The following is a 72,089-nucleotide window of genomic DNA, read 5'->3' as shown; positions in this document are numbered from 1 at the left end:
CTGGCAAAAGCTCTGGGTGTCTGAGGAGCTGATTCTGAGGCTTTTCTCCCCAAACCCCCGTGGTTCTGTTCAGGCAGAGTTTCTGGTGGCCGCTCAGTCCTGCTGCCAGGGAGCCTGGGGAGCATGGGGCATGGGTGTTTCTGCATGGCTGTAGACTCCAGGAGCTGGCACAGCTCTTCAGAGGAGATCAGGAGGATCTCCTTCAGAGGATCCTTCAGAGGATCTGTCAGGAGGGATGCTTCATGAGCTCTCCTAAAGCCTCTGTGACACCATAGGTCATGAGACAAAATGCCTTGAGAGCCTGCAGTCAGGCTTCTGTAAGTTGTCTCCTGATTCAAAAACCAATCCCCACCCAGAGCAGAGATATTTGGTTTATTAAGTTTTTCCCAGAAAAGGTGCCAAGAGACATTTCCCCAAACCCTGGAGCCCTTTAGAGAAGACTTTTGGGTTTGCTATGCAGACCAAAGATTAACCTTCAGGGCAGTAAAGGCTGCCATGGTCATTGTCCTGCTGATTTACACCTGAAAGCACTGATTCAACAGCTTCTTATCTCCAGGCTCCCAGGTCTTTGTTTTGTGATCAGGTCAGGAAGTGTGTCCTCCCATTCCCTCCTCCCCACCCCCATTACACCAGCCCTTCAGGTTTTTAAGCCTGGAATAACTTTTATGCCTCAGTGTCCAGCACTTGTGCCAACACTGTTTCCTGTCTTTATCCATGGGCACGATCACTTCCCTACTCCTGTTGGCCATGCTATTCCGTATACAAGCCAGGATGTTTGTGGCCTTCATGCCCACCCGGGCACACAGCTGGCTGATACTCAGCTATCTGTCCACCAGCTCTGACTGAGGCTGATGCTGTGGATGGGATTAAGAAGTGAGTTCCATGGGGACAGGGACAGGGTTGGCTTCAGTTGACTGGGATCATGGAATCATGTAAAGGGTTGGGTTGGAACTATATGATCTTTGACCCTTCCAACCCAACCCATTCCATGATTCCATGATTCTGTGACACAGTCCCAGACAGTTCCAGGCCTGGGCGTCTCCACAGCCACCACCAGGGCTTTGTGATGCAGCGTCTGGTGCCTAGACAACATTGTCATGGGGGTCTCTGCAGTGACCCTGGGGGTATAGAAGGGTTGTGGACACCTGGAGTTCCCATTACTAGGTGAGAACCTCCCTCAGGAGTCAGCAGCTGCCCTGGGTGACCATGGAATGTCTGTGGCAGAAAATGCTCAAGATGTCCATGGAGAAGGAGGTGGAAGCCTGCTCCCAGCCCTGCACAAGACCCCAAGGTCAGTGAAAGAAGGAAGGGCCAGCACAGAAGTTCCCCTGCAGGCTGTGGGGAGAGGGCAGCTGTCCCATGCAGCCCATGGAAGACCACAGAGGGGCAGATGATGACCTGCAGCCCATGGAGTGACATTTCTTTCTTCTGCTCTCCACTCCAGGCATCCCCAGCTACACTTTGGGCTATTCTATCTTGCCCAAGCTGTTTCCCACTCTGAAGAAAAGCTCTGCCATGCCCAAACTTACACTTCAGGCACTACCGGTATACTCTTCTACTGCCCACAGTGTCCACACCACTGAACCTTGGCTTATCCGTCCCTGTACACCACCATGGTATTGGGGCCTCCAAACCCCATTTTGGGAGATCTCTGGGCACTCTCCACGGTAACTGAGCTGTTTGAAGATTAGAAAAACATAAAATTACAGAAAAAATTTGGTTTAAATGGACCTGTAAAGGCCCTTGCAAACTGTTCCTTCTCCAGCATTCCTGTAGGGCCCCTTTCAGTACTGGAAGGTCTCCCCAGAGACTTCTTTTCTACAGGCTGAACACCCCCAGCTCCCTCATTCTGTGTTCTTAGGAGAGGTCTTCCAGCCCCCTGATCATTTTTGTGTCTCTCCTCTGGACCTACTCCATCAGGTCCATGTCCTTCCTGTATTGAGGGCTCCAGAGCTGGATGCAGTGCTCCAGGTGAGGCTTTACCAAAGAAAAGTGGCAGAATCCCCTCTCTAAATCTGCTGGATGCTCTTCTTTTGATGCAGCCCAGGATATGATTGCCCTTCTGGCCTTCTGCACGTGTGCACTGTTGGCTCATGACCAGCTTTCCATCCACCAGCACCCCCAAGTCCTTTTCTGCAGGGCTGCTTTCTAAAACCTCATCCTCCAGCCTGTACTGATGGTGAGGATTGTTCTGATCCAGGTGCTGCACCCTGCACTTGGTCTTGTTGAACCTCAGGAGGTTCACCTGGGCCCACCTCTCCAGTTTTTTCCAGGTCAATATTATGAAAACTGCTGATGCACAGCACAGATCTTGCTGCATGATTTTTGTCTGGCTTTCCCAGTTTTGTATCTCATTCTGAGTGCTGAGGGTACAGTAATTTTCAAACACTTTCTGCCCCACAGCAAAAACCAAAACAGTCTTTTTTGGGCCCAACGTGGGGTACAAAAGGCTGAGATAATGACAGATCTAATCAGATCCTGTAAAAGGAAATTATAATTCTATATTTTATATATTTAAGATCTGCTTTCTACCATGTTTGTGCTTTTTGCTTTTTTGTTGGTTGGTTGTTTTTTTTGTTTGTTGGGGTGGTTGGTTATTTTGTGTTTTTCTGTTTGGTTCTTGTTTTGTTTTTGTTTTTTTTTTTTAATGACAGATTACCAATTATAGTTGCAATTCTTTCTTGAGTAAAGTAAGAAAAGAGGCTTAGCAAAAATCAGACAAACAAACAAGGATAAGAGGAATGTCCTGAGGCATTTGTATATCCCCAGCCCAGAGCAAGACTGAGTAGAGGGATGGGATCAGAAGCATCCATCCCAGACTCTGAGGCACACCCCTGGAGCTGCTCCTGCAATTTCAGTTTGAGGATATCATCAAACAGCCTTGTACAGGCCATGTGCAGGGTGTGTTATAAGGCATCTCTCCCTCCGTTCTGCTTGCAGAGAGGTGCCACTGTAAATCTCCAGTACAGTTTCATTTTCAGATCCCTGTGTTTACACCAACGAGTCTTCCTATATCTGTCCGGTGATGGGGATCACCCTGACCCTTTTTATATTTTTCATATACTTATGAAAACTTTTCTTGGTATCCTTAACCATGTAGGTGATATTAATTTCTAGATGGTCTTTGGACTTCCTAATTCCCTCCCTTCATAGCGTTACAGCAGTTTTGTAGTTTTCCTGAGTGTCCTGCCCCTTCCTCCAGCCCTCATACATTCTATTTTTTCCTTGAGAGACAGCCAACGTTCCTTGTTAAGCCAGGCTGGTCTTCTGTGCCAGTGACTCACCTTACATGTCTTGGGGATGGCCTGTTCCTGCACCTTCAAGACTTCCTTCTTAAAGAGCATCCATCTTTCCTGGAGTCCTTTATCCTTCAAAATGGATTCCCAATGGATTCTGGCCATCAGGCTGCTGAAGAGGATAAAGTTTGCCCTTCAGAAGTCCAGTGTAGTAGGTTTACCTCCCGCCCTCCTGGCAAGAACATTAAACTCTGTCAATTCATGGTCGTTCTGTCCGAGATGGCCTCCAACCTTCACGTCTCCTACTGACTTTGGGAAAATGTCTCTACAAGTTGGAAAGTTATAGAAAGGGGTGTGTTTATTCAGCACTGGATGCACAAAGGGATAATTCCTCCAAAATCTGTGCGCACCAATCTTGCAAAGAGGCTTTTGTTATATACACTGATGTTTCACATATTCACTATATTTCTCAATACACCTATACATACGCATCACCTAAGCCTGCTCTGTATTACAAAGACTCCCAAGAGGTCATTCTCATAATCTCCTCCCTCCTGCATTTCCATAGTGTCTCCTGGTGGTGGTCGTGAGGGTCGTGTGGATAAAGTAAAAATGAATTAAAGGTCTTTCTCTATGTAAACTTTTCACCTCTTCTTCTCTGGGCACATCGATTTCTTCAGTCTTCAGCCAAGCCAACAACACGTTCTGTTTCTTACCTCAAGGTTTCTATAGTTATCACTTTAGCACGTGTCTTTCCCTTATAAGGTGATGACTACCTAAACAATTTCTTAGCATCTATTAAACAAGCATTCTGTGTTAGCTTCTCTCAGGTCAATGTGACCCCTAGAGAGCTCCTAGCAGGCATTTTATATCAACCCTTATATCACATATAACTCCCAATCAAGCAGCCAAGCGCTGCAAGAAACATCCCTGCCTTTGAATCTTTCCTGGGCTGTAAAGCCGTACCATTCCTTTCATGTCCAATCTGGGACTTCCATCCCTGGTCCTTGCATAAGACTTCTCCTCTCCTCTCTGCAGATGGAGGTTACAGCTCCACTGTACCACTTCCCACCTGCTCTCCTTAGAGAACTGACTGCACATGGGCACAGCATGAGTTTTCCTTTGTGCCAGCACAGAAAAGTCAAACGGAGAAAGTTAAGTATCTGAGGAGAAATAGTTTAGAGAGATAGATGGGAAAAGAGAGATGTGATCACCATGACAGAGGTGTATAAAGATAATCAGGCTGCTGAAAGACAGGTAAGCTTTGAAGAACCTGTTGCTCGAAGCAGCAGCCCAGGAGAGAGCCATCTGAATGAACAAAGAGTAGGAGAAGGGGACAATTGGAGAAGAGTGGGAATGGCCTTTGTCTGGACAGTCTGTGGCTGGAAAGGTGACTTTAGATATGGTAACTGTATCACCACCACCAGGCAGAACTTTATGTTGAGGCTATGCATTTGGTTTGCTCTTTGCTCCTTCTTGGGGTAGTTGGAAGGTGTTGTGCATTATTTGTACAGTTTTTATTACTCATCCTCATGCCTATAACACATAATCTAGATCCAAACCCCCTGCATGCTTTGGTACCTTTAACACATAAGAGTCTGTGTCCCATCATAAGTGCAGAACATACACGTGAACTGGATACAGAACAAGAACAACTTACCCATAAAGAATTTCCATACTCTCTTCTGGAGCTGACACAATTAAAAAGACAATTTGGCAGATTACACTTGGAAACTGATATAGACTATGTAGCAAGGTGTAGCAGGACGAATCTTTCTTCAGGGATTGATGCCTCAAGGTCTGAGTAGGTGTAGCAGTATAGACTTGAGAGTTGTGCTCTAAGTCTATCACTCACGTAGTGGAACTAGCAAGATCCAACCGTGGCTCGATGAGCTACCAGCCTCTCTTGTAACCAGCCCAAGTGAGCTACTCAGTGGGTGTGAGCCTCACCTTTTATTGGCCCCCTGGTCTTGCGCATGCTCAATAGGGGGCCTGCCCTAACTGGGCACAGGTGGATTTGATACTGGCTCATACCCACTTCTTGGTAATCAGAGGCAGCTGATTGCTTTGTTCCACTACATTTCCCCCCTCTTTTTTTTTTTTTTTTTTTTTAGGGGGGGGTAACACAATCAACAAGAAAAGTCATGTAATGTAAGGAAGGTCATGAAATGTCCAGGCAAATTTGTCAAAATAACTCAATTGGAACTACTGGATGCTGCATCGTTGTTTCTTGGAGGTCTGTTTGTGGCAGGGCGTGTCCACTTACTGGGTACCCAGAGAGGTCCGGAGTCTGTGGATACACAGCTATAACCTCTTCCAGTGAACAGTAGTGGTTTGGGCCCTACCCATTGACCTGTCGATGGATCCTTGTAATTAATTTGAACGTCTGGCATGCGGTTGATCTTCTGGGATGAGTAGTGCAGCAGCACAGGGGGTTGTTGCGAATCACGGCTTGGGCTAAGAAAATTTAATGTAAAAAGCACCTTGCTCAGCCGCATCTGCGGGTCCATGTCTTTGCTGTCTTTCTGTTTTTGCAAATATGTCTTCAGGGTGCGATGAGCTCTTTCTACTATCGCCTGGCCTGTAGACGAGTGGGGGATTCCTGTGATGTGTTTCACACCAAGTAGCAAAAAATTGTTTGACTTTTCCGCCTGTATAAGCGGGTGCATTGTCAGTCTTTACTACTTGGGGGACCCCCATGACAGCAAAGCAGTTGGTTAGATGACGGACCACATGTAATGCCTTTTCCCCCGTTTGAGCTGTCGCCCAGAGCATGCCAGAAAAGGTATCCACTGTTACATGGACATATTTCAGACGTCCAAATTCTGGGACGTGGGTGACATCCATTTGCCAAGTTTCACCCGCTTGCAGTCCGCGTGGGTTTACTCCCATTCCCAGGGCAGGGCCAAATTTTCGCATTGAGGGCACGCTCTAACAATTCCTTTCGCGTCTTCCCACGGTATGGAAAACATGCGCTTCAATGCCCTGGCATTCTGATGGAATAGGGAGTGGCTGTTTTGAGCCTTCGCAAACTGGCTTACCGGGCTCTGTATTCCTAGGCTGACCAGGGAGTCAGCCTTTGCATTTCCTTCACCCAGTCCCAAAGAGGTTTTATGGCTTCTGATATGTAGGATGCAGCATGGTTCTGTTCGGGTTTTTAGCACACGTTGTAGCATAAAGAAGAGTTCCAGGAACCGCTTATTTTGTACCGGCTTGATAATAGCATCCTCGATGCGGTTCGTGACTCCGACTGCATATTGAGAGTCTGAGACAATGTTAAGGGGAGCCTGTCGCCATTGCGTTAGGGCCCAGATAATGGCCAGCAATTCCAGAGTCTGTAGATTAGCTTCCGCAGTGCCTGGAATCAGGTGTTGTTTCCACCGACCCTTATCCTGCCACACGCAGGCGGCCCTTTTCGATCTCTTTCTGGCATCGGTAAAAACTGTGATGCCAGGCACTGGGCGCTCTGAAACGATCGGACGCTCAATCCAATGAAGCTGGCTGATGGTCTGTAAACGCTTGTGTGTTGGGCCTCTATGGCGGACTTCCCCAGAATACCCGAATAGGGCAAGTTGTAGAGGCACGGAGCGTTGCAGTAGCCAGTCAAAGTCGATTGCTTTTATGGGGATGCTGATCCATCCCGGCTCTTGACCGTCTACCTCCAGGCAATGCTGCCATCCCTTCCGTATCAAGAATGCTATTATCTCGGTCTGTTGCCAAATACCCTTCTGTGGTGTGTGCGATGTAAATAGCCATTCCAAGATGGCTATGGAGTCCGACCTCAGGGAGCTCTGATCGCGTTGTCGTTTATTGGTGTCGCGGAAATATTCCCCATTTTCCTTATTCCAGTTGAAGTCTTGTAGTAGCAGCGCGAATGGGTATGACGGGTGATTACATACCCAGATTCCGATGGGTTGTGTGGCATCTCGTCGATCCGCATAGCCGGTTGCCAGTTTACGGATGACCTGTTTCAATGCATTAGTATGGTTATTCGTCCAGTTCACTAACGCACCTGGGTGCGTGCCCCGTAACAACGACAAAGAGGGGTGGATATCTGCATTGGTAAGACCTACAATGGGTCGAACCCATTGGAGTTCGCCCACTAATTTTTGGGCATCGTTCAATGTTTTAATCGAACTTATTACCTCCAGTTTCTGTGGTCTCACCATGGCGTGGGTAACTTTCCACCCTAAGTAGCTCCAGGGCAATTTTGTTTGCACTTTTTCCGGAGCAACTATTAGTCCTTTCGTCTTCAGTCGGCTGGTCAATATTTGACTGAAGTCGTCAGGGAACGGGGCTTCTTGACAGAACAATATGTCGTCCATGTAGTGATATATTAATGTATCCGGCATCTCGTCGTGGATCGGCGATAGTGCCCATGCCACATACATCTGGCATATTGTTGGGGAGTTTTTCATCCCCTGTGGCAGCACTACCCATTCATACCTCTTCGCAGGTTCACTTTTGTTGATTGAAGGGATGGTGAACGCGAAGCGTGCTGTATCTTCTGGATGAAGGGGAATGTTGAAGAAACAGTCTTTAAGGTCAATGACCAGAAGGTGCCAGTCTCTTGGGAGCATCGTAAGTAAGGGCAGCCCAGGTTGGAGGGCGCCCATTGGCCACATCTGGTTTTTCACCTTACGTAAATCCTGTATTAGTCGCCATTTACCAGATTTTTTAGGAACCATGAATATAGGTGTGTTCCACGGACTGACTGATGGCTGGATGTGTCCTGCATGCAGCTGTTCTTTCACTAGAGTGATGGCAATTTGTAGCCGCTCTTTTTGTAAAGGCCACTGCTCCACCCAGACAGGGGTGTCTGTTCTCCATTTTAGTCTGAGTGTTGGCGGCACTTTTGCAGTGGCCCTTACTGAAAATTTTGAGGGGATCGGGTGGGTTCAGGGATGGAGAGGACGGCTCCCAGCTGACTCATTACTTCCCTGCCGATCAGCCCTCCGAGTTGTCCTGGCAACGATAATACATAGGGACGTACGGTTACCTTCTGTCCTTCAGGAAACTGTAATTGCACAGGTTCTAGGGCCTCAAGGGGAGTGGAACCACCACCTACTCCCTGGACGGCATCATGGGCCGTGACAAGTTTCCAGTGACGAGGCCACACGTTGAGGTTGATGATCGTGACGTCAGCCCCTGTGTCCATCATCACGGAAAGTGTCTTCGCCTCTTTTCCAGCGGTCATCTTTTTGATGATAATGGGCCTGGTCTTCATCTGTTGCACTAAATTTACTAGAGTGCCTCCAGATGATCCAAAGCCTCGATCGCCTCGTGCCGTGGGGACGTTCTTTCCTATATTCATTTTCGGGAGGGGGACTAGTTGTGCTATTCTGGTTCCCGCTTTGATTATCAGGGGAGGCGTCAACGTGAGACACGTGATTATTTCCCCTGTAGAATCTGCGTCTATTACCCCTGGAAGCACAATAAGTCCTGCGATTCCTGTGGATGAACGTCCCATTAACAAAGCCCCTACCGTGCCATTTTCCTGATGTATGGGTCCGTGTATCCCCGTCGGTAACCGATAAACCTGATTAGTCATCAACATACTATCTATTGCGCAGGACACATCGATGCCCAAGCTTCCTCTTGTGGCTGGGGCGGGGAGCCGTTGTATAACGCTGGCCTGGCTACTTGTGTCACGGCGCGGGGGCCTTGCGCGCTGTGTCGTCCGTTTTTTGCGGACCAGCATGCCCGGTTGTTATGACTATTTTTTTGGCAGCGGTCGCACCATACTGTAGCCGAGCAATCCCTCGCCGAGTGGCCCGTTGCTCCACAACAGTAGCAGACGGAGGTGGGTTTTCTCGGTTGATTTCTTCTTTTGAATCGGTTTCCCCTTCCACCTAGCCTCTGTGCTACTGCCGCAAGGAGCTTCTGGGTGGGCTCCAGAGCGGCAGCGAAGGCATTGGCCATTCCCTGATGTTGCTGCGTCTGGGTGGCCCTGGCAGCTACCTCCAGCATGTCCGAGACGCCAGCTGTCTTCGGTAATGTGGAAAACAGCAATTTCATTCTCGGATTCGCGTTTTCAAACGCCAGCAATTTAAACATTGAATCCCTTTGCTCCGCTCCCAGCTCGGATTGAGCTGTGACAGACTGCCAGAGTCTATTGACAAAATGTTGGAACGGTTCGTTCATCCCTTGTTTAACAGCAGTGAACGAAGGGAGTGGGGTTGGCTCGGGAACCACGTTAAACGCTTGGCGGGCCAAATGCGCAGTGATATGATGGAGCACAGACGGGAACTGGAGTTGTACTTGTACATCCGCAAATTGTCCCGCGCCCGTGAGCATCTCAACGGTTATCCCTGTCAACGGGTCACCGGGTGCTCGTGGGCGGTTCGCCTCTGCTTGGGCCAGGCATTCCCATTCTTTAACCCATATGATCTGCTGGGAGGGGGTAAGTAGGTACCTGGCCAAGTTGCGGCAATCATGGGGACAGTTGGTGTCTGCGGTGAACAACCAGTCCAGGATGGCCTGGCCACTCTCCGATCTTAATCCTCCCTCTCTCAAGGTCTTCTTGGCTTGTTGTAGGGTTTTCCAGCTATATTGCTCAAATACAGGTGGCCCATTATTATCATAAAGGACGGGGCAGGCAACGGTGCTGGTCTCCCATTCGCCTTCGAGGATGGCATCACGGATGATACCGGACCATCTTCCGGGTCGGGATTTGCCAGCGTCTTTGGTGCCAGGGTTGGTCCGCCTTGACAACAGTGGAGCTGGAATGCCTTCGCCATCGTCCTCAGGGAGGGTGGGTGGGTCTCGGTAGGTGTGGAAGGATGACCGTTGCTCTAAGTTCGTTATTCTCTTTTCCAGGGACTTCACCGCTTGAGTTCTTTGTTCCAGCAGGGCTTTTATTGTAGATTCTGGGCCGACAGGTGTGGCTGATGGAGCGGCTGCTGTCGTCTCATGCTCATTTTCTGAGCTGGGATGTGGCAGTGAGGGCGGTTTTACACAGCAGCTGGAGTCACCCGTCAGTATCTTCATATTGTTTTCGGCCTTCGGAGCAGGAACTTCTTTTTCTACCTCCAGCCCGATATCTGAGAGGAATTCAGCTACGGAATGATGTACTTTTCCTCTCATGCCCTTGATGCCAAAGCTGTTGTTCCTTAAGATTGGGAACGCCTTTTGGGCTTTTTCATTCTCGGTCGGTAACGGAGGCGCTGTTGGGACTACACCGGTTTCTGCCTCAGGAGGTGGCGTTCTATTATTAAGGCTGCCGTTTGGCAGGATTGCCGCTATTGCGGTGATGGCAGCTTTCGCCTCATATTTTATCTTTTTTAAGGCATTAGTCACCACTTCCCAGGTGGCTGAGGCAGTACAGCCTCGGACTGTCAGCACCGAACAATTGCTGATGGAACAATTTCAACATAAGCCTTGGGCTATGTGCAAGGACAGTGCTGCTTAAAGCATATTTTGTAACCGCAAGGAACAGTACGTTAGGACACTCGAAGGTTAAGGAGTAAGCAAGACGATTAGATTAAGGGACTCGGCACAATTGCAACATCCACAAAGAAACTCGAATGTGTGAAAGATAAGCTTTGTTAGTTAATTGTTGCCAAAGGCTTTGTAGCCAATCAAGTTAAAACGTGTGTAACGAGATGTAGAAATCACCAATCAGCAATACGTATACGTGGCATTAGCTCTTAGATTAGTGTATAAATATCGCCTTCTGATTCAATAAAGTTGGACATTTGTTTGCATCAAACAGGTCTCTGTCTCGCACTGCAACAGGTGGCATCTACTCCAGTTATATTTTTTCGAACTTCTTGATCGTGGAGGTCATTCAATAGGTTGCCAACCTCCCTCCAAAGGTCTCGCGTAGCTATAGCGGAGGAGTAGGAGAGTCCCTGCTCGATAGGGGTGCTTGGTGAAAGTCCCATCTTCCTTTCCTTTTTCTTGGTCAATTATTAGTGTCAAAAGAAGGGTAACGGGTCTTCTTACCCGACTGTTAATTGCTGTTCGCTCTAGGGGGTTGGATCCCTCTTTCCTGATTCGTCGGAAGCACGGGTTAGACCGAAGTCTATGCCCATGTTCTCCACCAGATGTAGCAGGACGAATCTTTCTTCAGGGATCGATGCCTCATGGTCTGAGTAGGTGTAGCAGTAAAGACTTGAGAGTTGTGCTCTAAGTCTATCACTCACATAGTGGAACTAGCAAGATTGGACTATGGCTCGATGAGCTACCAGCCTCTCTTGTGACTAGCCCAAGACTGAGCTACTTAGTGCATGTGAGCCTCACCTTTTATTGGCCCCCTGGTCTTGCACATGCTCAATAGGGGGCCTGCCCTAACTGGGCACAGGTGGATTTGATACTGGCTCACACCCACTTCTCGGTAATCAGAGGCAGCTGATTGCTTTGTTCCACTACAGTAAGGGTTTCATCTTTGGATGGAAACCACATATTTTTATCAGAAAAAGAAGCGTCAGGCCGTTGGGGTCCTGGAGTTATGTTAATTACTGGCAATTCCAGAGCTCCATGGTCCCTGACCCAACGAGCTGCTTATAATGTGGGCTTCACTGACCCCATAGAAAGGGGAGAACCCCATATATTGTGAGGGGGTCTCACCCAGCTACTGGACAATATTCATAAAGCCAGTGTGATCCAGGTGATTTATGACCATGCTCTGGTGGTGAACCAGGAGGATCCAGTTATGCTAAAAGTAAAACCTGAAAGAATGGATATTCTCAACAGAGGGCTACCTGCACAACTGCAAAATTTAGCCCAAAAGATCAAGGCTAGAATTGAAAATTCAAATGCAAATTCTCTGCTTGGCATAAACTACACTTGGTCTGATCTGCTTACTGAATTGACAGAATTTGGACGCAAATATGTGGCACCCGAAGCTGATTCTACATCTGTAAAAATTCTTCAAACCCCAGCAAATTATAATGATAACCAAAAATTGACTTATGCTGCTGCAGCTGCCATGCCTCCCCAAATTCCTCCTCACCAGCAGGACGAACCACGGGGTGACTGGACAGTTTTAAATAGGGGAGGCAGACAGAGAAATAATAATAATAATAATCGTCAGAACAGAACCTCCCGAGACAGAAAAAATTTACCACAGGGTGAACTGGGACCTTTTGCAAAGCTTAAAGAGTGTCACGATTTAACACTTGCCTGGCAATTAAACCGAGTAACAGACGCTCTATTAATCTTTCTCTCTTCCTGATAAAGAAAGGAGAGAGAATAAGGGAGAGAGACTTATGGGTTGTAAACTAAACTACATAACTTTAATGAAACAGTAATGATAAATAGGAAAAATTGCTAAATATATACAAATATACAGGAAAATGGAAACCCCATTCCGCCCCCCTTTTCCCCCAATAACTCTCACGTCACCACCGAGGCTGCAGGGCAGCCCTGGGAAAGTCCAGACTGGACTCCTGGAGTCGGCAGCAGTCAGGAACTGGAGGCAGGAACACACAGATATGGGCTGGCACGGATCAGGACCACAGGCAGACGAACGGACGGGATCCTTCCAGGATGCCGGGTGAAGGAAGGGAAGCAGGAAATCAGGAAATCATAGCTTGGCCCTCGTGATGCCTCAAATTTATACTGAGTGTGACGTATATGGGATGGAATACTCTGTTTGGTCAATTCTGGCATCTATCTTGTCTGTTCCTCCCCAAAGGGGGTGTCAGGTGGGACCTCTTTATCCTCCTGGACGGTAAAATGTTCTCATCAGAGCTGAGCAGTGTCCTTGGCTCTGCATACCAGTCTCTAGCAGTAACTATAAACATCAAGTGTTATCAGTCCTAGAAGCACACACTGTCTGAGAAACTTGCTGTTAATTTCTGCAAGTGCAACTGCTTAAAGGAGACTTAGCTAAAAGCAAAAGTACAAGACAGAAAATCACCTTTATCCTGGCCCAAACCAGGACATTCCACCCCTTATTCCATAGCATTTGCGTCATGCTCCAATCATTACTATCTCTTATCCCTAATCATATCTATACACAAATTATTACTATCTCTCTGTGCTAAAATTAATTAAGTAATTCAGTCTATTATTGCAGATATTCATCTATTGTGGCAGATTCTCAAAACAAGGAGCAATTTTTACAGTTTATGTCCATAGTCCAGAAGTTGTTGGTTTCAGATGGTAACTTCAAGGAAGTTAATGGATGCCAGCCGATGAACCTAGTTCTGGCTTCATCACCACAAAATCATCCTGAAAAACACTCATAGAACACTTAGTTTATGCAACAATTCAAATAACAGCAGTTAAGATGGGATACAAGTTCATGACTCCCAAAGATTTAATGCATTACTGATTAAGCTAGACAAGCAGAATTTAGGAATTCTCACCTAGTGTTAGATTCCATTGTGGTACACATTATACTTCTCCATCTTTCATCATCACCCACCAAGTGTGTCCAGGCCCTTGAGCGAAAGCAACCCCACGAATGGGTTTGCCTTTGCCCGAGGCAGGAGAAACCCAAACTGGTTTTCCTAGCAGATTCTTTTCCTGCACCACAGGCACTTTGTCCCCATCTACTGTGTGTAGAAGATCTGACTGAGCAGGATCAGCTCGATTGATGGAACCCCTGGTGTGTAACTAACCAGGTAGCTTTTGCCAAGTGCTTGTCCCAGTTTTTGAAAGTTCCATCACCCATTGCCTTTAAGGTGGTTTTTAACAGTCCATTGTACCTTTCAATTTTACCTGAGGCTGATAGGGGATATGGTATATCCACTCAATACCATGTTCTTTGCCCCAGTTATTTATAAGACTATTTTTGAAATGAGTTCCATTATCTGACTCAATTATTTCTGGTGTACCATGTCTCCACAAGACTTGTTTCTCTAGGCCCAGAATAGTGTTCTGGGCTGTGGCATGAGGCACAGGATATGTTTCCAGCCATCCTGTACTTGCCTCCACCATTGTAAGCACATAGCGCTTACCCTGGCGGGTTTGAGGCAGTGTGATGTAGTCGACTTGCCAGGCCTCCCCATACCTATATTTTGACCATCTCCCTTCATACCACAGAGGTTTCAACCTTTTAGCTTGCTTAATTGCAGCACATATGTCGCAATCGTGGATAACCTGCGCAATAGCGTCCAAAGATAAATCCACCCCTCGGTCACGAGCCCATCGATATGTTCCATCCCTGCCTTGATGACATGAAGCATTGTGGGCCCATTTGGCCAAAAACAGTTCACCTTTATGGTCCCAGTCCAGATCTATTTGGAACACTTGAGCAGCCTCATCTGCTCGTTGGTTGTTTTGATGTTCCTCAGTAGCTCGATATGAAGGTACGTGGGCATCTACGTGACGCACTTTTACATCAAGTTTCTCTAACCTAGTAGCAATGTCTTTCCAGAGTTCAGCAGCCCAGATAGGTTTATCTCTACGTTGCCAGTTGTTTTGCTTCCACTGCTTTAACCAACCCCATAAGGCATTTGCTACCATCCATGAGTCAGTATAAAGATAAAGTCTCGGCCACTTTTCTTGTTCAGCAATGTCCAAAGCCAATTGGATGGCTTTTACCTCTGCAAATTGACTTGATTCACCATCTTCTTCATCTGTTTTTGCAACTAGTCGTGTAGGATTCCATACAGCAGCTTTCCACCTTTGATGGCTTCCTACCAGACAGCAGAATCCATCAGAGAAAAGAGCATTTTGTTTCTCATTCTCTGGTAGTTGGTCGTATGGTGGGGCTCCTTCAGCCCATTTCACCAATTTTTCCTGGTGGCATTCCAAAGTGTGTGCCTTCTGGCCAGTCTGTTATCACTTCTACAGTTCCTGGATGATTGAGTCTTTCTTTTTAGACTAGCTCTCTGTGAGAGTAAAGCAATCCATTTACTCCAGGTAGCATCGGTAGCATGATGGGAAGATTCTCTACCTGTGTACATAAAACCCAGTACAGATAATTGTGGCACTAGGAGGAGCTGTGCTTCAGTACCAATCACTTCTGAAGCAGCTCTAACTCCTTCGTATGTAGTCAATATCTCTTTTTCAGTTGCTGTGTTAGTTGGCTTCAGAGCCTTTGTAGTTTCGACCCCCAAATCCTAGAGGTCGGCCTTGAGTCTCTCCTGGAGCTTTCTGCCAGAGGCTCCATGTAGGACCATCACCTCCATCTCCGGTGTAAAGCACATTTTTGATGTCTGGCCCTGTTCGAATTGGTCCAAGGGCCATTGCCTGCACAATCTCCTGTTTAATACCCTCAAAAGCAGCTTGTTGTTCTGAGCCCCATTTAAAGTCTTTCTTCTTCTGGGTAACCTCATAGAGAGGTTTCACAATCTGATTATAAAAAGGAATGTGCATCCTCGAGAAACCAACAGTTCCTAAGAAGGACTGAGTTTCCTTTTTGGTAGTTGGTGGGGCCATAGCTGTTATTTTGTTAATCACGTCCATTGGGATGTGGCGACGTCCATCTTGCCACTTAACTCCCAGAAACTGTATCTCTTGCACAGGTCCCTTGACCTTGCTCCTTTTAATAGCAAAACCAGCCTCTAGAAGGATTTCAATTATCTTCTTACTTTTCTCGTAGACTTCCTTTGCTGTGTCACCCCACACAATGATGTCATCGATGTACTGTAGATGTTCTGGAGCTCCACCCTTTTCCAAGGGATCATGGATCAGTCCATGGCAGATGGTAGGACTGTGTTTTCACCCCTGGGGCAGTCGATTCCAAGTGTACTGGACACCTCTCCAGGTGAAGGCAAACTGTGCCCTGCATTCTGGTGCTATAGGAATAGCAAAAAATGCATTAGCATTGTCAATAGTAGCATACCACCTGGCTGCCTTTGACTCCAGCTCATACTGAAGTTCTAGTATGTCCGGCACAGCAGCACTTAGTGGTGGTGTAACCTCATTCAGGGCACGATAGTCCACTGTCAGCCTCCACTCTCCGTTAGGCTTTCGCACTGGCCATACAGGACTGTTGAAGGGTGAGTGAGTCTTGCTGATCACTCCTTGGCTCTCGAGTTGCCGGATCAGGTGGTGAACGGGGATCACAGCATCTCTGTTGACATGATATTGTCTTCGATGCACTATTGAAGTAGCAGTTGGCAGCCACTGGTTTATAGTCCTCAGCAACCCCACTACAAAGGATTTATCTGAAAGGCCAAACAAAGCGTGCAGCCATTCTGCATTCTCAGTCTTAATAGCTGCAGTACCAAAGGACCACCGGTACCCTTTTGGGTCCTTGAAATCAGTGCCCTTGAGGTAGTCTATGCCAAGGATGCACGGAGCATCTGGACCAGTCACTATTGGGTTTTATGCCACTTTATTCCAGTGAGGCTCACATCAGCCTTCACAATAGTCAGTTCTGCAGTGAAATGAGGCAACCAGGTGCAACTAATTGCCAGGGAGTGAGCATGAGCTTGTGTCAAGCCCACCTGTTCCTAATTAGGGTGGGCCCCCACTGCACATGAGCAGGACCAGGGGGCAATTAAAGGTAAGGCCTAAGACACAAACTCAGCTCACATTGGAACTCACAATCTTGGCATGCTTGGCTTTAAGTGCTGCTTTCAGCATTGCACTACCTTTATTGCTCCACTAGAGCTCATCGCCGTTTGGGTGAGGCTTGGAGGAGTCTCAAACCCGCGGCCTCCAGCATTGCTCGGGGTGTGTAGTTACGTGCTTAGCCGGCTGCACCACTCAAGCCTCACCCTGATTAGGCACAGGTGGGCTTGAAACAAGCTCATGCTCACTCCCTGGCAATTAGTGGCACCTGGTTGCCTCATTCCACTACACAGTTCTTTAGATCCCCCCGTCACTCCAGAAATAGTGACGGGGTCTGTCCCTTTCTGATTCGATGGCATTAGGGTGCACTGTGCACCTGTGTCCACCAAGGCTTTATACTTTTGTGGCTCTAGTGTGCCAGGCCATCGAATCCACACAATCCAATAGATTCAGTTGTCCCTCTCCTCCACCTGGCTGGAGGCAGGGCACCTCTAAGCTTGAGCACATACAGCATTGTCAGTATGTGCATTACTGGAGTTTGCATCCCCAGTACTCACACCTGATGTACAGGTTTCTTGAGTCACCAGCATATCATAGAATCATAGAATTGGCTGGGTTGGAAGGGACCTCAGAGATCATCGAGTCCAACCCTTTTACCACTGTTGCGGTTGCTAGACTATGGCACTGAGTGCCACATCGAGTCTCTTTTTAAATATCTCCAGGGACGGAGAATCCACTACTTCCCTGGGCAGCCCATTCCAATGCTTGATCACTCTCTCCGTAAAGAAATTCTTTCTAATATCTACCCTAAACTTCCCCTGGCACAACTTAAGACCATGCCCTCTTGTCTTGTTGAAAGTCATCTGGCAAAATAGACCAACCCCCACCTGGCTACACCCTCCTTTCAGGTAGTTGTAGACAGCGATGAGGTCTCCCCTGAGCCTCCTCTTCTCCAGGCTGAACAGCCCCAGCTCTCTCAGCCTCTCCTCGTAGGGTCTGTGCTCGAGTCCCTTCACCAGCCTGGTTGCCCTCCTTTGGTCCTGCTCCAGGACCTCGATATCCTTCCTGAACTGGGGGGCCCAGAACTGGACACAGGACTCGAGGTGTGGCCTCACCAGGGCTGAGTATAGGGGCAGAATCACTTCCTTGGACCTGCTGGCGACGCTGTTCCGGATACAGGCAAGGATGCCATTGGCTTTCTTGGCCACCTGGGCACAATGCTGGTTCATGTTCAGCTTCCTGTCAATCCAGACTCCCAGGTCCCTTTCTGCCTGGCTGCTCTCCAACCACTCTGACCCCAGCCTGTTGCGCTGCTTGGGGTTGTTGTGGCCAAAGTGCAGGACCCAGCACTTGGCCGTGTTAAACCTCATCCCATTGGAATCAGCCCAACTCTCCAGTCTGTCCAGGTGCCTCTGCAGAGCCCTCCTGCCTTCCAGTTGATCGACACTTCCCCCAGCTAAGTGTCGTCTGCGAATTTGCTGATGATGGAGTCAATCCCCTCATCTAGATCATCAATGAAGATATTGAACAGAACTGGGACCAACACTGATCCCTGGGGGACACCACTAGTGACTGGCTGCCAACTGGATGCAGCCCCATTCAGCACCACTCTCTGGGCCCGGCCCTCCAGCCAGTTCTTAACCCAGCACAGGGTGCTCCTGTCCAAGCCACTGTTGCTAAAGGTTTTGTATCCAATCAAGTTAAAACGTGTGTAACGAGATGTAGAAATCACCAATCAGCAATATGTATACGTGGCATTAGCTCTTAGATTAGTGTATAAATATCGCCTTCTGATTCAATAAAGTTGGACATTTGTTTGCATCAAACTGGGTCCCCGTCTCGCACTGCGACACAAGAGGGCTTCCAGCTCCTCTTGTTTGTTGCCCATGCTGCGTGCATTGGTGTACATGCACTTTAGCTGGGCTGCTGGTTTGTCTTGTACCTTGGGTAGACCACCCTTAGGCTCCTTTCTGGAGAGCCCAGTTTCCACCCCATCCCAGTTTCCACCAGTGTCCACCAAGGCTTTATACTTTTGTGGCTCTAGTGTGCCAGGCCATCGAATCCACACAATCCAATAGATTCGGTTTTCACTCTCCTCCACCTGGATGGAGGCAGGACACCTCTAAGCTTGAGCACATACAGCATTGTCAGTATGTGCATTACTGGAGTTTGCATCCCCGGTACTCACACCTGATGTACAGGGATCTTGAGTCACCAGCATATTTGGATTGGGTAACTCCACACTGGAGACTTGAGCAGCCATCTTTTTAGAAGGACCTCCTTTTGCCTTCGGCTTACTTATCAACTCAATCACTCGGTCCTGTAGGGCAGCAGTAGGTTTCTTGTCCCACTTTTTCATGTCCTCTCCATACTCACACAGGAGTGCCCATAGGGTTTCTCTTGCTGATTTCTGTTTCTCTCGATTCTTTCTCATAGGAGGGCGTCTCCTCTTAATGGCTGCAATGCGGCGTCCTCCTTCTGTCTGAGGGGAAAGGGGTGAATGCAGTTTCTCACATGTTCTCTTTATAGCTGAGACCCAGGCCCGACAAGGGGCTATGACAGCATCTTCACACTCTCGTACAGTTTTAATCACATCACCCACAGTTGCATCCACCTCTGCAGGAACCCATAGCATTACTGATAGTGTATGGTTAAAAACTGGTGGTGCAGCATGCACAAACCTTTGCATCATAGGTCTAGGGCACGGTACGTGATAAGGATCTTCAATGTCATTATTATTATAGATCACGTCTTGGACAGCCAATTCTTCCAGATACCTGATAGCTTTTCCAAGTTTGGCTTGTTTGATCTGTGGGCAGTCTATTTCCTCTTTATAGGGATATCTCTCCGTTACAGCTGACAAGAGTCGTTTCCATAGGCTGGTAGTTCCAGCCTTTTCCCCAAATGCCCAATCAATACCTGCATCTTTGGCCAGGGATCCCAACTGCCTGGCTTCCTTCTGAGTTAATGTTATGGTAGCAGCCCCCTCATTCCAGCATCGGAGTAACCAAGAGAGAAGTGGTTCACCTGAAAAACGGCTGTAGTCTTTTCTCAGAGTACGCAAGTCTCTCATGGAATAGGGCTGAGCAGATTCTGAGTCTGAGTCCTCAGCTGACTCTGCTCTAGCTGCTCTATGAGGAGAGGCAGTATCTTCTGTTTCCTCTATCACCTGGTCATCTTGTTCAGACTTAGAAGTGTTAAGGCTCATTTCTAATTTCCATTGTTTTCCTTTTCTCCTAGTTACAGGGTCAACAAGTAAAGGTGTGGGCTGAGGGGGAGAGGCTGAGCTATCTGCAGCAGTAGCAGCAGAAGTGTCTGTGGGAGTAGAGACAGCAACTGGAGCTGTAGCAGAAACACTGGCGATGCTGGCCGGCCTTTTCTGAGTTGTGCCCTTGTGTGAGGGGGGGCGAGAAGCAGCTGCGGAGGCAGGAGTGGGGGTGCTCTCTGTACGAGGAGCAGCTCTCACTCTCCGAACAGCAACTCTTGGCCTCTGAAAAGGCATGCTCAATCTCATTACTATGGTTTTTGTGTTACTCCTCACCAATATATGAGAAAAATTAACAACACCCACCAGAAGATTGAGAAATGAAATGCCATCACTACTAAAATCTGGGGGAATGAGCCCAAAATACGATGGAATGGTATAATTTCCCAAATAAAAACTGGGAGTGTAATTACCAACCAAGTTTTTTATCTCTGTATGAAACACTACTGCACCATGCACCATGATATACATTAGTATTGAGGACCATATTGCAATGATGGTTCTTATGCAGCTCTTACGAAAGAAAACCCAGATAGTAACACTCATTCCAGGTGCAAAAATACACATCACATACCCTAAATACCAAAGGTTCGGCATGATTGGTTTAATCTCCAACCCTGTGAAATTTCCAAAGAACAAGGTCTGATTCCAGCTCGGCAAAGCCATTCTTTCACTGGAGTTGGAATTCAAACTATTCAGGCAAATTAGTCAAAATTTAAACTGGAGTCGAGCCAATTACCTCGTGCCCCACGTCGGGCGCCAAAAAATCTGTCACGGTTTTACACTGACCCGGTGGTTAAACCGAATAACAGACGCTCTCTATTAATGTCTCTCTCCTCCTTGATAAAGAAAGGAGAGAGAATAAGGGAGAGAGACTTATGGGTTGGAAACTAAAATACACAACTTTAATGAAACAGTAATGATAAATAGGAAAAATTACTAAATATATACAAATATACAGGAAAATGGAAACCACATTGCTCCCCCCTTTTCCCCAGTAACTCTCACGTCACCACTGAGGCTGCAGGGCAGCCCTGGGAAAGTCCAGGCTGGACTCCTGGAGTCTGCAGCAGTTGGGAACTGGAGGCAGGAACATGTGGGAAAACAGTCTGCGGAGGCTTAAGGATTCCATGTGCACATCAATATGATTGTATGAAATCGTTATTAACAACTTGCACTCACTTTATATAGAGAAGTCTTGTTTACACCATCTTATCATGCAGGTGGCTTTGTATTCCAATTACACATACCATTCTCAAGGAAAGATTCTTCTCACATAATTATTTTCCTCTTCTGTTGCCAATTAAGTTATCTCTTTCCCAGTAGCTCATTCTCAGAAAGCCTCTAACTAGGCCTCAATAACCATTAACCCAATGTGGCCTAAATTGAAGTAAGTCAGGATTGCTCACAACCTGGATATTTCTGAACTGTTTCCCCAACAGGAACACACAGATATGGGCTGGCACGGATCAGGACCACAGGCAGACGAACGGACGGGATCCTTCCAGGATGCCGGGTGAAGGAAGGGAAGCAGGAAATCAGGAAATCTCGAAATCCAGCTTGTCCCTCGTGATCTCTCAAATTTATACTGAGTATGACGTATATGGGATGGAATACTCTGGTCAATTCTGGCATTGAGGCAGTACAGCCTCAGACTGTCAGCTCCGAACAATTGCTGATAATCTCAACATAAGCTTTGGGCTATGTGCAAGGACAGTGCTGCTTAAAGCATATTTTGTAACCACAAGGAACAGTACGTTAGAACACTCGAAGGTTAAGGAGTAAGCAAGACGATTAGATTAAGGGACTCGGCACGATTACAACATCCACGAAGAAGCTCGAATGTGTGAAAGATAAGCTTTGTTAGTTAATTGTTGCTAAAGGTTTTGTATCCAATCAAGTTAAAACGTGTGTAACGAGATGTAGAAATCACCAATCAGCAATATGTATACGTGGCATTAGCTCTTAGATTAGTGTATAAATATCGCCTTCTGATTCAATAAAGTTGGACATTTGTTTGCATCAAACAAGTCTCCGTCTCGCATCTGTTTGCATCAAACACCCACTGCGACAAATGGTGACCCCGACGTGAAACGGGCTAAAGACTGTAAATAAAAATTAAAAAATTGCTAAAGATTATTAAAGAAAAAAGAAGATTGAAGATTATCCGGTTGCAGGTCTCCAAGAACTCGAGAGTGAAGAAAAAGGATGAAAGGAAGCCGATAATTGTGGTGCGCACCTTCATCACCTCCTCGCGATTGGTAGGTGAAGCTTGGAGAAACTTACTTCTTTTTATTATGGGTTCAAAAGAAGAACGAGACTTTTATTATACTTTAAAGACTTTACTTAATAAGGATAAAAAAGTTATATCAGGCCATGATCTAAAACTGCTTTTAAAATGGACTCGTGAGCATTTTTCTGACATCAATTCGGTCTCTATTTATGACCCTACATTTTGGGACGAGGTCGGAGTTAAATTATGGGATGCCACTACACGGGGCAATAATGAAACCACCAAACTCTTAGCACCTTGGCGAACACTTTTTGAAACTTTAAAAGGAAAAGAGTCTACTACTTCATCTGCCCCCCTTTCTGCCCCCCCGCTGCCAGCCACTGCTGCTATGGTGAATGTGGATTTGGACCCAAAACCCTTTGACCCTGGGGGTTGGATGAAAACTAAAATGGGACTGAGAAGCAAAACCAGAAGCGACCGAAAACACCACCAGAATCATCGGAGTTCCCAGAGGGAGAGAAGCCGGAGAACACAGGCGAGGAATCTTGGAATGCAGACTCCCGACCTTGCGCCCCCTGCCGCGGCTCCCGACTGCTCTGCCACCTTTCCACCTCAGAAGTTTTATTTATCTTCTTGACCACAGTTGCCATCAATTAATCCTCTGCTTCACCTGTCAACACCATCAGTGCCTGCTATAGAGCAACAACCAAGGAAGGAACTGGGACTCGGATACAAGCAACTAAGGAAACTGCTGAAGAAGCTGACAGAACTGGAGACCAAGGATGAGTATACCCCTGAAAAAACTCTAGTTTTTGCTCCAGAGAACATCCCGAACAATGGGGCACTAATCCATTTTTACCCCCTGATCTGTTCCCTATTCCTGCTCCTATTTCCCTTTACCCTTTAACACCCACTGCTCTACCTCTTCCAGATCCAGCATGGGGAGGGGAGGGTAGTGGGGGGGGGTGGTAATGTGTATCCAGTAACTAAATGAAAGGGAATTATTCAAAATGCTATAGTTGAAGGAGAAATGGTTCCCAATATGAGTCCGATGGTTTTCCAGTGATTGTGGGACCAGGAGGAGGAGGTCAATGGGTTGCATTAGATTGGAAAATGGTAAAAGAAGCCAAAGTTGTCGTTGCGCAGTACGGTTTGAAATCGGTTTGAGTCATCTCCTTTGCAGTATCTTTTTACTGCTCAATTGTTGATGCCATACGACACAAAAATGCTCATTAATACTCTGTAGAGAGACATTGTCAACCAGGTGCTTTGAGTTGCCAAAGAGTGGGTGTGAGTCCACCTGTGCCTGATTAGGACAGGCCCCTATTGGGCATGAGCAAGACCAGGGGGCCAATAAAGGTGGGACACATACCCACAGAAGGAACCTCAGCTCACTCTGGTGCGAGGCATGGAGAGGCCAGCAGCTCATCGAGCCTCTAGAGCAAGAAAGGCTCTTCCCGCCACACTTCTACCCTGGAAGCGCTGTGTGGTGGCTGGAGTCCTGGAAGAGACCAGCAGCTCGTCGAGCTTCAGGAACAAGAATGGCTCCTCCCGCTACAATACTCTGTTAACTCCTTCTCAACAATTGCAATATAGTTCTCAATATTGATGTGTATTGTGGTGCATGATACACTGGTGTTTCATACAGAGATAAAAAACTTGGTTGGTAATTTTACTTGCAGTTTTGATTTAGGAAATTGTACCATTTCATTTTGTTTCAGGGTGACTTTACCAGATTTTAGTAGCAATATCATTTCATTTTTTAATCTTCTAGTGGTGGTTGTTAGTTTTTCTTATATATTGGTGAGAAGTAAGACAAAAAACACAGTTATGAGAATGAGTATGCCTTTTTGGAGGCTGGAAGTTGCTGTGGAGAGCAAGAGTTGCTCCTGGTACGGAGAGCACCCCCACTCCTGCCTCCGCAGCCGCTTCTCGCCCCCCCCCCCCCCCCCCCCCCCGCATACACTGCTGCTGCTCAGAAAACGAGCCCACCATACCTTAAAAACTATATTACAGAAACAAAAAGGAGGAGTTGGAGCATTATCAACACCTGAAGAGAGACTGCTCAAGGCTATATATACTTTTAATTTTTTAAATTGTTATACTTCAGATGTGCCTCCCATTGCTAAACACTTTGCGAGTAATAATCTTTTCCATTTCCAGGAAAGACCTCCAATCCTTATTAAAGATATGGAAACGGGACAAATTAAAGGCCCATATTCACTCATAACATGGGGGAGGGGTTATGCTTGTGTTTCCACAGATCAAGGACCTAGATGGATTCCAGCGAAAAATGTTCGACCCTACAGGCTACGAGCCGCGCAGGACTAATAATTCCTGTTATTACTGTTTCACCTGAGTAACTTTTACGCTACCTAAAGAAAATATGTGGCTCACTTTATTATAATTATACCTCTAAAAATGTATCTAAATCCACTAACAAACTTTTATTGCTTCCCCCGGGCTTGTTTTTTTTATAGACCATGGCCTGAAAGTTGCTGAGGAGAGTGAGAACTGATCCTCGTACAGAGAACACAGAGTCAAAAAAAAAAAAAAAAAAAAAAAAAAGTGTGTGTGCCTTTGTTATTTATAGGCTTAAATAATTTTATTAGGCTTTTTAGGTTTTTATTTGGCAACCATGGAGGAAACTAGGACTCCACCGTGCTGTGATCCAGGAGGGGTCTGGGGACGCTTTTGGGGCCCCCCGACCAATTTTTGTCGGATAAGCCTCCTCTACCCCCTTGGTTCTATGCGCCAGTGGACATCTGAACTACCTCATACTAAAAAGTTATTTAAGTCCTTCCACTGCAGTGTGAAATGTGCTTTTCGTGTTGTATTGATAACAGGCTTTTGTTAATGTTGTAATTCATGTGATCGTTTACATGTTGACTAAGGGATCCCTCGTCTATATGTTGATTGTGCTATTCTGTTGTACTGCTCTTTTTATTGTTAGCTTTTAGGTCATGTTTGTGAAGATTTTAATGGAATGTGTTGTATGAATCTTTCTGATCACTCTCAATCTATACATGCTGCAATACAATCACTTAAAGAAGGGGTTGCACATTTGCAATCAGAAGATAATTAAGGACTGGTTTGATAAACTTTTTTCAGGATGGGGTCTAACGGGATGGTTGCGAAGTTTGGTTAAGACTGTTTGTTATGCTTTACTTGCTTTTTTACTTTCTCTAACCTTGCTACCCTGTATTTTTCAATGCTTTCAACGGATGCTCGATCGTGCCATGAAACGAGTTTATCTTGTCCAATCGGAAGGGGGAATTGAGGCAGTACAGCCTCAGACTGTCAGCTCCGAACAATTGCTGATAATCTCAACATAAGCTTTGGGCTATGTGCAAGGACAGTGCTGCTTAAAGCATATTTTGTAACCACAAGGAACAGTACATTAGAACACTCGAAGGTTAAGGAGTAAGCAAGACGATTAGATTAAGGGACTCGGCACGATTACAACATCCACGAAGAAGCTCGAATGTGTGAAAGATAAGCTTTGTTAGTTAATTGTTGCTAAAGGTTTTGTATCCAATCAAGTTAAAACGTGTGTAACGAGATGTAGAAATCACCAATCAGCAATATGTATACGTGGCATTAGCTCTTAGATTAGTGTATAAATATCGCCTTCTGATTCAATAAAGTTGGACATTTGTTTGCATCAAACAAGTCTCTGTCTCGCATCTGTTTGCATCAAACACCCACTGCGACATGGCATCTATCTTGTCTGTTCTTCCCCAAAGGGGGGGTCAGGTGGGACCTCTTTATCCTCCTGGACGGTAAAATGTTTTCCTCAGAAATGAGCAGTGTCCTTGGCTCTGCATACCAGTCTCTAGCAGTAAGTATAAACATCAAGTGTTACCAGTTCTAGAAGCACACACTGTCTGAGAAACGCTGTTAATTTCAGCAAGTGCAACTACTTAAAGAGACTCAGCTGAAAGCAAAAAGGACAAGACAGAAAATCACCTTTATCCTGGCCCAAACCAGGACAACAGGCAACAGTGTTGACACAAGTGCTGGACACTGAGGCACCGTCAGTGCTTGCCAGGTGGACTTCAGATCACTGATGGCACCATGACCCTCATCATCTCGTGAACTTCCCACCTACCACATCACCCACCTCTTCAATCCAGACACCACCAGCCTGGACTGATAGGATGAAGAAGAATGGGTTTACTTTAGGAGTGTATTTGGATTGGATGTTAGGAAAAAGTTCTTTACAATGAGGGTACTGGAAAAAATGGAACAGGTTTTCCAGGGAGGTTTTTGAGGCCTCATTCCTGTGGATATTCATGGTGAGGCTTGAGGAGGCTCTGGGCAACCTGATCTAGTTGAGGGTGTCCCCGGTTACTGCAGGGGGGTTGGAATGGATGACCTTTAGAGGTCCCTTCCAACCCAAATAATTCTGTGATTCGATGATTATGACCTTTGGCAACTTCAGTTACAATGGAAAGTGCCACATCCAGTCTCTTTTTAAATATCTCCAGGGATGGAGAATCCACTACTTCCCTGGGCAGCCCATTCCAATGTCTGCTCACCCTCTCCGTAAAGAAATTCTTTCTAATATCCAGCTGTTACGATCCGAGTTATTATTTATATTTTGATTGCAAGGAAAATTCAGCCACTGACTCAGAGACAAGGCTTGAATTGACAAATAACCAGACTGCTGGATTTAAAATTAGTTACAAAGTTTATTTCTAAACAGGGAAAGCCGGTTATACTAGCAATAAGACCTTTTGTATAAAGTAACCACCTTAATCAATGGTCGTTAAGAGTAACAAAGGGAGAAACAAAAGAGAGAAAATATCACCGTCCGCGCAGGGCCAGGCCTCGGGCTGGAGGGTTGATCCTGGTTCTTCGGGATGGGAGCTGCTTGTGGTTTTCGCCGTTGAGTCGCTGCTCTGTCTTTCTGTAGCTGGAAATCGGGGTGACAAGCTGAGGAGACGTCGAGCCGAAGAAGCGCTCACTTTCCCGTCTTTTCCTAGGGTTATTTATCCCCCAAAAAGAAAGGGGGGGTCACTTCATTCAAGATGGCCCTGATACATACAAATCTCCAGGCTTCCTGGGATGAGTCATTTCTTATCTTTGTGTCCTGGAACCCTGCTAGGTTATGACGACCAGGTGTCTGTCAGGCATTCCTTGAGATAAACATATGGTAATTTACCAGCCGAAGGAAAAAAAACTGGTCCGAGAGACATATTTTATATTTTCAGTTCCACATGTATACCACACCAGCCTAAAACTCCCCTGGCACAACTTGAGACCGTGCCCTCGTCTTGATGATAGTTGCCTGGAAAATGAGACCGACCCCAACCTGGCTACAACCTCCTTTCACGTAGTTGTAGAGAGTGATGAGGTCTCCCCTGAGCCTCCTCTTCTCCAGGCTGAACAGCCCCAGTTCCCTCAGCCTCACCTCATAGGACTTGTGCTGATGTCCCTTCACCAGCCTTCTGCCCTCTTCCTTCTTCCTTCCATTGGCCTTTTGTTTTCACCTATCCCTGTTTGCTTCAACATCCTGGGAGGATTCCATCCGTTCCTCTGCCTGCGGTCCTTATCCATGCCAGCCTGAATCTCTGTGTTCCTGCCTCCAGCTCCTGACCACTACTGAGTCCAGGAGACCACCCTGGACTTTCCCAGGGCTGCCCTTCAGCCTCAGTGGTGACGTGAGAGTTATTGCGGGAGAGAGGGGGGACAAACGTGGTATCATTTTTCTATATATTTGTGTAGATTTACTATTATTTTCTTTTATCATTACTGTTCCATCAAAGCTGTGTAGTTTAGTTTCCAATCCATAAGTCTCTCTCCTTTATTCTCTCCCCTTTCTTTATCAGGAACAGGAGGGGTCTTAATAGAGACCTTCTGTCATTCGGTTTAATTGCCAGACCAGCATTAAACCCTAACAGATTTTTGGTGCTCAACGTGGGGCTTAAGCTAATTAGCTCAAGACCAGTCCAAATTTTGACTAATTTAACTGAATAGTTTTAACTCCAACTTTGGTGCGAGGATACCCAGCTAGCTTCTCTGGGAAGGAATCAGGCTCTTGCCTTTAGAAATTTCAAAGGGTTGGAAATTAAACCAATCATGCCGTACCTTTGGTATTCAGGGTATGTGATCTGTGGCTTTTTATCTGGGATTAGTGTTGCTCTGTGGTTCATTCTTGGTAAGAGCTGCTTAGGAACCGCAGTTGTGATATGGTCTTCAATACTGATATACAGGGTGGTACATGGTACAGTTGTGATTCATAGAGACATAAAGAATTTGGTTGGTAATTACACTTTCAGCTTTAATTTGGGAAATGATACCACTCTGTTTCATTCCAGGCTGAGTCCACTAGAGTGTGGCCAAAATAGCTTTATGTTTGTGAACTGCCGGTGGGTACTATTAATATTGTTCAGATGGTGCTGAGGAGTAAGACAGAAACCACACTGGTGAGAAGGAGCACTCCTCTTGGGAGATGGACAGCTGCCCCTGGTACAGAGAGCACCCCCACTTCTGCCTCTGCAGCCACTGCTAACCCCCCACACACAAGGGCACAACTCTGATACAGCCGGCGAGCATTGCCAGCGTAACTGCTACAGCTGCTGCCTCCCCCCCACAGACACTGCTGCTGCTACTGCTGCAGGCACCACAGCCTCTCCCTCTCAGCCCACACAGATACTCGTCAACCCTGGGACAAGGAGAAAAGGAAAACAAAGGAAATCAGAAAATAGCCTGTTCCTGGCAGGTGAAGGACCAAGAGGGGATTGCTGAAGCAGAGTGGGCAGGGGACAGAAAGGCATGGGGTGCACCTGGCCTTTAGCAAGCCCTTTGACATGCTCTACCATTGTCCTGTTGTAGCCAGACTGGTGATGTCTGGATTGAAGAGGTGGGTGATGTGGTGGATGGGAAGTTCACGAGATGATGAGGGTCACAGTGCCATCAGGGATCCAAAGTCCTCCTGGCAAGCAGTGACAGTGCCTCAGTGTCCAGAACTTGTGCCAACACTGTTTGCTGTCTTTATAATCCCCCTGTGGGGTGGGACAAAAGGCACTTTCACCCCCTTGGTGGATGAAGCCATGCTGGGGAAGCCCTTGAGCAACCTCATCTGGTTCATCCTGCCTTGAGCAGGGCCCTAAGACAAGGAGATGCTCAGGGGTCTCTTCCAGCCTGAGGTATTCTGTAATTCAGAATGATGTGGAGGGTCATGGGAATGATCTGTAGGATCATGCAGCAGGAGGAGCGCTGGAAACCCATCCTTGAGTAATCAAGGAGAGGGTGCTGCTGACTGAGGTTGATTCTGTGAATGGAATTACAAAGTGTGTTCCATGGCGACAGGGGTCAGGTTGGCTTCAGTTGGGTGGGAGGTTGATGTAAAAACTTTTAAAATTTTTGATTCTTGAGCAAGAATTATTTAGTTCTTTTTCTTTAAGCTCACATATCAAAAATGCTGCCACATTAACATATCTAAAGACTGGCAAAGGGGACAACAAATTCCTGGTGCCTGACATCTGGCCAGACGTCACGAATTTAGCATATCTTAACGAACTGATAAGGTAACTTTTAAGAAGTATGCTCAATTCCAAAAAAAGCCTTTTTTATTAATAACTCACACAAAAGGAAAAAGAAGGGGACCCGCTCTCCTTTGCATTATAAAAATCCCCCAGAAAGAACCGAAAAGCAGAAGCTAGCAGCAGCAAGCACTCCCGAAGGCACAAGCGGCAAGCAGCTTTTCACAGCGTCCTGAATTCTACCCCCCCACACTCTGGGAGGCGAGCATGCGAAAGAAAGGAAAAAAAAAAGCAGCGACACAGCTTTTCGACTGCAGTGGCGACGCGGTAACACAACTCCTACCCCCCCCCTCCCCTCCGCTAGGACCAACTAGCGGTGAAACATTTTAAATTACCCTTTCGTTTCTTCCTTTCTTTCCTTAACGACTCATCTCTCCAAAAGTAGCGAATTGTGTTTACCCTTTCTTAACTGAGAAATTCTGTTTTCCCTTCCCTAAAAATAAATCCTTGTAACATGTTTGTGTAAAAACGTGTTAGCCTGCAATTTTATGCGTCATCTCTGAAGCAGAGGCTGAGAAATCCTCATAATCACAATATAAAATAATAAGCGGATCACGACAGAGGTGTCAATACCCATGCATACAGGGGGTTGGAACAACATGATCTTGAACCCTTCCAACCCAACCCATTCCATGATTCCATGATTCTGTGACACAGGCCAAGCCAGTTCCAGGCCTGTGCATCTCCACTGAATGAACGTGTCTAAAAAACCCCTGCTTTGCTGCAGTTTGGGGCGAACCTTGGTGGAGCTGTAACTCCCCGGTCGCCCAGCGCGCTGCCTTACTCATATACCTCAATAAATGTATATTGATCTTAAAACTTTGTTTGAGTCATTGAGTTTATAACACAGCATAAATAGTTTAATTTCCAACCCTTTGAAATTTCCAGAGAAAATAGTTTGATTCTCACTCAGCACAGCCATCTGGGTATCCTCACACTGAAGTCAAAATTCAAACTATTCATATAAATGAGTTGAAATTTCAACTGGGCTCTAGATAATTAGCTTAAGCCCCACACTGGGCGCCAATAAATCTGTGAGGGTTTAATGCTGAGTCAGCAATTAACCGAATGACAGAAGCTCTCTATTAATGCTCCTCCCCACCATGATAAAGAAAGGATAGAGAATAAGGGAGAGAGACTTATGGGTTGGAAACTAAAATACACAGCTGTGATGAAAAAGCAATGATAAAAAGGAAAAATTACTAAATATGTAGCAGGAAAAGCCTTTCTTGCTCCTGAGGCTGGACGAGCTGCTGGCCTCTTCCTTGCCTCGCACAAGAGTGAGCTTCCTCTCTGTGGGTGTGTGTCCCACCTTTATTGGCCCCCTGGTAATAGGGGGCCTGTCCTAACCAGGCACAGGTGGACTCACACCCACTCTTTGGCAACTCGAGGCACCTGGTTTATCTTGTTTCTCTACAAAATATATACAAATATATAGAAAAATGGTACTATTTTCCTCCCCCCTCACCCCCAATAACTTTCATGTCACCACCAAGGCTTCAGGGCAGCCCTGGGAAAGTCCAGGCTGGACTCCTGGGGTCAGCAGGCCTGGTTTAATCCCATATAACTTGTAGTGGCGATAGTGGGGTGATCATTGCCATATTGAGTTCCTCCCTCCTTGTCCTTCACTTTAAAGCCTTTTTAAAGCATTTTAAAGAAGGAGCTGCAGGCATGGACAGTGTAGGGCAGCCTGCAGGAGAGGTGGCCAAGGGCTCTGGAAGGCTGAAACGCCCAACAGGACCAAGGGCTTTGTCACCTCAGACATGTCAACTACCTCAACCACCATGGTCTACCAGGAGTCATTTTGTCCTGAGGCTCTGGACTTTCTTTCTCCTTCTTAGGGAGGTCAAGATGTGTCAGAATTTTTTTATTATTCATTTTCATCCTCCGCTGTCCTCAGGAAGAGTCCTGACTCACAAATGAGGTATGGGCTCTGCCTTACCATTGCCTGGGGTTCAGAGTTTGGCCATCTTAATTCATTATTACACAAATCAATAATGAAAAAATCTTGGCTTCAGAGCCACCTTTAAAGAACATTTGCCTCCCTGCAATCATGGCCTCCAGTGATCTGTTCTAACAAGTCCGTGGGCAGGCTCTGGCAGCTATGGCCCTCAGTGGGGCCAATCAATGCTTCAAGGTACTTTCAGGTTCCATTCTGACTCCTGGAGCTGTTTGTTCATTCATCTCTCAGCACCTGAGGATCATGGACTCAGCACCAAACACACCCTGGGGCTCATTGAAATACAGAGAGCACTAAAGGGCCATGGGTCTCCATGGGATATTCTTCATATCTTCAAGACCTGCACAGCTAATTGGAGAGGTTTTCCCAGTGTAGTTAAGGAGGAACATTTCATACTGTGAATAATGAAAACTGATTCTGGGTTTTTTTGTTTGTTTGTTTCTTGTTTTGTTCTCATTTAATATTTTAACAGATTGTCTCACGATTTTTGGTTTAGAGAAGAGGTGATAGAAGTTCACTGTGGTCTGACACTGTGTGGACAACTTTACTTCTCACCTCCCATCCCCACCATTCCTACTCAAAGCAGTACCCAGGGGATAGGCATCTGGATGAAAAAGGAGTAGGAGAAGGGGACAATTGGAGAGGAATGGCAATGGCTTTTGTCTGGACAGTCTGTGCCTGGAAAAGTGACTTTAGAAATGGTCAGTGTATCGCCACCACCTGTTGGGGAAACAGTTCAGAAATATCCAGGTTGTGAGCAATCCTGACTTACTTCAATTTAGGCCACATTGGGTTAATGGTTATTGAGGCCTAGTTAGAGGCTTTCTGAGAATTAGCGACTGGGAAAGAGATAACTTAATTGGCAACAGAGGAGGAAAATAATTATGTGAGAAGAATCTTTCCGTGAGAATGGTATGTGTAATTGGAATACAAAGCCACCTGCATGATAAGATGGTGTAAACAAGACTTCTCTATATAAAGTGAGTGCAAGTTGTTAATAAACGATTTCATACAATCATATTGATGTGCACATGGAATCCTAAAGCCTCTGCAGACTGTTTTCCCACAAATGGCACCCGAACAGGGACCCAGGGTGGCCCGGACCAGGGACTAAGGATGGCCCGGACCTGGGACTCTCATGCTGTTGCTTCCAGGAGCGATGAAGACAGCTGGAATGAGAGAGGAGCGGAGAAGCCAGTCGAAAGGAGATTGCTGCCCCGGCAGTCTATGTAGCTGGTGCCCGGCTACAGAATAAATGAGCTGAGAATTGAAGAATCTTGCCCTGATCAGGTGAGCGGCTGGGGAGGAGATGGGGTCTACACTCTCTAAAGAAGAAGAGGCAGTAGTTAAGCTCCTCCAATATATTCTTTCTAAGAGAGATTTATTACACGAAGGCAGGACCTTATGTGAATTGCTGAAATGGGAACAGAATAGAGACTTGATCCCCTCAATGGGTACCGTTTTTGAGTTACCTACTTGGGAATCCATAGGTATTGCCCTATGGGATAAAATTAGCAACGGAGATAAGGAGGCACAATGCTTAGCGACACTTTGGAAACTGATCAGAGAAACCTTAAAAGAAATGAAAAGTGAGAGGTCAGCAGCAGCCTCAGCATTTGCTGCCTTAGCGCCTGATCTACCAGTACCGATGAATACTGAAAATATGAACTTGACCTCTAAACAGTTATTTGAGACACCTAAAATACCATTACCAGCATCTGAAGGGACTGTACTGATTCAAGCTCAGTCAACTGTGCTATTTGACCCTGGGGGTCAGATGAAAAGTAAAAATGGGACCGAGAAGCAAAACCAAAAGCGACTGAAAACACCACCAGAATCATCGGAGGACCCAGAGGGAGAGAAGCCGGAGAACACAGGCGAGGAATCTTGGAATGCAGACTCCCGACCTTGCGCCCCCTGCCGCGGCTCCCGACTGCTCTGCCACCTTTCCACCTCAGAAGTTTTATTTATCTTCTTGACCACAGTTGCCATCAATTAATCCTCTGCTTCACCTGTCAACACCATCAGTGCCTGCTATAGAGCAACAACCAAGGAAGGAACTGGGACTCAGAGACAAGCAACTAAGGAAACTGCTGAAGAAGCTGACAGAACTGGAGACCAAGGATGAGTATACCCCTGAAATACCCTAAGTTTTGCTCCAGGGAACATCCTGAACAATGGGGCACTAATCCATTTTTACCCCCTGATCCATTCCCTATTCCTGCTCCTATTTCCCTTGACCCTTTAACGCCCACTTTTCTACCTCTTCCAGATCCAGCATGGGGAGGGGAGAGTAGTGGAGAGGGGTGGTAATGTGTATCCAGTAACTAGATGGAAGGGAATTATTCAAAATGCTATAGTTGAAGGAGAAATGGTTCCCAATATGAGTCCGATGGTTTTCCAGTGATTGTGGGACCAGGAGGAGTAGGTCAATGGGTTGCATTAGATTGGAAAATCATAAAAGAAGCCAAAGGTGCCATCGCACAGTACGGTTTGAAATCGGATTTGAGTCATTTACTCAATCTCTTTTGCAACATCTTTTTACTGCTCAATTGTTGATGCCATATGACACAAAAATGCTCATTGATACTCTGTTAACTCCTTCTCAACAACTGCAATTTCATCATAAATGGTAAATGCTGTGTGAAAATGCAGCTGTGATTCCTAGACAGAACACCAATGCATTATACGGAGTGCAAGCACAAAGGTTACTGGGTGCTTGTCCTTTTGTAAGTGCAGATTTGCAGCCATGGTTTCGAACTGAATGTTACAACTTTCACAAGAATTGGCGTATAAAGCTTTGCAAATTGTTCATGATCCTGCACAAGCAAACTTTTCCTTTACAAATATTAAACAGAGGAGAGCAGAGCCATATTCAAAATTTGTGGATCACTTCTATTCAGTGGTAATATCACATCTCGATTTGTTAAAAAAAAAAAATTAAAAAAAAAGAGTAAAAAAAAAATTTTTTTTGTATATATGTCGGCATATGACAATGCTCATGAAAAAACTAAATGTGCATTAGGACTACTCCCAAAAAGGTGCTACAGCAGCCCAATTCTTAGAAGCTGCTTAAGGTAAAAATGCTTAAGATAAAGCTGCTTAAGAACCATCATTGCAATATAGTTCTCAATATTGATGTATATTGTGGTGCATGGTACACTGGTGTTTCATACAGAGATAAAAAACTTGGTTGGTAATTATACTTGCAGTTTTGGGTTGAGAGATTGTACCACTTCATTTTGTTTCAGGGTAACTTTACTACTTTACTACTAATTTAACTTTCATTTTTGAATCTTCTAGTGGTTGTTGTTAGTTTTTCGTACATATTGATGAGAAGTAACACAAAACAAACACAGTTATGAGAATGAGTATGCCTTTTCGGAGGCTGAAAGTTGCTGTGGAGAGCAAGAGTTGCTCCTGGTACAGAGAGCACCCACACTCCTGCACCCACAGCCGCTTCTCGTCCCCCGCACACACTGCTGCTGCTCAGAATATGAGCCCTGCTGCAGACACCACAGCAGAGAAAAAAAAATGCGAATGTGTGTGTGTGTATGTGTGCTTTTGCTGTTTATAGGCTTGGAATTTTGTCTCTAAACACTTTTATTTGGCTTTTTGGGCTTCAATTTAGCAACCATGGAGGAAACTAGGACTCCACCGTGCCGTGACCCGGGAGGGGTCTGGGGACGCTTTTGGTGCCCCCCGACGAACTTTTGTCGGATAAGCCTCCTCTACCCCCATGGTTTTACGCACCAGTGGACATCTGAACTTCCTCATACTAAAAAGTTATTTAAGCCCTTCCACTGTAGTGTGAAATGTGCTTTTAGTATTGTGTTGTTTTGATAACAGGTTTTTGTTAATGTTGTAATTCATGTGATCGTTTATACGTTGATTATGGGATCTATATCTATTTGTTGATTGTTGATTGTGCTATTTTGTTGCACTGCTAAGCAGATGAACTTAGCTTTTGGTATTTTAACACAGATTCCAAAAGATGTTGATAGTGTCATGTGGGAAAACAGTCTGCGGAGGCTTAAGGATTCCATGTGCACATCAATATGATTGTATGAAATCATTTATTAACAACTTGCACTCACTTTACATAGAGAAGTCTTGTTTACACCATCTTATCATGCAGGTGGCCTTGTATTCCAATTACACATACCATTCTCACGGAAAGATTCTTCTCACATAATTATTTTCCACTTCTGTTTCCAATTAAGTTATCTCTTTCCCAGTCGCTAATTCTCAGAAAGCCTCTAACTAGGCCTCAATAGCCATTAACCCAATGTGGCCTAAATTGAAGTAAGTCAGGATTGCTCACAACCTGGATATTTCTGAACTGTTTCCCCAACATATTCCCCTTTTTGTTTTTTGAGCAATTCTGACTTATTTCGTTACGTAAGATAACATGCTAATGATATATTGTCATGAGCAGCATACTAATAATGCAAAAGCAGTAACATACCAATAATGCAAAAAGCAATAATAACATATATACTAATAAAAAGGTAGTAATAACATACTAGTAATATAAAAGCAATAATAACATATATAACTGATAAGCCTTGCCTAATTAAATCTGTAAGCCAACAAGCTAACTGGTGTATTTTATGATTTTTATCAATTCTTACCAAAGGCTTTTCCTCTTGCTATGTGTGATACAAATGAAAAAGCAAGAAACCCAAATTTCATATTTTCCCTTCTTTTCTAGGCCTAATTGTTGCATTGACCAGTTTGATCAAAATGTTACTGATAACTCATTAATGCTCTCATGAGGTCACTCTCTTTTTTCTTCTCATGAGGGTATACGCTCTTCCCTTTTCTTTTCCTTTTTTTTTTTTTTTATGATTGTATGAAATGAAAAAGGTTTTATTATCGAATCATGTACTCTAATGGTTTCGAACTAAACTTGAAGAAATTTCTTTCTATCACACCACTCCCTGCATAGTATACAGTATTTTGCACTGTAGCTTTGAGCATCTTTTAAACCATTCTCTTAAATAATAGATCAAATTATAATCAATGTACCCATCAAAGTAAGTTGTTTTAAAATATCTGGAGTTCGCATAAAAGCAGAGTAGTGACACTACCTAACTGAAGTTAATTTTTTTTTTTTTTTATGATTGTAAATGTCTTCATCTTTTTATATGGCTTAACACATTAAAAAGATTCTATTTCACGGATAGCTAAAATCTGTCAAAGAAAAGAAAATATCACTATCTTTCATGAGTAGCAGGTAACCCTCAAGTTATTACCTACCAAGATTCAGGCCTGGACATTTGATGCCCAGAACAATCTAAAAATATTTCCCACTTCTGCTTCATACCTTTCAGAAGGCATTAGAGAAACTTTTCTTTTTTTGTCTTTTTAATGAGGCTATGTGGTGTCCTTTCCTCCCCCTCCCAGCAGGGCTCACAGCTACAGTATCTGCGGGGGCAGAGGCAGCACCTGCAGCTGTAGCAGCCTTGCTGGGAGCAACCGCCAGGCACACCAAGGGGGGTTGAAAAGAAGCCGCAGGGGAAAGAGGCGGGAGGGGGGGGGAGAATTTCTTTCTCTCCGCAGCAATTCTCGGCCTCTGAAAAACATTCTCGTTAATCTATCATACTCCTTACCAATATATGAGAAAAATTTAACAACACCGACCAAAAACTTGAAAAACTAAAACACTATTACTTATAAAATCTGGTGGAATTAGCCTGAAATAAATCAGTACAATCTCCCAAACCAAATACTTGTATCAGAAATATTATCACTGTGAATCCACATTTAAAGGCGTTTGTTTCCATGGTCGAACCCATCTGCTCGGTACCCAACGCACTCTAGTACCTGTAAGTAAGCACATATAACCTCGACCAGTCAGTTTCACCTCTGCCGGCCCTTCCCATTGTCCAGTGATGGAATTCTTGAATTTCACCAAAATTTTGTGGGAAGGTTCCGAAGCAAAGTCTGCTAAAGCTTTTTGGTGAATCAGTATCGGTGGTTCTGTACGTTCTCCTGTAAGGCGTAAATAGTTCATGACATGTACAGCCTTACTAAACCGGTCCTGAGGAGGACTCTCTTCCTCCCCCCTTTTTTGTCTTTCAAGGAGTGTCTTTAGTACCGAATGGCAACGTTCCACTATTGCTTGACCCGTAGGGTTATGAGGAATACCAGTAACATATCGAATACCCCACTGTCCACAAAACTGTCGAAAACGAGCAGAAGAATAAGCGGGGCCATTGTCCGTCTTAATAGACTGAGGTACTCCAAGAACAGCAAAGATACATATAGATGTCTGATAATGTTTCATTGCCTCACCAGTCTGAGCAGAGGCCCAAACGGCCATAGAAAAAGTATCTATAACAACAGGCACATATTTTAAACATCCAAACTGTTGTACATGAGTGACATCCGTTTGCCACAGTTCCAAGGATTTTAAACCTTTAGGATTGACTTCCATCTCAATACCAAGATCAACCTTTTGGCAATCAGGACAAGATTTCACAGTTCCCTGGGCATCCCCCAGAGGTAAATGAAATTGCTTTGCTAGCACTTTAGCAGTTTGATGGAAAAATGCATGAGATTGTCGAGCTTGTGAAAAAACATCAACAGAAGGACCAGTCCACGCTGGTGCAACTAAATAGTCAGCTCAGTTATTACCAATAGCCAAACCTCGGTCACTAAGATGACTCCGGATATGAGAGATAAAATAAGAATGTTCTCTTTCTGCTAAGAGTCTTAATAACTTCTGCAATAAGAAATACAAATGCTTATTCAAAATTTCCTTCAAAATGGCATGATACATTCTCAAAACAATACCTACTACATAAAGTGAATCAGAGACTATATTTACAGCAGTATTATTCCACGTTTCAAAAACCCAAATAACCATGGTGAGTTCAAGGGTTTGCAAAGAGTCAAATGACTTCCCTTGAATTAAATGTTCTTTCCATTGCCCAGGTGTCTCCTCCCAGGTAACTACAGCTTTACGGGATTTTTTTCCAGCATCCGTAAAGAGCATTATGCCGTCCACTGGACTGTCAGACAAAAAAATACATGACTCCCACTGCATGTTAGATAAAAGTGGTAACAAGCGATATGAGGGGTAAGAATTCGCTATTTCCCCACTAAGCTATGCCAAGGCTATTTGCAGTTCTGTGGAAGTTCGCAGTAGCCAAACCAAATAGTCCTGCATAAGGGGCAAAATGGTCTGTCTCGGGTCCACTCCAGCGATGTCTTGACAACGCGCTCTGTCCTTTTTTTTTTTTTTTTTTTTTTTTTTTATCAAAACCAGTAATAACAAACATAATTGATAAACCTTGTCTAATTAAATCTCTAAGCTATCCCCACATCCTTAAATGATTTAACCATTCATCTAACCCAGTATATGCAACAGTTAATTTTTTCATGTTATCTTAATCAATAGTTTTTGGTTGTGAATTGACTCTGAATGATCAGCTAAATTTATGCAAATACACTCTAGCCAAGTCTTCACAAACATAACCTAAAAGCTAACAATAAAAAGTCAGTGGCAGCACAATATTGTAAACCTGCATGTCTGACACTATCAACATCTTTTAGCATCTGTGTTAAAATATCAGAATTTAAGTTCATCTGCTTAGCAGTGCAACAAAATAGCACAATCAACAATCAACATATAGACGACGGATCCCATAATCAATATATAAACTGTCACATGAATTACAACATTAACAAAAACCTGTTATCAATACAACACAATACTAAAAGCACAGTTCACACTACAGTGGAAGGGTTTCAATAACTTTTTAGCATGAGGAAGTTCAGATGTCCACTGGCGCGTAGAACCAAGGGGGTAGAGGAGGCTTATCCGACAAAAGTTTATCAGTGGGGCCCAAAAGCGTCCCCAGACCCCTCCTGGGTCACTGCATGGTGGAGTCCTAGTTTCTTCCGTGGTTGCCAAATTGAAGCCCAAAAAGGCCTAATAAAATTGTTTAGAGACAAAATTCCAAGCCTATAAACAGCAAAAGCACACACATACTTTTTTTTTCTCTGCTGTGGTGTCTGCAGCAGGGCTCATTTTCTGAGAAGCAGCAGTGTGTGCGGGGGGGCGAGAAGCGGCTGCGGAGGCAGGTGTGGCGGTGCTCTCCGTACCAGGAGCAACTCTCACTCTCCACAGCAACTTCCAGCCTCCAAAAAGGCATACTTATTCTCATAACTGTGTTTTTTGTTTTGTTTTGTGTCCTACTCCTCACCAATATATACGAAAAGCTAACAACCACCACTAGAAGATTCAAAAATGAAATGATATTGCTACTAAAATCTGGTAAAATCACCCTGAAACAAAATGAAGTGGTACAATCTCTCAACCCAAAACTGCAAGTATAATTACCAACCAAGTTTTTTATCTCTGTATGAAACACCAGTGTACCATGCACCACAATATACATCAATATTGAGAACTGTATTGCAATTATGATCCTTAAGCAGCTTTATCTTAAGCATCTTTACCTTAAGCAGCTTCTAACAATTGGGCTGCTGTAGCACCTTTTTGGGAGTAGTCCTAATGCACATTTAGTTTTTTCATGAGCATTGTCATACGCCGACATATAAAAAAATTTTTTTTTTTTTTCATCTCTTTTGACAAATCAAGATGTGACATTACCACTGAATAGAAGTGATCCACAAATTTTGAATATGACTCTGCTCTCTCTATTTAGTATTTGTAAAGGAAAAGTTTGCTTGTGTAGGATCATGAACAATTTGCAAAGCTTTATACACCAATTTTTGTGAAAGTTGTAACACTTCAGTTTAAAACCATGGCTGCAAATCTGCACGTACAATAGGACAAGCACCCAGTAACATTTGTGCTTGCACTCTGTGTAATGTATCGGTGCTCTGTCTAGGAATCACAGCTGCATTTTCACATAGCATTTGCCATTAATGATGAAATTGCAATTGTTGAGAAGAAGCTAACAGAGTATTAATGAGCATTTTTGTGTCATATGGCATCAACAATTGAGCAGTAAAAAGATGTTGCAAATGAGATGACTCAAACCGATTTCAAACTGTACTGCGCAATGTCACCTTTGGCTTCTTTTATCATTTTCCAATCTAATGCAACCCATTGACCTCCTCCTCCTGGTCCCACAATCACTGGAAAACTATTGGACTAATATTGGGAACCATTTCTCCTTCAACTATAGCATTTTAACAGTTCCCTTCCATCTAGTTACTGGATACACATTACCACCCCCCTCCACTACCCTCCCCTCCCCATGCTGGATCTGGAAGAGGTAGAGCAGTGGGTGTTAAAGGGTTAAGGGAAATAGGAGCAGGAATAGGGAACGGATCAGGGGGTAAAAATGGATTAGTGCCCCATTGTTCAGGATGTTCCCTGGAGCAAAAACTAGAGTTTTTTCAGGGGTATACTCATCCTTGGTCTCCAGTTCTGTCAGCTTCTTCAGCAGTTTCCTTAGTTGCTTGTATCCGAGTCCCAGTTCCTTCCTTGGTTGTTGCTCTATAGCAGGCACTGATGTTGTTGACAGGTGAAGCAGAGGATTAATTGATGGCAACTGTGGTCAAGAAGATAAATAAAACTTCTGAGGTGGAAAGGTGGCAGAGCAGTCGGGAGCCGCAGCAGGCGGGCGCAAGGTCGGGAGTCTGCATTCCAAGATTCCTCACCTGTGTTCTCCGGCTTCTCTCCCTCTGGGTCCTGTGATGATTCTGGTGGTATTTTCGGTTGCTTTTAGCCTTGCTTCTTGGTCCCATTTTTGCTTTTCATCTGACCCCCAGGGTCAAATGGCACAGCTGACTGAGCTTGAATCAATACAGTCCCTTCAGATGCTGGTAAGGGTATTTTAGGTGTCTCCAATAACTGTTTAGAGGTCAAGTTCATATTTTGAGCATTCATCGGTACTGGTAGATCAGGCGTTAAGACAGGAAATGCTGAGGCTGCTGCTGACCTCTCACTTTTCATTTCTTTTAAGGTTTCTCTAATCAATTTCCAAAGTGTCGCTAAGCGTTGTGCCTCCTTATCACCATCGCTAATTTTATCCCATAGGGCAATACCTATGGATTCCCAAGTAGGTAACTCAAAAAAAGTACCCCTCGAGGGGATCAAGTCTCTACCCTGTGCCCATTTCAGTAATTCACGTAAGGTCCTGCCTTCGTGTAGTAAATCTCTCTTAGAGAGAATACATTGGAGGAGCTTAACTACTGCCTCTTCTTTAGAGAGTGTAGACCCCATCTCCTCCCCAGCCGCTCACCTGATCAGGGCAAGATTCTTCAATTCCGAGCTCATTTATTCCATAGCCGAGCACCAGCTACATAGATTGCCGGGGCAGCAATCTCCTTTCGACTGGCTTCTCCGCTCCTCTCTCATTCCAGCTGTCTTCATCGCTCCTGGAAGCAACAGCATGAGAGTCCCAGGTCCGGGCCATCCTTAGTCTCTGGTCCGGGCCACCCTGGGTCCCTGTTCGGGCGCCATTTGTGGGAAAACAGTCTGCAGAGGCTTAAGGATTCCATGTGCACATCAATATGATTGTATGAAATCGTTTATTAACAACTTGCACTCACTTTATATAGAGAAGTCTTGTTTACACCATCTTATCATGCAGGTGGCTTTGTATTCCAATTACACATACCATTCTCACAGAAAGATTCTTCCCACATAATTATTTTCCTCCTCTCTTGCTAATTAAGTTATCTCTTTCCCAGTAGCTCATTATCAGAAAGCCTCTAACTAGGCCTCAATAACCATTAACCCAATGTGGCCTAAATTGAAGTAAGTCAGGATTGCTCACAACCTGTATATTTCTGAACTGTTTCCCCAACAGTGTCAGACATGCAGTTTTACAAAATTGTGCTGCCACTGACTTTTTATTGTTAGCTTTAAGGTTTGTGAAGACTTGGATAGGGTGTATTTGCATAAATTTAGCTGATCATTCAGAGTCAATTCACACCCAAAAGAGATTGATTTAGATACTATGGAAAAATGAACTGTTGCATATACTCGGTTAGATGAATGGTTAAATCATTTAAGGATATGGGGATAGCTTAGAGATTTAATTAGACAAGGTATTTCAATTATGTTTGTTATTATTGGTTTTGATAAAAAAAAAAAAAAAGAAAAAGGACAGAGCGTGATGTCAAGACATCGCTGGAGTGGACCGAGACAGATCATTTTGCCCCTTATGCAGGACTATTTGGTTTGGTTAGTGCAAACTTCAACGGACCTGCAAAAAGCTTTGGTGTGCAAATCACGAATTCTTACCCCTCATATCGCTTGTTACCACTTTTATCTAACATGCAGTGGGATTCATGTATTTTCTTGTCTGACAGTCCAGTGGATGGAATAATGCTCTTTACGGACGCTGGAAAAAAATCCCGTAAAGCTGTTGTTACCTGGGAGGAGACGCCTGGCAATGGAAAGAACATTTAATTCAAGGGAAGTCATTTGACTCTTTGCAAACCCTTGAACTCACCATGGTTATTTGGATTTTTGAAACGTGGAATAATACTGCTGTAAATATAGTCTCTGATTCACTTGATGTAGTAGGTATTGTTTTGAGAATGTATCATGCCATTTTGAAGGAAATTTTGAATAAGCATTTGTATTTCTTATTGCAGAAGTTATTAAGACTCTTAGCAGAAAGAGAACATTCTTATTTTATCTCTCATATCCGGAGTCATCTATGTGACCGAGGTTTGGCTATTGGTAATAACTGAGCTGACTATTTAGTTGCACCAGCGTGGACTGGTCCTTCTGTTGATGTTTTTTCACAAGCTCAACAATCGCATGGACTTTTTCATCAATCTGCTAAAGTGCTAGTGAAGCAATTTCATTTACCTCTGGGGGATGCCCAGGGAACTGTGAAATCTTGTCCTGATTGCCAAAAGGTTGATCTTGGTATTGGGATGGAAGTCAATCCTAAAGGTTTAAAATCCTTGAAACTGTGGCAAATGGATGTCACTCATGTACAACAGTTTGGATGTTTAAAATATGTGCATGTTGTTATAGATGCTTTTTTCTATGGCCGTTTGGGCCTCTGCTCAGTCTGGTGAGGCAACGAAACATGTTATCAGACATCTATATGTATCTTTGCTGTTCTTGGAGTACCTCAGTCTATTATGACGGACAATGGCCCCACTTATTCTTCTGCTCGTTTTCGACAGTTTTGTGGTGTCCTGGTTTGGACCAGGATAAAGGTGATTTTCTGTCTTGTACTTTTGCTTTTAGCTAAATCTCTTGTAAGTAGTTGCACTTGCTAAAATTAACAGTAAGTTTCTCAGACAGTGTGTGCTTCTAGGATTGATAACACTTGATGTTTATAGTTACTGCTAGAGACTGGTATGCAGAGCCAAGGACACTGCTCAGCTCTGAGGAAAACATTTTACCGTCCAGGAGGACACAGAGGTCCCACCTGAGCCCTCCTTTGGGGAGGAACAGACAAGATAGATGCCAGAATTGACCAAACAGAGTATTCCATCCCATATACGTCACACTCAGTATAAATTTGAGGCATCACGAGGGCCGAGCCAGATCTTTTCCTGATTTCCTGCTTCCCTTCTTTCACCCGGCATCCTGGAAGGATCCCGTCCGTTCGTCTGCCTGTGGTCCTGATCCGTGCCAGCCCATATCTGTGTGTTCCTGCCTCCGTTTCCCGACTGCTGCCGACTCCAGGAGTTCAGCCTGGACTTTCCCAGGGCTGCCCTACAGCCTCGGTGGTGACGTGAGAGTTATTGGGGGAAAGGAGGGAGGAATGTGGTTTCCATTTTCCTGTATATTTGTATATATTTAGTAATTTTTCCTATTTATCATTACTGTTCATTAAAGTTGTGTAGTTTAGTTTCCAACCCATAAGTCTCTCTCCCTTATTCTCTCTCCTTTCTCTATCAAGGAGAGAGAGATTAATAGAGAGCGTCTTTTACTCGGTTTAATTGCCGGGCCAGTGTTAAACCGTGACATGTGGACAATGGGGTATTCGACATGTTACTGGTATTCCTCATAACCCTACGGGTCAAGCAATAGTGAAACGTTGCCATTCAGTACTAAAGACACTTCTTGAAAGACAAAAAGGGAGGAGGAAGGGAGTCCTCCTCAGGACCGGGTAAGTAAGGCTGTACATGTCATGAACTATTTAAGCCTTACAGGAGATCGTACAGAACCTCCGATACTGATTCACCAAAAAGCTTTAGCAGACTTTGCTTTGGAACCTTCCCACAAAATTTTGGTGGAATTCAAGAATTCCATCACTGGACAATGGGAAGGGCCGGCAGTGGTGAAACTGACTGGTTGAGGTTATATGTGCTTACTTACAGGTACTGGAGTGCGTTGGGTACCGAGCAGATGGGTTCGACCATGGAAACAAATGCCTTTAAATGTGGATTCACAGTGATAATATTTCTGATACAAGTATTTGGTTTGGGAGATTGTACTGATTTATTTTATTTCAGGCTGATTCCACCAGATTTTAGTAGTAATAGTCTTTTGGTTTTTAAAATTTTTGGTAGGTGTTAAATTTTTCTCATATACTGGTAAGGAGTATGATAGATTCATGAGAATGTTTTTCCGAGGCCGAGAATTGTGGGAAAACAGTCTGCGGAGGCTTAAGGATTCCATGTGGACATCAATATGATTGTATGAAATCGTTAATTAACAACTTGCACTCACTTTATATAGAGAAGTCTTGTTTACACCATCTTATCATGCAGGTGGCTTTGTATTCCTATTACACATACCATTCTCAAGGAAAGATTCTTCTCACATAATTATTTTCCTCTTCTGTTGCCAATTAAGTTATCTCTTTCCCAGTAGCTCATTATCAGAAAGCCTCTAACTAGGCCTCAATAACCATTAACCCAATGTGGCCTAAATTGAAGTAAGACAGGATTCCTCACAACCTGGATATTTCTGAACTGTTTCTCCAACATAGAATTGCTGCGGAGAGAAACTTTCCCCCCCCGACTCTTTCCCCCGCGGCTGCTTTTCCACCCCCCTTGGTGCGCCTGGCGATTGCTCCCAGCAAGGCTGCTACAGCTGCAGGTGCTGCCTCTGCCCCCACAGATACTGTAGCTGTGAGCCCTGCTGGGAGGGGGAGGAAAGGACACCACATAGCCTCATTAAAAAGACAAAAAAAGAAAAGTTTCTCTAATGCCTTCTGAAAGGTATGAAGCAGAAGTGGGAAATATTTTACATAGTTCTGGGCATCAAATGTCCAGGCCTGAGTCTTGGTAGGTAATAACTTGAGGGTTACCTGCTACTCATGAAAGATAGTGATATTTTCTTTTCTTTGACAGGAGATTTTCACTATCCATGAAATAGAAATAATTTGGCTTCAATTAGGTCGCATCACTACTCTGCTTTTATGCAAACTCCAGATATTTTAAAACAAGTTACTTTGATGGGCACATTGATTATAATTTGATCTATTATTTAAGAGAAGAATTTAAAAGATGCTCAAAGCTGCACTGCAAAATGTTGTATACTATGCAGGGAGTGGTGTGATAGAAAGAAATTTCTTCTAGTTTAATTTGAAACCATTAGAATACATGATTCGATAATAAAACTTCTTTCATTTAATACAATCAAAAAAAAAAAAACAAAGAGGAAAGAAAAGGGAAGAGCATATACCCTCATGAGAAGAAAAAAGAGCGTGACCTCATGATGAGAGCACTAATGAGTTATCAATAACATTTGTGATCAAACTGGTCATTGCAACAATTAGGCCTAGAATATAAGTGAAAATTTGAAATTTGGGTTTCTTGCTTTTTCATTTGTATCACACATAGCAAGAGGAAAAGCCTTTGGTAAGAATTGATGAAAATCATAAAATACATCAATTAGCTTGTTGGCTTACAGATTTAATTAGGCAAGGCTTATCAGTTATGTATGTTATTATTGCTTTTGCATTATTGGTATGTTATTGCTTTTGCATTATTAGTATGCTGTTTATGACAATATATCATTAGCATGTAATAAGTCAGAATTGCTCAAAAAACAAAAAGGGGAATATGTTGGGGAAACAGTTCAGAAATATACAGGTTGTGAGCAATCCTGACTTACTTCAATTTAGGGTTAATGGTTATTGAGGCCTAGTTAGAGGCTTTCTGAGAATGAGCTACTGGGAAAGAGATAACTTAATTGGCAACAGAAGAGGAAAATAATTATGTGAGAATAATCTTTCCATGAGAATGGCATGTGTAATTGGAATACAAAGCCACCTGCATGATAAGATGGTATAAACAAGGCTTCTCTATATAAAGTGAGTGCAAGTTGTTAATAAATGGATTCATACAATCATATTGATGTGCACATGGAATCCTTAAGCCTCTGCAGACTGTTTTCCCACAGAGTCAACCTTTGGCAGCGCTCTTGGGCAGCCCCACACTGCTGCAGCTGCCAGCACCAGCGCCCGTGGGCATCAGGAGCCAGAGCAGAGCAAGCTGCACTGCGCGGCTGCCCACAGTCACCTGACCTGGCTAAGGCAATGGCGCTAGCGGATCAAGGTTTGAGGCGTTGACCGCCGTGACAGCGAGAATCGGTGAGCTGTGGGCTGCTGATGGAAGGAAAGCTCAGCAAAGTTTCCCTTTTGCCTAGCAGAATAGAAAATTCTTTTTCAGTCAGTCAGCTGAAAGGCAAAGGAGATGATCTTTGTTTCTGCCCTTTCCAACTCTTGTGTTTGATCTCTTTTAGAAGGAAGTTCTTGTGAAAAAAGAAAAGCAGGAGAACAAGAGAGAAGTAGTTTTTCACCAGGCGCCGAAATCTGGTGAGAGTCCTGAGTTAGGGAATAGTGATCCAGATTCTTCGTCTTTGAATGTTACTGCATGGAAAAGGAACTAAAGTGGTGATTGACTGTCAAACAGCAAATGTTTGCCTTGCCTGTGAATCCTGTCGGCCACTAGGAGAGTAGGAGAGGAGCTTTTGCTCCCTTTTGTTCCTTCTCTGAGAAGAGAGAGTGTGGTGTTTGGATTCCAGCGGGTGCTGTTTGAAGCAAGTGCCCTTCTTTCTTTTATTGCTGTGGTGTCTCTCAGTTCATGTGAAAAATATGTTCAGGATAAGGGGAGAATCAGGACTAGAGTGTCTTGAGTTTTCCTGTAGCATTGTCTTTTTTGGCTGGTCCCCTTGGATGGAAAAGCTGTGCCTGCTCTTTTCTGATTCTTGAAGGGGTTTTGAGTGGAGCTGAGGGAAAATTTGTGTCTCAGTACTTTCCTCTAGGACTAGTAGAAAATTCTAGCACATGGTTTTATCTCACTCCAGTATGTATTGTTGTCACTTTATTGGTTGATGTGTAAAATGCCAGCTCTCTGGTTTCTTGTCAGTGATGAGTTCAGCTCTCTTGAGTTCTTTTTCTTTTGTCTTCTGTTGGGATTTTGGAATTGAGTTTTATGTCCATGCATATGCTTCTCTTGAATTGTATTTGGACTTCCATCCTTCTTGCCCTTCCAGCTGGCCATCCCAGAACTGTATGCTAAGCCTTCTGTTCTCAAGGCTGAACAAACACAGTTTTCTCCCCCTCTCATATGACAGAATCTCCAGTCCTCTGATGATCCTTGTGGCCCTTTTCTGGACCCTCTCCAGACTGTCTGCATCTTTTCTGTAATGAAATGAAAATTGCTGGAAGAATTTAGCTAGTTACTGCCTGGCATACTGTTTATTCTGAGACAGAGAGAGAGATCTCTCACCTTGATGAAACAGAAGGGATGTATTTGTGGCCACTTGTAGTGATACTCAGAAATTTTCCTTTTTACAGTAGAAATAAAAATACCACTGAAGACAGGAATTCCCACGTTTCAGGACCCACAAGGTTGGTGCAGCACTGTCATACCTGACAAAGTGAGAAGGGCTCCCCAAGAGGGGGGTCCCAAAGCAAGTATCATGTCCCAGATATCACAGAGCTCCCCAGAGTGCTGCTCGACCCTGGGAGATTTGGGATCAACCCCTTTCCTTTCTAAACTCTTCCAGAGAGGAGCCTGTGTGTGGCTGGACAGGAACAGACAAAATATCACCAAGAAAAAAGCAGAGAGAAAAAAGAGATCACTCCCCCCTTGGATTCAGCAATAATCCTGGTAGGAAGTTGGGGTCCTTGGATGGTGTATATGCACCCAAGGTTTCAAGCGGGCCTCTTTTGGATTAGTATTAATTTCCTGAGCCCACCTTTTGGTGGTGGCCCACAAATTTGAGGGGGGGGGGGTGTTATTTTGTGCTAAGATTTTCCTCGCAACTCTTCAAGATGCACTGTAGGTGTCAGGAAGTAGCATTAAGTCGTGCTGGTTATAGAGATCTGTGGGTTTCACTGCAGGGGAGCGCACAGGATCTACCTGCCACGTGTCACCATCAGCTGAAAAAGAAGTCCTCAAGGAAGGCACTGAACACTCTGGGCTACAGGTATGTAAAGCCAAATATTGGGAATTAGAGTCTGGAAATTGTATTAGCCACCAAGGTAAAGCAATCAGGAATAATGCTGAAAGGAGAGTCCTGTCCAGGAAGGTTGTGTTACAGACTGAAGTGAAGATGGATGCCATCTGCTTATGATGCAGACAAATCCTTGTCATTTTGTCAGATATTTGGTGTTCTACAGCTTTGTTTCCAGCTGGTTGGCTTCAGTTTTGGCCACTGTTTTTCCTGCTGTGCTGTGGGACAAACAATGCAGTCAACTGCATCTTTTTCCATATGCAAAATGCAGACTCAAGAGAAGGGGGAGATTTGTCTGTAAGGTGCTGCTCTGTGTGATGAAACATGCCTGGTCTTCCTCCTTCTACGAGAAAGATCATGCAGAACCCCTTGAATTTTGGTGACCTTTCTGATGCTTTCCCTGCCTCTGCAAAACATGTGCATTTTTGGCCACGTTAAGAGGTGTTTGCAAAGGGTTCTCTTCAGAGGGAGTCCATGAGGGGAATAAGGCAGGAATCCTGTTGGTGTTGGGTATGGGACAGGGATAGACAGAAGGTTCTGGAGTCTTCTGTAACAGCTTAAAGGGAATGGAGCAAATTATTTGCACTTGGGGACATAGTTTAGTGGGCATGGTGGTGTTGGTTTCCCTGTGGGACTTGATGGTCTTCGAGGTCTTTTCCAACCTCAATGATTCTTTGGTTCTATGTCCACACAGGAGCAATTGGCCCAGCTCCAGAGTGAGAACCTTTCTCTCTGCCAGCAACTGGAAGAGATGCAGACCCAGCAGCTCATCAGAAAAAGTATTGTGAATGTGGCACAGGACTGGGTTAATAACATCTCCAAGAATTTCAGTGCTGATACTCAGAAGAAAGTTAACCTCCTGGAAGAGAGAAACAAGGAGATAAATGCTGAGTACAATGATTTAAGAGAGCAATTCCTTAAATATGAGGCTGACAAAGTAGAAAGAGAGGTAAAGCATACACTATGAGCAGTGTTTAAGACTATTAGCAGTGTTTTGGTGTTAATTGATGTGTTTTGGGGGCTTCTAAAGGACCTTCCTGTTTGTCAAAAGGTCAGCTTCAGAGACGAAGCTTTCTCTTCTACCATGGGTAGCAATATTTAAATTTGTTTGTTCTTTGTGGCTCTATGAAAGACAAATAACTGGGCAGAAGACTCATTAGGACCTCAGTTAAACTGTCTTTCTGCAAATTCAGTGTACATGAGTAGTAAATGTGCTTCTCTGCAGAGCACTAGCATAAATTTCTGTTGCTCAAACATGGATAAACCAAGTCCCCTTTCTGCATGGAGGTGTTTTTTCTCTACATCTCTTTTTTTCAGAAAAGAGGTGGAAGAGAAAAAAGAGAGGGGGATGGAGTGAGGGATAGGTAGAGAGTTGAAAAAGCTGTAGGTAATGGCAGAATGCACTGTTCTGTCTGCTCCTAGGAGTAAGTATGGTCTGCTCATAGAGAGTACTACGAGAGTCTACTTGTAGTCTACTCATGGGAGAGTATTCTACCAGCCCCAGGCAGAGCAATGATTTCAAAGCTACTGTACCTATTTTTTTAGTCTTCCTTTACTTTCTGGAAAGCACTTACTGAGTCCCATTGAGTGTTTAGACACTGGTGTCCTGCCTTTAGTCACCAGAGTAAACTCTGCAGACAGACTATGGTGTTACAACAGATTGGCTTGAGTTTTTCTTAAAAAAAAAAGAAAAATACATGATTCAGTGTATGCTTGTGTATTGTTTGAGAAGAATAATACTTAAGCCTTTTTTGTGTGTGAGAAAACAGAAATCCTGATGAACAGCTGCTGATAGTTTGGAGATGCTCAGCTGTTGGCAGGCAAAATTGAGTCCCAAGACAGGTCTAATTGTATAATCAAATAAAGTAAAGGCATATTTCATGTTCTTACAACTTTCTTCATGCTCATGTAACCATTTGATTAGGGCACAATCAGACAGCTGCAGCAGGAGCTTGCTGATGCTCTTAGAAAGCTGGCTGTGGCAGAAGCTTCCCTGGAAGTTAACATGTACCACTGCAAGAACCTGGAGGAAACCAAGCTGGGCTTGCAGAAGGAATTGGAAGAGGTTAAAACCAAGGTACACAGAGTTCTCATAAAATCCTAAAACAAGCTTCAACACACTAGATGGGATGGTGAGTGACTGAGTCAGACTGTTTTGTAAAAGCAGTGTCCATGTCTGTGACATGAGGACACTTTGCCCTTACTTGGTGAAAGGTTTGTATGTGGTTGGGTTCTCTGCAAAAGGAACTCTGTGTCTCTTGCTTATTAACACTTGGTTTGGCCATGCAGATTGTCTGAAGCTTGCTGTGCTTCCCCTCCCAGTGGTACCAGAGGATCATAGAAATATTTTGGTTGGCAAAGACCTCTCAGGTCAAATCAAGCTGTTAGCCCAGCACTGCCAGCAAATCATGTTCCTCAGCACCACCTCTCCACATCTTTTATGTCTTTTATCTTTATCTTCAGTGGTGGTGACTCAGTCCCTTCCCTGGGCAGCCATGTCCAATGTCTGAGAACCCTTTAAGTGAAAGGATTTTTCCTGGCACTTGGCCTTATTGAATCTCCTGCAATTGGCCTTGGCCCATTGATCTAGCCTATGCAGGGGTCTCTGCAGAGCCTTCTCAAGCAGATCAACACTTCCACCCAGCTTGGATGCCAGCTGCAAGTTGGCTGAGGGTACAGCTGATTCCACTCTCCAGATCACTCACTTTTACCAGTAAAGAGAACTTGTCCCAGTGCTGAGCCCTGGGGAACACCACTGGGAACACCACCAATGGATTTAACTCCATCCCCCAGCATGTTGCCAACTCTGAATGCTTTTGTAACTTACTCTGCATATATGTAGGTATCTGTAAAGGGTCTAAGAGGTCTCCTTAGGAGAAGGATGAAGTTTTTAATTGATATTTTCAATGGAGGAGCAGCCAAGGGGATACAGAGTCACTGAAAGGGTCAGAGGGTGAGTGTTGGTGCTTAGAACCATTTTGTGGGGAATTGGTGGAGGGATGGGAAAGGAGAGTGTGGAAGATGATGAAATGACACAGTTTGTGTCCATTTGCTAGTAGGAGTGAAGGTTGGAATGGACCTGAAGTGATGACAGTTCTTTGGGTAGCAGACACAGGCAGTCCTGGGTTCTTCAACAGCAGCTGATTCCTCTCCATAAAAGCTCAGCTGACTGTTGTGACTTCTTGCTGTTCTTTTTTAGTGTCAGCAGCTGGAAAAACGACGACTTCAGTCTGAGGGCTGTGTTCATGACTTGAAGATTGCCTTGGAAACTGAGGAAAGAGACCAGAGAGTCTCTCATCAGAGACTGCAGCTCCTGTTGCCATCTTCTGAGAATACTGACATGAAACAACTGGAGGAACGAGTGCAGTGGTAAGAGAGTAACACAGTGAACCAAGGTGTTTGTCACCTTCTGGGATTGTCCTTGGGGTCTGGGGGGGTCCTTGTTGCATCACAGCAAATTAATGGATGATTTGGAAGATGCTTTTGTTTGTCTTTTTCCCACTGGTCTTTAAGAATTGGTGCTCTGGTGGATTTCCATAATAAGATCTGTATTTCTCTTTAAGCCTTGAAGCTCAGTGTCAGACTGGAAGCTACAGCCCAGCAGCAAAGCAGTAGAATTGAGGCCCTTCAGAGAGACCTGCAAGGCTATGCCCAGGTAAGCTGCTCATGTTGGGAGCTTCTGAGCCTCATTATCAATTGCTGTGAATTGCTTTGAATTTTTGTCATTTTTTTTTCTGGGTTGATGGTTGGACTCGGTGATCTTAGAGGTCTATTCCAGTTGTAACAATTCTGATTCTGTAATCCCAGCTATGAGGAAAGGGACTGCTGAAAGTGTCCTCACTTCTTCTTGAAGTGAGCTCTGATTTGTTGGAGGTTTTTTGGTGATAGTTTTCCTGCCAAAATATGTTCTTCTTTCCTGAGACTTCTTTTCGGGTTGTTGATTATTTTTTTTCTGGGCTGTATTTTGAAATGTTTGACTTTCCATGCTGCTCATTCCAGTCCTCCAGTAGCAGGTGACTATATGTCCTGGTTTGGGCCAGGATGAAGGTGATTCTCTGTCTTGTGCTTTTGCTTTCAGCTGAGCCTCTTTAAGTAGTTGCTGAGATTGGCAGCGGGTCCCTCAGACAATGTCTGCTTTTGGGGCTGATAACGCTTGATGTTTAGAGGTACTGCCAGGGACTGGTATGCAGAGCCAAGGACACTGCTCAGCTCTGAGGAAAGCATTTTACCATCCAGGAGCCCTCCTTTGGGGAGGAACAGACAAGATAGATGTTAGAACTGACCAAACGGAGTATTCCATCCCATAGACGTCACACTCAGTATAAATTTGAGGGATTTTCCAAATTTCGCTCTCTCCTTCTGGCGCCTCTTCCTGCTTCAGCTAGCTGCTTCCCTTCTTGCCTCTCGTCCTGCTTTTTTCCCTGCATCCAGCTCCTGACTGCTACCAAATCCAGGAGTCCAGCCTGGACTTTCCCAGGGCTACCCTGCAGCCTCGGTTGACGTGAGAGTTGTTGGGGGAGAAGGGGGAGGAGGGTAGTTCTCATTTTTTTTTTCCTGTATTTCTGTATGTGTTCACTAATTTACTCTATCATTGCTGTTTCATTAAAGTCTTGTAGTTTAATCTCCAACTGAGAAGTCTCTCTCCCTTGTTTTCTCTCCCTTCTTCATCAAGGAGGAGAGAGAGTTATTAATAGAGAGTGTCTGTTTTGGTTTAACCGCCGGGCCAGTGTTAAACCTTGACACTATAACTAATCCTGATGCAGTTCCCATGATGGGGAAAAGGTGATGTGCAAAGCAGTCTGCAAGGGCACCTCAAGGGCACCTCAAGAGTAGCCTGTGCTTGAGAGGCAGAGAGCTGGGAAGAGTCCCTGCAAGGCAGGCAGAGTCCATGAGCCCTAGGGGCAGGAACAACCCCACACACAACCCCAAGAAGAGCAGCACAGCTCTGCTGAGAGCGAGAAGGATGAGCCAAGAGTGCAGATCTGCATTCCTGCCAGGATTTGGTGTCTTGTAGGTCTGGGAGTGGAGGGGATTGCAACTTGTTGTGGACAGACGTACAGGTCCTGTTGTCACTGTGCAGGGGACAGTGGTCAGGAAAGAGGTGATGGGAGTGGAGGGGATCCTTCCCAAATGACATGAATTCTTAGTGGGGCTTGCTGCAGGGTTATGCCTTGGCTGCTGAGGGGAGTGAGGAGGCTGCAGTTGCCTCCCAGAGTGAAGCTGGGTCCTTGGCACAGGGCATGGACAACTAGGGGGTGGGGAGAGGTCCCTTTTTCTCTGCAGTGTTTGCAAGTGTGTTATCTGCTTCAGGAGCAGGCAGCCTCCAGGGACACCCTGGGACAGATCAAAAACAGTGACCCTGACACACAGAGAAAGCAGCTGAAGCACAGAATTAGAGATCCTGAATGTGACTTGAACATAAAAATTACCCCTCAAGCAAGTACTGCTGGAACAGAAAAATATGAAAAGCTGCACCTGGAAGAAACAGTAAGAGGAAGATGCCTAGAAGACAAATTGGAAAGGTAAGGACATGCTTTTTTGGAGTGGTAACCAGGTACCACTTTTCTTCCTACATTTTCCTGTTGGAATTCCTCTTCTAGATCTGGTCAGCATTATGTATGTAAGCCTAAGAAGGCACAGTTGTGAAGAAAGTTCCTTAAGACCCTTCCCATTTATTAGACCTGTCTTAATTTCTCTCAAGTGTTCCAGCAGTAAGAGATGGAACTCTTTTGTTGTTGTTTTTTTTTAAACTAATTGAGTTTTAATCAGGAGTGAGTGTATGGCAGAGAAGATGAGGTTCGTGTCCTTTACTTGAATAAGGAGAGGCACTTAAGAGAACAAAATTTGCTTCTGTGAAGCAAAACCAATATATGTCTCTTTTGGCTGCCATTTTAGCAGCATCTCTGAGGTTGATCTCTCCATGGGAAAGGAAGGGTATCTCAGAGTTCTTGTGCAGCTGACATACCCTTTGGAAGAAGCTGTGTAAACTCCTGGCATTCATGGGTTGCTTTGAAGCCCTAGAGCTGAAAAGTCCAAGTATTGGTAACTCTTGCTGCTCCTTTCAGGTAGTGTGTTTACTAAGAAACAAGCTCTCCAAAACCCCTCAGGTCAAATGCTGCTCTGGATTCTCTCCTAATCCCTTCTACTTTCTGAAGTTCAAGAAGAGGCAGAGGCCTGGAGGGTAACCATGCCAAAATGTTGTATGTGTCTGAATGTTTCAGAGCTGCTGAGAAACTCCCAGAAGCCAAAACTCTTCTCCTTGTGAATCCCAGAAGAAGGCAGCCTTCAGTCATTAGGAGCTTTCACAGTGGAGGTCTGGCTGCAAATCCTGTTTGGTCTTCAGTGGAGCTGGGACAATCTTGCAACACTTTGAGCAGACAGTCAAGACCAGGAGAAAGCTTCCTGAGTGCCTCAATGAATGCCTATTTGTCAAGAAAGAGGCTTGCAGACTTTTTGACTTGGGTAAGCATTTGGAAATACTGTTCTCAACTACTACTGAAGAGTATCCATCAGAAAGGTTGCTACAGTTCCTTTGTAGTTCCAACCATTGCTCTGTTTCTGTTGCTTTTCTGATTTTGTTTTCCATCTGTACCCTTGTATCAGAGCAGTCTTTGCACTGATAGCTTTTAAACTTGTTTCATTTGCATGTAGGCCATGTTCTTCTTTCTCCCTAAAGAAGACTTTTGAACTGAAGGCCATTTTATTTTCTTCTCCAGCTCCTTAATCTTCTCTTTTCCCTGCAGCCAGGTACATGACAAGCTTTGTAATCAGTACTGTTTAATGTTTTGTGCTACAGTTAATGTTGTTGAGCACTGAGAATGCTACTGACTGACCAGGTGTTTCTCTTCATTAAAAATCAACCCCCAGGCCAAGAGGATGATATGTTTAGATTTTATCACGTTGTGCCTATTTTAGGACTGTTATAGAATTTTAGAATGACAATAACAATTGGTTTATATTTTTTTAATTGTATGTTTTCTGTATAATTCTAGGCCAACCAGAAGCTGACAAAGAAAATCTCTGAAGAAATTGAAAATGGTAAAGTGTCATGATGCCAGAGTGTTTTTAAGGACAAAGATGTCTGTTCCTAACTCCTGATAATAATGGCTTGAAAGCCATTTCTGTCTAAACTAAACTGTTTATTTCTCATGCTAAGGACAGTGGGGTTTTTTCTGCTAGTTTAGACTTAAATATGAAAAATTTCTGCTTACAAAATACTGTGTAAAAAGTTTTAGAGTTGCCTGAGAAAAAAACAAGCACAAAAAATGAACCCATTTCATCCACATAAATACACTTGGCTGATGCTGCAGTCACCTCTTCACTAGAGTTAATCCTTTCTCACAAGCCTAAAAGGAATCTTGAGATAGATTTGTATAGATTTCATCCATCACTTCTCCTCCTCTCTCCATCAATTGCATTCAGCACCAGCCCATAAAACAGAAATTCTCTGCTGCAAGTTCTTGCTCTTTGCTGGCTCTTCTTCATTGCTTGTGTTGGTGGCTTCTCTGTTGCAGTTTTCAATGAGCAAGAAGAGGATAATCGGGGACAAAAGAGATCCTTTCTTTAGGGAAAGATCCCTCAGTAGTGTTCAGGCAAACCTAAGAGGAGCTGACTGCTTGTAATCCATGGCACCAAACTTGCTCTGTGATGTGAGGGCAGATGCACAAGGAGGAATTGCACCTGGTTCATAACTGTTCCTCCAGAGTGGCCTCATGGACACAGAGCCATTGGGAGCATTTTGAGCATCTGGTGTTTCTTTCAGGAACTTGAGAAATGCTGCTGACTGAGAAGTACAAGTGGAAAAAATCTTTTTCTCCCTTTGTGCCTGGCCCTTTGATTGTTCTGTTCCCTTGGAAGGTTAAAAATCAAAGCTGGTGTCAATAAGCTCTGTTCCTCTCTCTAGCACTGGTGGCTGCTTTTCTCTACATCCCTGCAATCCTCCTCCTTCTAACCATCAGCATCCTTTTCCCTTTCCCTCTTCCAAAGCATCCTTCCAGCTGTGTGTCCCCCCTCCTCCTGGGGCGTCCTGAAAATCATCAGGATAAGGGGAAAATGCTGAAAATCCCCTTCCTGGGCAGCAGGGCAGCTCCTTGGGGATGGGGGGCATACAGAGGGATCTAGGGGGATCCAGTCAGGATTTTTCCCTGCCACTAAACTCCATTTCCCTTCCAAAAGCTCCTTTGCCAGGAGGGGTGTAGGATTTGGGGGCTGTTGCCACCTCACCCTGTGCCTGCACCCTGAAGTGTGACTGTGCCTGGCACAGGGGCTGAAATCCCAGCACCAGAACTGCACCAAAAGCCAAATTTAAACCACAAACCAGACGAGCACACAAGAATTCAGAGGCAGGCAGGGGTTTCCTGTCCCCCCCTGTGTCCCACCCTCTTCAGTGAGGACACAGGGAGCCTTTTTAGGGGGGATGGGGGAGCACCCTTGGGTGCTCGGCGGATGCTGGCAGCTGCCTCGCCCAAAACTTCCTCTGGAGCAAACACCAAACCCCAGAGCAGAGCTGTGAGCAGGAACTCAGGTACAGTCATGGCTGAGGGCAGGATTGGGGGACCTGGGCTCTTTGCCAAGCAAGTCCAGAAACACTTCAGCTGGGCACAGGAGAAGGTATGGCATGGTACCCACCCCCCATACAACCCCAAAAATCCCTTCTTTTAGTTTATTCTTCCATTTTATTCTACTCCAGCCCCAGAGGGGTGGCAAAACAGGCACTGTTCAGCACCCATGAGTGCTCATAGAGTGTTGATTTGGTTGATTCTTGGTCAGCATCATTGTTATTCCAAGGCTTTGGGCTTACCAGCATCTTTGTGACGCCCCTCAAGCTTCTTTAGCAACCCCTGGGTTCTCCAAAAGGGAGATTTTTCCACCAAAAATCCCTTCCAGATCTTATGGGGGGCTGTGTGCTGCTGGCATGGGGTCCCTGGGACTGGCTGGAGGTGGTGTTGGCATCAGCAGGACTCGGAGCAGGAATTGTCCCAGGAAACACAGTCAGAGCCTGAATTGGCCATAAAGGACGTGAGGGAGAAGGGCTCTGGAAGGAGGCAGAAATGGGGCAATTTGGGGTGGTGTTTATTTCCCTTTCTGCCAAAAAAGAAGCCACAAGTCTCATTTTGAAAGCGATGTGGAGGCTCCCGTCCCCAAACCCACCCACTCCCTGGGTTTCCCTGCTGGGGTTTGGTGCTAAATTCAGCCCCTCCATGGCTGTATCAGCAAGGCCCAGGCTTTATCTGGGTGAAGCTCTTCCTGGACACCCCAAAGCTCCCTCTGGGATGGCCCTGGCCTTGCCATGCTCCTTTGGCCATCCTCATCCTTAGCCCAGCATCACTGGTTCCAGGTGAGGCAGCATCCAGGGCTTCACTTGCACTCAGTCATGTGCATGGATGTTTTGGGGTAGGTAGAGCTGCACCTCTAGGATTTTACTTGTAGCACGATGAATTAGCACCCAAAAAGTCACCATTTTCCTTTGAAAAATAAAAACACCAAGGGTCACACCAAAATTTTTCATCCCCCAGCTAAATCCCTGCTTGGCATTGTCCTTACCAGATCCTCAGCATCCCCCAGGAGGGGCTTTCCCTGGGGCCAGCCCTGTGGGTAGCACCCACAATGACTTTGGGCTTTTTTTTTTACATCTCTCTCCTTCCCAGGTTTTGCAAAAATTGGGCAAAACGGTGGAAACCAGAGATGAACAGTTTGAGCAAAGTGCCTCCAACTTCCAGCTGCAACAGGTTGCACGGGGACAAGGAGAGGGGGGGAACCCACCAACACCATCCCTTGGCCCTGCTGCCTCCTGGGGTCCCTTCTAATTTTAAAGAAAGTAAAATTAATAATAATAATAAAAAAAATAAATACCAATTAATAATGGTATATAATATTTTTTCATCCTGGGCCACAGTGATGCAGGAGAGCTCAAGGAAAATGACTGAAACTCTGCAGGAGATTTACAGCACGGAGTGGGATGGTCACAAGGAGCTGCAAGACATAGCAGCTGTGAGCTCTTTGCCTTCCCCTGCTTCCCCAGGGATCCCCTTGGAGAATTCAGGGATCCAGGGAGATCCCTGGGGATGCAGCCCAGCACGTAGAGCCGGAGGGGAGGTTGGGGGGGGGGAAATTCTGGGCATCCCCTCCGTGTTCCTCCCCACAGAGCAATGACCTCCTGTGGGATGACTACGAGGCAAAGCTGGCTGACCAAGCACTGAGGCTGATGGAGAATTACCTGGCTCAATTCAGGGATTTTAAGGTACCACCCAGATGGGTGGTAAAAGGGGTGGGGGGGAGCAGCCAGGCTCCTGTTCACCTTTTCCCCCCCCCCCCCCCATCCCAGGAACGCATCACCAAGAGGGGCCGTAAGCTGGTGGATTACGACAGTGCCCGACATCACCTGAAAGCTCTGCAAAGTGCCAAGAAAAAGGACGAGGCAAAAATCATCAAGGTCAAAATCTCCCACGGGAGCCCTGCCCTGCACAGCCCCCCCCCCCCTCCCGTGTCCCTAACCCTGATGGCCCCTGGTCCCTTTGCACAGGCTGAGGAAGAGTTTAACAAAGCCCAAGTGGTGTTTGAAGAGCTGAATAAGGAGCTTTGGGAGGAGCTGCCAGTTCTCTATGGCAGGTAAGGGGGTGTCATGGGTCTGGGGGACATTATGGGGCTGGGGGACATTGCAGGGACAAGGGGACATTATGGGGCTGGGGCTCCTCCCATGCCCCCAGGGGATGATCCTGCCCAGGAGCTCGTGGCATCCACACAACCGCAGTTTGCTGGCAGCCCCTTCCATCCCCCCCCCAAAAGGGTCCCTGTGAGAAAGCATCAGCTAAACAAAAGGTCCCATCCTGATGGCACAAACAGACTAAAGAGCTTTAAAGAACAAATTTTATCCTATAGAGCAAGTTGGGCAACAATGAGGATGAGCCTTTATTAACCTGGCTGTCCCAGCACCTCACCTTCAGCACAGGGGACATGCACAACCCTGCTTACAGGATTGGCTGGGTCCCACTATCTCTTTTAGGGGAAAAAGAGAGCATTTTTCCCCTGGTTAAATCCCCCACTTTCTGTTGGGGAAACAGTTCAGAAATATCCAGGTTGTGAGCAATCCTGACTTACTTAAATTTAGGCCACATTGGGTTAATGGTTATTGAGGCCTAGTTAGAGGCTTTCTGAGAATGAGCTACTGGGAAAGAGATAACTTAATTGGCAACAGAGGAGGAAAATAATTATGTGGGAAGAAGGTTCCGTGAGAATGGTATGTGTGGTTGGAGTACAAGGCCACCTGCATGATAGGACGGTGTAAACAAGGCTTCTCTATATAAAGTGAATGCAAGTTGCTAATAAACGATTTCATACAATCATATTGATGTGCACATGGAATCCTTAAGCCTCCGCAGACTGTTTTCCCACAACTTTCTTCCGAGGGGAAGAGGAAAAAAGGAATGAGGGAGAGAAACTTCAAGGTTGGAAGAAAAGCAGTAGCACAAATTTCATGAAGTAGGAATAGGGAGAGTGAATTACAAAGATGTACAACACAGATAAACATGGAAACTGCCTCCTCAGTTGGTAATCCTGGCTCCACCACACTTGTCCCCCACTGGACTCAGCAGCAGATAGGGCTGCCCAAGTGACAGACCACAACAACCTTACAGCAACCAAACTGGTCCTGACTGGGAAGGCAGAAGACCACCTGTCTCCGTGAACTCTGTTCTTCTACAGCACAGAAACAAGAAACAGCAGCAGCAGCACAAAACAAACAGGCCCCAACCCAGCCAACACACCAGCCAGAAAAGCCACCAGGGGATTCTTTTCAGACCCATTTCAGACAGAGCACCATGGGAAGGAATACTGGCATTAGCCCACTTGGGTCACCTGAACCATCCTCTCAACCCCAGGGGCACAGCTGCTCCCCGTCCTCACTGCCACATCAGCACTTGAAAGTGCCCTGTCCCAGGCACCTTTTTCTCCTGCTCCTCTCAGACCAGGACACTCTTGGAGATCAAACAAACCCAATGAAGCTCAAGGCTCTAACCTGCACCCAAGATAAACACTGCCCTCCTCTGTGAAAAATAAGGGTTTAAAATTGTAGTTTACTGTTTTGTTGAGTGTATCTTTCAATTTAATAATGTTTGTTTGGTCAGTTTGTTGAGATAGCATGTTGTATCCTGTTGTTTTGGGGTGTATGTTTAAGCGTACTTATAAAGGAGAAAAGCCAGAAAAACAGGAGGAGGGGCCGACCGCAGGGGCCCGCGAAACAGGGACGTCACGTGACCATTCCCCGCAGCACTAGAGCGAAGCCCGCGAAACAAGAACCAATGCTGGGAGAGCCCACAAAATGAAAACCAGTGATAAACTGGTAAGAGACTGAGGGGGAGGGGTTTACGAAAAGTATAAAAGGACTGGTTTTACATTATTGAACTTGCGAGCCGGTGGTGAAGCTGTGGCTTCCCGGCCGCCCAGCGTGCTGCAGCTTGCTGCTTTACTTATATCTCTCTCAGTGAAAAGTTTTCCTGTTGAAACATCAAGTCAGCATTTTTAACATCCTCTCTTAATAATAACCCTTCCATTTCCACCCCCCAAACACAGTGTTTCTTGCCCTCTTTACAGGTTTGCCCCTGTTCTCTGGGGAGCTTCACCAGAAGAAAAACAGCCAGAGGCCCAAGCCCCCAGTCCTGCTTACAGGGAGCTCACCCAGCACAAAGCTGGCCAGGGCAGCAAAGGTGCTGGCAATGCTCTGGTGTGACAGTCAGGTCCCTTTGCCCATGGGGCCTCCTACCTCCACTTCACTCATCCAAGCTTCCTCTGCTCACTATTCTGCTATGCTTTCTTCCACACACCGTGGAGGCCTCCACTTTCTTCTCCAGCACCTCCTGCTGCAAAGGCAAGAGCACACAATCAGCACCCACAAGTCCCCGCTCCTCCACCAGGCTGCTCTCCCACATTTAAGCTCTCCACACCAGCCCTCTATTCCTCTACAAGCCAAGATCCCCCAAGCCCCCCAGCACAGCTTTTCTCACTAAATCACTGCTCCAGGCACCTGCCCAGGCACAGCTGGAGGGGGGCTCGCAGGCAGACCCCTGGGCAAATGGAGCTGGCTGTGCAAAGCAGCGGGCAAAGAGGTTGCACAGCCCTGCTCACGGGGAGCTGGCGCTGCCTGGGGACACAGGGCTCCACAGCTCGGGACACACACCCTGACTCCAGGGCTGTCAGCAGGACAGGCAGCCAGGCAGGCACAGCCCCAGGCCCTGACTACAGGTGGTTTAATATACATGTGTTTGTGAATTCGTGTTAAATAACTATAAAGTGTGTGCTAACCCAACTTTGAGAGTACTAATAATTTATCTGTCTTCAACATTGTGAAATATGCAAACATATGAATTCGTTAGATGCAAATATAACTGTTCTTTGTGTAACTACAAGGCTTAGGGGAACAAGAAACAAGACATCTACAGTTTCTGTACCCTGAAAACACTACAATGTACATCCTGTTGTGCTAATCTAAGCTGATTTTGCTGCCCACCACACAGCGTCGCAATTTCAGGTGGTTTTACTGCTGACTGCAGAGTGTTGCACAGGAAAGAGCGAAGGAGCTCATGTGCGGAATTGAAGGGCAACGAGAGGGGAAACTGAGGCAGACACTGACTTCATCCAACGACCACCAGATGGGGGTCAAAAAGATGCCCAGAGATAAAGTGGGCATGTGCCTTTGAAGGCCTGCCTCTCCCAAGAACTAATAAATATAATCCGGCCTATTCCTAGAACAGTCATGAATATGTATTAGAATAGTTAAGAATATGTATTAATGTATGTAATATAAACTAAAAGATTAAACTTTACGTCATGCATGTGAGTAGAGCGGAGACTCCCCATGCACCCAGTGCTGTTTTGCTTATTGCAATTTTATTAATTAAATTAAACCATTAACAGAAGAATACTGAGTCTCGGTCATTTATAATAGTACCCACCAGGACCCCTCCCAGCCTGTGCTGAAGGTACAGAGAGGATCCAAGGCTGTGTCATTAGTTACAGATTATTTAAACTGGCAAACTGCAGGGCATGAAGAAGCAATAGTGGAGGGGCTGGGGCAACTGAAAAGCTATTAGAAATTTTCTGTGAGAAATGATAGAAATGAGGGACAAATGGCACAGCTACTGGCTGCCTTTTCCTCATGAAAATGACAGAAGACGTAAAAAATATTCCAGCACACTCCACCTCCAACCACCAACCAACCACCACAGGTATTCTTACCTCTAGAACTCCTGCTTCACAATGAGAGGCAGCAACCCCACTTCTTCCCATGACACTCCACTCCTCCTCAGAGCCAGGGACTGCAGGAAGGCTCAGCCAGGGCTGATCTCCTCCCCCCTGGGAACAGCTCCCTGAGCTGACACACAACCCCATCTCCATGCTGGCAGGAATGGGTGCCTGAGGGCTCCCTGTGGCAGGGCCGACTCAAGAGGGAGCTCCACGGCTCTTCCAAGCACCCGATGGATGTGGATTCTGAGGAGCAGGTGGCAGCTGGTGGGAAAGGAGCAGAGGGGAACAGCAGCCCAGCAAGGAGCAGGAGGAAAGGGGGATGGGCTGCTGGGCTGCCTGACTTTCTATGGGGTATGGGCAGGAGAGGGGAGGGAATAGTGACCCCCTCAGACTCACAGACCCTCCTTCTTTACTTCTCCAACTCAAACTTTAGTTCATCCACTCCAACTATGACAGGTACCTTTGTTCCACTCAGTGGGAACCTCACCAGACCATCATCACCTCTCCAATAGGATGGACAGAGTTTCAGCAACTGCGTCTGCCAGCTCCTCAGGACCCATGCATGGACCCGGTGAGGTCCCATAAACTTGTGGACCTGCAGGTTCTTTAGATGATCACAAACCTCTTCTTCTCCCCCAGTGGGGGCTCCTTGGTTGTCCCAGGCCCTGCTTTAGATTCAATTCTACCTGGGATGGATGTGGCTCTCTTGCCCTGCTCACCAGCTGCTGCAACCACCTCTCTACTCCTCCCAGGGTACCTGCCCTTGCTTCCCCCCTCTGCATGCTTCCTCCTTCAGTTTGAGGGCTTTTAGGAGCTGCTGGCTCATCCCTGCCACCCTCCTGGAGTTTTTCCCCGGCTGCGGGATGGGGAGTGTGGGGAAACGGCAGCTGCCAGCATGGCCCGGGAACCAAGATGGCCGCCGGGCAGCCCCCTGCATGCCCCGGGACTACAGCTCCCAGCATGCCCCTAGGCACTCCTCCTCTCCTGCTGCCTGAGCCCACCCGACCCCAGGGCTGCCCCAGCCCCGGCCCAGCTGGGAGGGGGAGCAGGAGGAAGGGGATCTGGGCAGGGAGAGAAGGCAGGAAAAAGAGTGGTGAGGAGCAGGAAAGAGATGGAGGGGAAGGGGGCAAAGAGGGAGGGAGGGAGAGAGAGAGGAGAAGGGCGGGAAGGAGGAGAGAGGGGGGATGGAAAGAGAGCGGGCCAGGGGCGGGCCAGGGGCCTGAGAGAGACAGAAAAGGCCCCAGGAGAGGGGAGTGACAGAGGGGTGGGAGAGGGAGCAGGAGAGAGGGGAAAGGGTGAGGGGAGAGGAAAGGAGAAGGGAGGGAGAGGCAGAGGCAGGAAAGGGGAGAGGCTGCAGGAGAGAGAGGGACAATAAGGCCAGGAGAGGAGAGGGAGAGAAAGATGTGGAGAGAGAGAGAGAAAAATAGCAATGGCTCTGAGAAAAGGCAGGGAGGAATTGGGAAATGTTAAGAGGGAGACAGACAGTGAAAGCCCAAACTTGTGATAGGCAAAGGACAGAGAGGGAGGGATGAAGAGCTGGGGGCAGGGAGCTGGGCAGAGCCCCAGAAGAGCAGTGATGAGCAGCTGGGCCAGGCCCCAGCACCCTGGGCTTCCTTTAAAGGATTAAAGCTTGTTTTCATTTTTAGGGTTTGATTAGGGACCCTTGGTTTGTGTACCTGGTTTCTTCAGGTTGGTTTTTTTGTTGTTGTGCTGGATTGTGTTGTGTTTTCTTTCTTGAAACCATCATTTCTGGTCTGACACCTCTACAGCAGGTAGGGCAGTGTGACTGATGGTGTGGTCTTGCATATTTCTGGGGAGTCAGTGGAAATGTGTGGCTGGAGCCTTCTGCATCACTTACCCTTTGATTTCTTGAGTGTAAATCATACAATGTTTTTCTCAGGTGCAAAAATGAAATGGGAGAGCAGATCTTCCTCACCCAGACACACACACACACCTTCTCCCATCTGAAGATGAACAGCCCAAATCTCTGGGGCTGTGTTCTTTTATTAAACGTGTGTCAGACATCCAGCCCCAGGGGACTTGTGTGCAGAGAATGGCTGCATGGGCCTGGGGCTTGACCATCATCATCTGGAAGGGTGACCCATCAATGCCCCACCCTTGATGCCTTCACCTCAGTGCCTTCATACTGGTAAAAAACCTAAAGCTGCTCCCAGTGCAAGAGGAGTTTCTACTGGAAATGAGATCTTATCCATCATAACTGGAACCATCTCAGTGATCACCAAAAATCACAGAACTGTCACAGTTTCAGAAGCTCTCTAAGATCACTGAGCATTGCACCCCCCCCTCCCCACTGTCCTGGGCTCCACTGCTTGTACTGGGAGGTGATGGGAGGGGGGTGGTTATCCCAATACTGCCCAAACTGGGGGTGAGCAGACTAAGCTAGAGGGAGAGGGTCATGGTTTTGAGGGGGGACCCCAACTTATCCCAGGGGTGGGGGGATGGAATTGGGGAGCCCCCAACTCATCTGGAGGGTGGAGGAGCTGTGATTTGGTCTCCCCCTTCCTGGGGGAACCAAACTCATCCTGGGGTTTGGGGGCTGCAGTGGAGGAGGCTCAACCCCAGCCCTGGAAACCCCAACTGATCCCAGGGGTTGGGGGCTCTGATTGGGGACATCAAAAATATCCTGGTGGTGTTGGGCTGCAGTTGGCAACCCACAAACCATCCTGGGGGCCAGGGGACATGATAGGTGACCCCCAAATCATTCCAGATGACCTAAATTACCCTGGAGTGTGGACTCCCAAAATATTTGAAGAGAGCCCAACTCATCACGGGGTGGAGGCTGCAAGGGGGGACAACAACCAATCCTGCTGAAGCCCAGATCATCCCCCATGCTCACCCTGAGGAGTGTGCAGCATGGCTGTAGACTCCACAACATCCTAGAGGTGGCCAGTTCTTTCTCACGATTCTAGGTATAAAAGTATCACTTGTGATTCAGGAAATGCAGCTTGCTTTGTGGAATAGCACCCTGTTCCCCTTTCTGTGCAGAAATGGGGATTAAGTCAAAGATCTGGACTCTGTGTGTGCTTATGGCACACCAGGTAATGGACCCACTTTGGGGATAACACTGTGACAGCATCAGAAACTGCAGGAGATGTATTAAAGAAAGGAAGAGCTGTCAGTAAGGCAGAGTAGTGCACAGATTCCCCAGATCTGTGAAGAAAATGAAATTCAGTTTCTTATCTCAGCTTGAAGGCAGCTTTTACAAGCTTGTGACTGCTGTCAGTATTGCCAGGTAGACATGAGTGGTTTCAGCAGGGGAGGGAATGCAAGCCATTGCTTGTGTCATTTCTCCATGGATCTGCCTGATATATTTGTGGTTTTAAACAATGTTCTCCTCTTCTAGACCTGTCCCTGGTCACTGTCCTGGAGAGTGTACTTTTGAAAAAGATTAGTGTGTGTTTACCCAGAAGAGGAGAGGACCCAGGGATGGAGGGGTCCAACTCCCACTTCTTACACCAGACCCAAAGGAGACGACACTGCTGGGGTAGGTGAGTTAAACTCCAGCCTGAACTTTCAGAAGGGAGACTGCCAGTTACCCAGCAGTACTTTGGAATGATGGGCTAGACCCAGGAGAGAGTTTGTACTGTTCTGTTCAGAACAGTTCTTACTCAATTGGAGTGAACACTGATCACCATGATTACTCTGCACAACTGTTGCAATCTCACAAGTATAACAGTCTACGCCATAAAAATCTTTCTGAAAATTGTTCCAATCATAATTTTTAAACTAATGAGCATGTCCAGCATAATGAGGATGCTGAGAGAATGCATTCTACTTTGCTCATACTTGTTTGTGTATCTTTGTAGGGCTCCCGTGAGTACAGAGGCATCCAGCATGGGCTGTGGACAGAGAGCACCCCTTGTTTTAGGTCACCAAGAGGAACTGTAGTGGAACAGAGCGACCAGGTGCCTCTGATCATCAAGAAGTAGGTGTGAGCTGCTATCAACTCCACCTGTGCCCAGCCAGGGCAGGGCCCCTATGGAGCATGTGCAAGACCATGGGGCCAATAAATAGTGAGGCTCACACCCACTGAGGCAGCTCATTCTAGAGTTAGCTGAGAGAGTGGCTGGTTGCTTCCATAGCAGCAGACCATCTTTGCTAGTTCCATGCTGTGGGCAATAGACTCAGATCACATCCTATGAGTCTATATCACCATATCAACGCGTCGATCCCGGACAAGAGACTCCTTTCCGGCTACAGGAGTAGAGCAGCCCCATTAACTCCAGTGTAACGGAATAAGGGAAGGCAGGGTCAAGCTTCAAAAGAGAAAGGCATTTTAATATCTCATTTAATTTTTCCTTTTGTGTTGTGCGTGCACTCTTTGGAGAGTGGAAAATGGACTATATTTGAAACTAATCCCTTTCTACCCAGTTTCGCTTTCTAGCTCTCATGAGTGAACCCAGCAGTCACAAAAGCAGAAATGGAACGCTTCAATCCTGTGTCAGCAAGTACATTTTTGGCAATGCACCTTCTGAAAAAGTTGGCACTCCTCCCACAATCCTGAGACTAAAAATATTTTAAAGAACTTTCTAGAGTATGAAAATACCCAAGGATCACTACTCAGAAGGCAAGAAGTTGTAAATGTCACTTGGTTCCTGGGGACAAAGACTGCTCCATGCACACAGCTACATTCAATTGCTTTTGTATTTCTAAAAACTTATTTTAAGCGAATGTCTATGTGTCTTTAAGATAGCCACAACAGAGAATAAGAAGAATGATGCATAATGAATTCAAATGGCATATTTACTGTTAATGAAGAAAAATTCAATTTTAATATTTATTTGTTTCTCAAGCAGAATTGTGTTGCTCTAACAAACTTGGGAATAAATGAGGGAGATGGATCTAAAAGCTGTAAAAAGAAAAAAAAAAAAAAAAAAGCTGATGGTAGGACTTGTCCCGTTGTCCCATCAGCTCAGCGCTTTGGTAACTCCGCTTTCACAATCCATGAGCTCTAATAGCAGCTACAGGATTCAGATGCAGAGCATTTGAATTCTGACACATGTGCTTAACCTAAAGCCTTGTAAACCAGAGGTCTCAAGCATGCCAGATTTTACAGCCTCTGACTCCACTTTGTGATGACCAGTTCTGTTCCACCAAATCCTCCAAGTTAACTGGTGCTTTAGTTTTGAATGAGAGTCCTGTGTCTATGCTCTAGGGTAGTGTTCAGGTTATTAGTAAATCTGTCTTCAGCTCTCCTGTTTATAAATCTGGGTGCTTCTAAGCCCTCAGTGAACACAGGCTCTGCTGAAGCCAGAAAACACTTCTGCATATCCACATTTTAAAAATGTCCTCACAAAGAGGTTCTGCAAACCCAGACACGAAGGTAAATTTGTTATTAAAACAGAAATAAGAAGCCCTTACTTTGCTCTTTACCTCTTTGCTCTTCAGAGTATTTGTGTCAGTATTTGGCACAAATCCTACCTGAGGTGCAAGGGCTCCTCTAACACTACACTACCCTTCTCTCCAGTATGCAGAGGGCAAATCATAGAATCATAGAATCATAGAATTGGCTGGGTTGGAAGGGACCTCAGAGATCATCGAGTCCAACCCTTGAACCACCGTTGCGGTTGCTAGACCATGGCACTGAGTGCCACATCCAGTCTTTTTTTAAATATCTCCAGGGACGGAGAATCCACCACTTCAGTGGGCAGCCCATTCCAATGACGGATCACTCTTTCCGTAAAGAAATTCTTTCTAATATCTAACCTAAACTTCCCCTGGCACAACTTAAGTCCATGCCCTCTTGTCTTGTTGAAAGTCGTTTGGTAAAAGAGCCCAACCCCCACCTGGCTACACCCTCCTTTCAGGTAGTTGTAGAGAGCGATGAGGTCTCCCCTGAGCCGCCTCTTCTTTAGGCTGAACAACCCCAGTTCTCTCAGCCTCTCCTCGTAGGGTCTATGCTCGAGTCCCTTCACCAGCCTGGTTGCCCTCCTTTGCACCTGCTCCAGGACCTCGATATCCTTCCTGAACTGGGGGGCCCAGAACTGGACACAGTACTCAAGGTGTGGCCTCACGAGGGCTGAGTACAGGGGCAGAATCACTTCCTTGGACCTGCTGGCAATGCTGTTCCGGATACAGGCCAGGATGCCATTGGCTTTCTTGGCCACCTGGGCACACTGCTGGCTCATGTTCAGCTTCTTGTCGATCCAGACTCCCAGGTCCTTTTCTGCCTGGCTGCTCTCCAGCCACTCTGTGCCCAGCCTGTAGCGCTGCATGGGGTTGTTGTGGCCAAAGTGCAGGACCCGGCACTTGGCCGTGTTAAACCTCATCCCGTTGGAATCAGCCCAACTCTCCAGTCTGTCCAGGTCCCTCTGCAGAGCCCTCCTGCCTTCTAGTTGATCAACACTCCCCCCCAGCTTAGTGTCGTCTGCGAATTTGCTGATGATGGACTCAATCCCCTCATCTAAATCATCAATGAAGATGTTGAACAGAACTGGGCCCAACACTGATCCCTGGGGGACACCACTAGTGACCGGCTGCCAACTGGATGCAGCCCCGTTCAGCACCACTCTCTGGGCCCGGCCCTCCATCCAGTTCCTAACCCAGCACAGGGTGCTCCTGTCCAAGCTGCGGGCTGACAGTTTTTTCAGGAGGATGCTGTGGGAGACGGTGTCAAATGTCCCAGGATTTCTCTGCTGTGAGATGTGTCTAAGACCTCAGCAGAAATGCATGTGTCACTTTTCTCCATCTTGCAGGTATGTCACTATAAAACACAGTAACAAGTGTTGGGTTTTCTTTTCACTCAGCACCAGGAATCAGCAGAGATCAAGTTCAAATCATGAAAGAAAACAAAACCAGAGCAAAAAGTTAACATGTGTAATTAAGTGACAGCATATCTTCAAAATATGTTTTGTAATCAAGAGATCTAAATAATATCTCCATTATAACAAGAATTCCCACAAAACACTGAAGTTCAACATTTCCACTATTTGACTCAAATTTTGGTGGAAGACAACTTGAATCAACGCTTGCCAAAGAGTAAACATTCTTTTGGCTATAAAAACTAAGCACAAAAGAAGAAGCAGGGCTGAAGTGAAGAAAGAACATTAAAAATATTCTATAGGTACTCTCATGCTAATTCTTTGGGATCAAGGATGTAAGGCAGAAACGCTGAAGAGAACTGAAGGGATGTAGATAGAAATTATCACAACCAAATTAAGTTGAAATGTTGTGAGCATGAATCAACACTAACATCTCTTTCAGAATAGTTAAAGAATTTATACATGAAACTAAAAATCATGTGGCAAGGATTTTTAACAATCTAACCTTTTTGTAGTGACAGATGTTTACACTCTCCTCTTTGACCATTATTAAAGAAAAAGGAAAATTGAGCTAGACCTATCAGCTAGACCTCAAGAAGGGTGGAGAACTGTAGAACAAAGTTTAAAGAAAAAAATAATTAAATTCATGAAGACGACTCAAAAGTGGAAAAAAGTGCAATATGTCTTTAGTTAAGATGATTGTATCAGTCTAATCTGATAACATTATTTGGTACAGTTACCATATTTTGCAAAGATGAAAAATTGAACCTCAGTCAAATATTTTCGTACTCTACCACTGAAGTTATTAATTCATCTGGAGAAGGAGGTATTAATGATGAAGAAGTTTGTTATATGTAAAGGACTGGGAGAAAGAGAAGCGAGATCAGACTACTCTCAAAGAGGAGGTGTTGGGCTGGCAGGACTGCGAGATGAATTCTTCAAAGATGTGCACCAGTTGTCAGGATTTCCAGCAGCACAGTGGAAGTTCAGAGCATCATAGAGGCAGAACTGAGAGCTGGAGCAATAAAATGGGGATACACTTCTACAAGGTAAATAAAAGGCTATAAACAGCAGAATTATTAATAGTAATATCTGCATGAACCGAAGACATACCTACAGAAACAGAAGGACAGCAAGGAGACGGACCCACAGATGCGGCTGGGCAAGGTACTTTTCACATTAAATTTTCTTAGCCCAAGCCGCGACTCAGAGCAACCCCCCGTGCTGTTGCACTACTCCTCACAAAAGATCAATCGCATGCCGGACGTACAGATCTACTATAAAGACCCTTCGACAGGCCAGTGGCTAGGGCCAAAACCGCTGCTGTTCACCGGGAGGGGTTATAGTTGCGTATCCACGGACCACGGACCCCTCTGGGTGCCCAGTAAGTGGACGCGCCCTGCCACAAATAGACCTCCAAGGAACGACCAACATACCTGATTTATGACTTTTGATTATGCCCCCCCCCCTTTTTTTAACAAAAAAAAAAAAAAAAAAAAAAAAAAAAGGGGGGGGGAAATGTAGTGGAACAGAGCGACCAGGTGCCTCTGATCATCAAGAAGTAGGTGTGAGCTGCTATCAACTCCACCTGTGCCCAGCCAGGGCAGGGCCCCTATGGAGCATGTGCAAGACCATGGGGCCAATAAATAGTGAGGCTCACACCCACTGAGGCAGCTCATTCTAGAGTTAGCTGAGAGAGTGGCTGGTTGCTTCCATAGCAGCAGATGACTATCTTTGCTAGTTCCCTGCTGTGGGCAATAGACTCAGATCACATCCTACGAGTCTATATCACCGTATCAACGCATCGATCCCGGACAAGAGACTCCTTTCCGGCTACAAGGAACCTCTGGAAAACAGTGCTTGACATTTTTCTACCCCATGTATGGAGCTGGGACTGGATTATGAAGTGTTGATCTACAAAAGGAAGGTGATGATGAAGAGATTCTTGTGTGGAGGAGGAGAGGGGAAGGAAGCATCTCACGGCCATGGGGACTGATGGAATTAGGAAAGTGACAGAACCTACAAGGTAAGA

General features: G+C 45.6%; 1 protein-coding gene across 1 annotated transcript; it reads left to right on the top strand.

Moving 5' to 3' along the window:
- Window positions 1-47,112: 47,112 nt before the first annotated feature.
- On the top strand, window positions 47,113-56,089 carry LOC115600034 (ankyrin repeat domain-containing protein 26-like). The gene is made up of 9 exons (XM_030468271.1): window positions 47,113-47,131; window positions 48,925-49,010; window positions 49,732-49,986; window positions 50,962-51,114; window positions 52,237-52,406; window positions 52,614-52,692; window positions 54,348-54,559; window positions 55,259-55,499; window positions 56,030-56,089. The coding sequence occupies exons 1-9, from the start codon at window positions 47,113-47,115 to the stop codon at window positions 56,087-56,089; spliced, it is 1,275 nt and encodes a 424-aa protein (XP_030324131.1).
- Window positions 56,090-72,089: the final 16,000 nt, after the last annotated feature.

Source organism: Calypte anna, chromosome W (genome assembly GCF_003957555.1).
Source record: "Calypte anna isolate BGI_N300 chromosome W, bCalAnn1_v1.p, whole genome shotgun sequence".
Classification (NCBI taxonomy): Eukaryota; Metazoa; Chordata; class Aves; order Apodiformes; family Trochilidae; genus Calypte; species Calypte anna.
Note: the sequence above shows the minus strand (reverse complement) of the source record. Positions and strands in the feature narration are given on the sequence as shown.

Coding starts and splice junctions, on each gene's coding strand:
- LOC115600034 (XM_030468271.1), top strand. Junction 51,115..52,236: donor TGGAAGAGGTTAAAACCAAG/GTACACAGAGTT, acceptor GTTCTTTTTTAG/TGTCAGCAGCTGGAAAAACG. Junction 52,693..54,347: donor ACCTGCAAGGCTATGCCCAG/GTAAGCTGCTCA, acceptor TATCTGCTTCAG/GAGCAGGCAGCCTCCAGGGA.